The sequence below is a fragment of the Cannabis sativa genome, chromosome 8, assembly GCF_029168945.1.
Source record: "Cannabis sativa cultivar Pink pepper isolate KNU-18-1 chromosome 8, ASM2916894v1, whole genome shotgun sequence".
NCBI classification, from domain to species: Eukaryota; Viridiplantae; Streptophyta; class Magnoliopsida; order Rosales; family Cannabaceae; genus Cannabis; species Cannabis sativa.
Window position 1 is genome coordinate 16,584,420 of NC_083608.1, and position 72,089 is coordinate 16,656,508.

A 72,089-nucleotide genomic window follows, 5' to 3' on the forward strand; every position below is an offset into this window, starting at 1 on the left:
ATTATATCTCAATGATATTTTTTACACTTAGCAATTAATATTTTTTAAAAATTATTATATTAATAAAAATACTAAGCAGTACTGGTACCTTAATATTTAGTTAAATTAATAGCGATAATAACATATTAAAAAAAATACTAACTTAATACCTTTTTTTTAATAAACTAACTTAATACTTAATTAAACTAATAGCAATAATACTACATTAAAAAAAAAAAAATATTAAGCTTACCCTTTAGAATTTCTCAATAATGCCTATTATTTTTCCTTCATTTGAGGTTGTTACATAATTACATTGCCGGCTCTCTTTCTTTCTTTCTACATTCCAATCTCCATTGAGTAGTTTTATTTTAGGTGACAATTTCTTTATTCTATAATAATTGTTTTTCATTTACTCTCCCTCACGTTATTCTATACTTTATTCTCTTTAAAATACATCCAAAAATCTAAGAAGTATATTTATATTTGAATTTAATTAATTTTTCCTTATTGTACTATTTGTTGTACTTCAAATAATTGTTAACATATCATCACATCACATCAACCGTCCACCAAACATAATTAAACTACACACACACAATCTAAATGGCAATTTAGCTATTTATGTTATTTAGGTGAGTTGCTTATTCATATATACATTACTCTATACCTTAATTCGATTTATTAAGTTTGAGACTAGATATGCACCTTTACATGACGTGTTGGATTTTTAAGATTATTTATGGGAGATCCACTTTATTATCTAATCTCACTTTAACACTAATGATAAATATTGGACAAACTATATATGTTCAAATCATGTGAATTTATTAATATCACATTCATTTATTTGATATATTGTAAGAGTATAATTTCATTTATTTGATATATTGTAAGAGTATAATTTCATTTTTCTGTTTTATGAGTACAAGGCCAAAATAATTCATATCAAAACTTAATTATGAATTTAAGCACATATAAAAAAGAATACTTAAAAGACTCAGTATCATATTCATACAAGACGTTTTATCTTTGTCATTCGGTTAAAGAATGAACTATCTTAGATTAAAGAGGATTTTGTGTTCCCCGTCATTATATTCTTGAATGGTTTTAATTTTTAATTGCTTCGTCAAAAAAAAAAAAACATTACTATTGGCCTATTAGGTACTTTAATGGTAAACAATTTATTATATTATTTATTAAAGAGTATCTACTTATTTAATATCTTGTATTTTATCTAAATATAAATTTGATACTCTAGCCTTGGTTAATATATTAAAATTTTTATCAATACGGTTAAATTATCTTTAATTTTATAAATTTTAAAATTTAATTTAATTATTTAAACTGAAAAATTATTTAGTTAACTAAATAATTAAATTAATTATTTTATTTAGTTAAGTTAATAAAATAGTAATAATTAAATTTAATTTTAAAGTAGGAAATATATATAATTTCAAAATATAAAATACTAAATAAATATTATTAAAAATAATGCCAAACATATTTTTTTTGATATGATACTAAATGAGTGTGTTGCTAATTCCCTTTATTAAATTAAAATGTACAACCGATATTAATGTAGTCATAAACATTTTTGTCTAATTTAGATTTAAGACATTATATTTAATGTGTTTTTTTTTTTTTTTTTTTTTTTGGTTTGATAACTTATATTTAATGTGTTGAGTCAGCAGGATGGCTCTAAAGTGTTTACATATGAGGCTTTTTTGTCTACTTGTCATTATTGAGGATATTTTAGAGAGTTAATTTTGTTTGGAAAATGGGTATAGCTCATTGTTTGTTTGTTTGTTTTATTTAAAATGAACTTAATATAAGAGCATGGGCGGAGCACTATGTGTTTCATCTAAAATAACAATTTATATAAAAAAGATAAATGCAATTTTTTAAATTTTCTCTACTAATTAATTATATCTTTGTTTTCAAATATTTAAAAAAAAATAAAATAAAATAAATATACAAATAATTCTATTTATGTTATGTTGTAGTAATTTGTTTTTTTTTTATATATATATATAAAATAATAAATTTATTTTGAAATTTGAACAATAATTATTATTACATCCCTCTCAATCTCATCTAATATTATTTTTTTCATTTCAACAATACAATATATGATAGTACATGTAGTGTTTGTTTTTTAGAGCTAACAAATCACGCTTTGCAATTTGTTAGTGATATTAATTAATGTTTTAAAAGTTATTATATTAAATTATATAAGACTCAATAGTTAATTATACAAATAGTGTTATGACACCTTAGAATGTGCTAAGTACTACTGTTGTCTTTTAGCATATCTGTGAGCATTGCTATTAGAGTGTCTAAGCACCATTAAATCTGTAACTTTATTTTAGTTTTGTTCGTTTAGCCGTGTGTAAAGTAATTTATTATATTAATCAGGACATATAAAGAACTTATTAAGAATTATTTTTAGAACCCATGCTTCCCCATACCCAAACTCGAACTTAGACCCGAACCCAGACCCCAACCTGGGCTTGGACCTAAACCCCGGACCAGGACTCGAACCTGGACCCCAGACCCTGACTCGAACCCCGGACCCTGGACCTGGACCCCAGACCATGGACCTTGGACCCCAACTCGGATCCCGGACTAAGACCCAAACCCCAAACAACGGACATGAACCTAGTCTTGAACCCCGAACCTCGGATCCTGACCCTGACCCCAAACCCAGCACAGGACCTCAGACTTAACCCCAGGTCCGGGCCCAGGTCCAGGTCTAGGTCCGGGTTAGGGTCTGGGTCTAGGGTCCGAGTTGGGGTTTGGGTTCGGGATTTGGGTCAGGGTAAGGGTCCAAGGATCGGGTCCGGGTTTGAGTCGGGGTCGGGGTCGGGGTCGGGGTTCGGGTCCGGATATGTGAGTAAAAATATTAAATATAATATGTTAGACAATTTTTTTTTTTTTAAAAAAATAGATACAATATTTTGATATTTTCTGTTTTTTAATTTTAAAGAAACAGTTTTTAAAATTATTTACCAAACAATCCATATTAATTTTTAAAAACTGAAAATAATTTTTAAATTATAAAACCAAACAACATCTATATCTGTTTCTTTGAAGTGATTGGATTCTTAAAAATTGAATTAAAGAAATTAAGCATTATTAATGGTTTGAGTGGTTGGTGTTATTTTTATTAGCTATAATCCTATTTTGGTGGTTGGTATTTGATTCAATCAGAAAATGATTCCATAGGAGTTTAAGTGTTTAATATACACAAATATTTATAGTTAGTGGGGTGCCATCATTCTTGATAAATATTCAAAATTAATTAAATGTTTACTATTATAATGATCATTCATCCTTACCATTTTCAATCCTTTTTAATAACTGGCTTATTTCTAATATATCTATCTTATAACTGGGTGATAAGCCTTTTTCAAAAATAATAATAAGCCTCATTAAAAAAAATATATATATATTATTAGGCAGTAAATGTGGAGGATGATCAAAACCTTGGTCATTGTTTTGTAGTTAGTCCAATTCGACATTATTTATTCTAATATTAAGATAAGAATTAATACACATTGGGAAATGATTGGTTTGAAATTAGTACACTTCATCATTTTCAAAACTTCAAAGTGTGGGAAAGAAACCTCATAAAATAACTAGTAGCAATAAAAATAAAAATATGATTTTAAATTTTAAGCTAACAATAAACATAATGAAATTTGAGTATTCAAATATTATTTATAAATATTCTTCAACTCCAATTTCAAGATTATTTATTTATTTTTTCCTCGTGAAAATTGAAAAACAAATTCAATTTTTTAAGACTTAAACATGCTACAGTAAAACTTTTTATAACTTTGTAAAATTAGCCATGATAATTGTAGACTCAAATACTTAATTGAGAAACTACTTAAGATTAGTTTAAGCGGTCATAAGAGAGAGTGCGTGTGTATTTGAGGTTCTGAATTCGAGTCCCAAATTATACATAGTTATAATATGTAAACATTTAAATGAAATATCACTACTAGTGTAATTTAATATCGAGCATCACTTATTTTATTTTAATAAAAATTATAAAAAATTACTAACTAATTATAAGACGCTACTTTATAATAATATTAGGCACGTTAATATCTTATAACAATATTATACTTACTTCCATGAATAATAATACAATTAGTGCCGCTCTAAGCATTTCTCTTATTTTATTCATTATAAAATCAAGTAAAACAAAGTCAAAGGATGACCATTGTTGAGACATTCTCCCCACTCAAACATTCCAAATTTAAACCCTTCTCCACTCTGTTTTCTCATTAATCCAAAAAACTCATGAAAGAACAACTTTCTCCTTAGACCTTTCTATCTCTCCATTTCAAAAAACATCTATATGAAAGTATAGAAAGAAAGAAAGAATAATGTTGGGGAAGAAGATAGTGAGTTTCAAAAAACTAGCAAAGAAAGTGAAAATCATGGGGAGAGGAGGTGGTGAGAAAGAGGGGTCGTCATCATCATCATCATCATCATCATCACCATTTTCATTATCATCAGAGTATCATGAGAGTTTGCTTAGAGAATTTGAAGAAGAAGAAGAAGAAGATGAAATCCCAACTGGGTTTTTGGCTGTTTATGTTGGAGAAGAGAGGCAAAGGTTTGTGGTTCCCACAACCTTTCTATCTCACCCTCTCTTCAAGATGCTGTTAGAGAAGGCCTATGAGGAGTTTGGTTTTCAGCAAAGGAATGGGCTTGTTGTTCCTTGCAGTGTCTCTTCTTTTCGAGATGTTGTTAATGCTGTCCAATGTAGTAATGGTATGTTTGATTTTGGCAAACTTGTTGAGGAGCTTCTTTAATTAGTATTGTATGGATTAATTTCTCTTATGTTTAAATGGGATTGTGTGTATATAGGATAGAGCCTTTATGAGTGTCTTTTTCCTTTTTTCCTCAACGACATGTATAGAGAAATGTACTAAGCGTGATCAATTTCGATGTTATTCCAACTTGGAGAACAATTTAGTTGATTTGGTCTCTTGGCACAAAAAAAACTTATGAGTTCTTATGTTAGGAGCAATAGGTAATAGGGGAAGTAGATTGTGATCTGTCTAACTTCTTTGTATAATACAAGTTCGGCTTCTTTTAGATGAAATTGATATTGAAGTGATAGAAGTTCAAATGTCTCTAAAAACTACTCCATTGAAGCAATCTATTTTGTTGCTTGTTTGACCTCACCAATAATATTTGTTGATTAATTAAATTATGTAACTTTGTCTAATATAGGCAAGCAAAAAAGTCCACATAAGCTTTGATTCTATTTCCACATAAAGAGCATCTTTTATAAGTACCAAAAGTATATTATCACAATTTATTTTTGAATAATTAACAATTGTACCTTTAAAACTTTTTACACTATTAGGTTGTGGACTTTAAAATATACGTCTTCTTAATAATATTCATTAAAATGTAACTTTAATATTAATTTAGTCCTTCCATCATACTATATTCAATTATTTGTAAAATGAGTGATATAAAGGGTAGTAGTTGACAAATAAATATAAATTATATAATTTTTACTATTTTCACATCAATGAATGTTAGAATATAAGATTTTTTCTTTTTTATAAGAATTAATATTTTTATTTTTAGTTTTTTAGCTATTATGGTATAAAATGTGAAAAGTAAATAATTTGTATCTATATATCAATTATCATCTATTGTGTCACTCATTTCACAAAAAAAAAAAAAAAAAATCAATAGAATGTGATGGAATGTTAATGTAAAAGTTGTATAACTTAAGAGACACAACTTAAAAGTGTAAAAAATTCAGGGAACAAAAATACTAATTATTCTTTATTTTTTATTTTCTCTTTCATTCTAAGATTTAATAATTTTCTACAAAACATACTCCAATAGTGGGCAACTCTAAAATTTGTCAAAGGTGCACATTTTTTTTTTCGAGCTTATGAGAAGAAAGAAAGAAAGAATGAAGAACAGAGAACCAGAGCAAGAATTTGTTATTTCTGTTATGATTAAATGTTTACAAATGAGAAAATGAGCTTATACAGCTCTGTTCATACAAAGTAAATCAGTTGGAGAATTAACCAACTATTAACAGAATGATTAGCTACATAATCAAGATTAACAACCCAATAACTAATCCTAACTAACTTAGTCCACGTGTTCTAAAAGCCCCCCTCAAGATGGAGTGTAGATGTTGATCAAACCCATCTTGGAGACAATGTTCTTGTGATGAGTTAGGAGAAGAGCTTTGGTGAAGATGTCGGCTAGGTTGTTTTGGGAAGAGACATGTAGTAGCTTGACGGAACCTTGTTGAACTTTCTCTCGAATGAAATGACAATCAATTTCCACGTGCTTTGTGCGTTCATGATAAACCGGGTTTTCACTAATGTGAATCGCTGCAGTATTGTCACAATATAGCAACGCAGGGTTTGAATGAGATATGCCAAAGTCTTGTAGGAGGGTAATTACCCAAGTGAGTTCGGAGGTAGCATTAGCCATAGCTCGATATTCTGCTTCAGCAGAGGATAGAGAAACCGTTTGTTGTTTCTTTGATTTCCAGGACACAAGAGAGCTACCTAGGAAGAGGTAGTAGCCAGATATTGAGCGTCGTGTGTCTTGGCAGGAGCCCCAATCAGAATCCGAGAAAAAGGAAAGTTGAACATTAGATGCAAACAAGCTGGTCGCGGCATGAGCTGATATGGTGGGGGTTGTATTGGAGGCAAAGAATAAGCCTTGTCCCGGGGTTGTCTTTAAGTATTGTAGGATGCGGTGTGCAGCATGAAGATGAGGAACCCAAGGAGAAGTCAAAAATTGGCTCAAATGGTTGACTGCATATGAGATGTCGGGTCTTGTTATAGTTAAGTATATTAGTTTGCCAATGAGGCTTCTAAAAATAGTGGAATCAGGTAGGAGATTCCCTTTGTCATTACTTAACTTTAGGTTTGTTTCCATAGGTGTGGAGACCGGTTTGGCTCCTATGTAACCTGTGTCCTTGAGTAATTGAATTGTAAATGGTCTTTGAGAGATAGAAATGCCTTGTTTTGTTCTACCAACTTCAAGGCCAAGGAAAAATCGAATGGTGTCAAGGTCCTTGAGTTTGAATTTGTCATGAAGGTATGTCTTGAAGTGAGAGATAGAAAAGTCATTATTGCTGGCAACAATAATGTCATCCACATATATGAGGATGGCTAGAAAAAAGGTTTTGGTTCTCTTTATGAATAGAGAATTGTCAGATAGTGATTGGTGAAAACCATCTGAAATGAGAGTGTGGCTAAGTTTACTAAACCATTGCCTGGATGCTTGTTTGAGGCCATAAATGCTTTTGTTTAGTTTGCACACAGTGTTCGGAGGTGCTTTGTAACCAGGAGGAATTTTCATGTAGACTTCTTCATGAAGATCGCCATGGAGAAAAGCATTGTTAATGTCCAATTGGTGGACATTCCAATTGTACATTGCAGAAAGAGCTAAGAAGATCTTTAGGGTATTGAATTTTGCCACAGGGGCATAGGTTTCAGAATAGTCAATGCCATGTCTTTGAGTGTAGCCTTTGGCTACTAGACGGGCTTTAAACCGTTCAACAGCTCCACTTTCATTGTATTTTACTTTGTAAACCCATTTGCATCCAATGGCTTTATGGCCAGGTGGTAACTTGGTGACAATCCAAGTGTTATTTTTTTCGAGAGCATCAGTTTCTTTATCCATGGCAAGAAGCCAATGTCAAAACTGGGAGGCTTCGGCATAGCTTTGTGGTTCGACTTCAGAATAGGCTGCAAGTACAGCTGCTCTGAATTGAGGATGCAATTTAAGGTAAGAGAGAAAGGGTTTAATGGGATGATTAGTAGAAGAAGCATGACAGACATAATCTGTGAGATGTTTTGGTTGTGTAATGGTTCTACCAGCCCTTGTAGATGTTATAGAAGGGTCAGGAACATGAGGTATGGGGGCTGGTTTAGATACTGCTGTAATAAAATCAGTGATGCCCAATGTAGGGACTGTATTAGAAGCACCTGGTGTGGGAATTTGTGTGCCAGCAGGGTTGGAAACTAGGGTCTGTTGGGAATTTTTATCTGGTGTGTGAATACCAGGTGTGGTTGCTGATTTGGGGCCAGAACTGTATGAAGTTGCTGGTGTGGGAGCTGCTGGTATAAGAGCAGTATTTTGTGAATCAGCAGGGTGATGTGAAGGAGTATTGCTCCTGGAACTTGCAGTGTCGTGTGCACCAGAAATTGGTGCAAATGGGCAACCAGAGACCTTGTAGTTATGGTTCACAGTCTGGTGAACGCTTGTTTGTTGCACAAGTTTTGTAGTGGGAAGCACTACATCAGGAAATAATGTGTTGATCTCAGAAGAGGATGTTTGGGAAAACAATGGAAATATTGTTTCATAGAAGACTACATCCCGAGAAGTATAAATTTGTTTTGTTTCAATATCAAGAAGTAGGTATGCTTTCATGCCTTGGGGATAGCCAATGAAAACCGAAGCTCTACTTCTTGGTGTAAATTTGTGTCTTTTTGAGTTGAGAGTGGAGCCATAGGCAAGAGACCCAAAACTTCTTAAATGATCATATTTAGGATTAGTGCCATGGAGCATTTGAAAAGAAGTCATACCTTTGAACAATTTAGAAGGAGTTCTATTTATCAGGTAAGTGGCCGTTTGAACTAGGTATGGCCAATAAACTAATGGTAAGTTTGATTGGAAACCTAGAGCACGAGCAACATTGAGAATGTGTTGGTGTTTCCTTTCAACAACGGAATTTTGTTGAGGCCGTTCCACACACGAATGGTAATGAATTATTCCCTTAGATGCAAAGAAAGAATGTAAATTGAATTCTTTTGCATTATCAGAACGGATGGCCTTAATATTTGTTGAATATTGAGTGCAAACCATGTGGAAAAAATTTGGAATCACATTTTGGACATCCGATTTATTCTTTAGTAAATAAGTCCAAGTAAATCGAGATTTGTCATCCACTATAGTAAGGAAGTATTTATATCCTTCTATGCTAGTGATGTGAAATGGACCCCAAATATCCATATGAATCAAATCAAATATTCTTTTGGAAAAATTATGATTTGAAATGAAGGGTAAATGTTTTTGTTTAGCCAAATGACAAATATGGCAATATGAAGAAGAACTCTTATGTGAAATCTTGTTTTTTTTTTTTTTATTGAAGAAATTTGAAATACACATTGAAGGATGTCCAAGGCGATTGTGCCATTGGTTTACACTTGTTTTATTGGAAAAAAAAAAGAGGAAATAGTGGCAGCTGCAGTAGGGAGTTGGACTTGTTGAAGCAAGTACAAATTTCCATGTTTTTCAAATGTCCCAATCACCACATTCCGAGAAGGATCCTGAATTAAACAAGAATCATCATGAAACCAAATAGAATTAGGTGTTTCGGCCATATATGCATTTGAAATTTGGTAAGTAGAGTACTTTATGGAAAGTAATGTGGGAGTTGATATGGACAGTTCCAATATTTCTAACAGTAACTTGTTGTCCATTGAGTAGCAGCACATTCTTAGGGAATGGGATAGGTGTGAATATAGAAAAACATGCAATATTAGAACACATGTGGTGTGTAGCACCACTATGAATTATCCAAGGTATATGATTAGAATTAGAAATTTTACCTGCAAGATTGGATGCTGCAGCAGGCAGGGTATTGAGATCAGCATTGGTATGATTGTTTAGTTGTTGACTGAGGAGGAAAATTAATTGCTGACATTGAGAAGTGAGATCAGCAGTGGTAGATGGTCCTTCTAACTCAGATTTGGGGTTGCTGGAAGAGGTATTGTTTGCCTTAGCTTTGCCCTTTTCTTGTTTCTTTTTATCTCCATAACCGGGGTGGAAAATCGTGGAGAAAGTAGCACTTATCGTTTAAGTGTCCAGGTTTGCCACAATTCGAACATGATGGCCTTGGTTTCTTGGCTCTTGATGGGTTCGAAGGACCAGCAGCAGCCGCAAGGGGGATTTGTTCAGTTGAGCCAAGAGATCTTTGGCGTTCTTCTTGAATTATCATAGCAAAAACGCGGGAAAGGTTAGGGATGGGTTCAATGAGCAGAATTTGTGCTCGAACCGAGGCAAAAGACTCGTTCAGACCAGTCAAGAACTGGAGAACTTGATTCTGGTTGTAACAGTCTAAAAAGACTTTCATTGCACCACAGGTGCAAGTGGTAATTGGCTGGAACTCTTTGAGTTCATCCCATAGGGATTTCAGCTTAGTAAAATAAGCAGAAACGGAGTTGTCACCCTGTTGAAGTCGGGTGATTTGGTTCTGCAATTGGAAAATTCGAGGGCCATTGCCTTCATTGAAACGCTCAGCAAGATCGTTCCACATTTCAGTAGCTAAATCAAAGTACATAATACTTTGTGCAATCTCAGACGAAACAGAGTTAATCAACCAAGACATCACCATATTGTTACACCTTAACCAAGAGTTGAGATAGATATTACCGGGTTCTGGGCGAGGAAGAAATCCATTGATGAATGCGATCTTGTACTTGGCAGTGAGCGCCATGGTGATTCCTCGTTTCCAGGGTTGGTAATTGGTGCCGTTGAGGACAGTGGAGACAAGAACCAAGTTGGGATGATCACCGGTGCTGAGGTAAAAAGGACTGGAGTGATCATCAGCAACCGATCGAGAAGTAGGGGCTTGATTGGTGTTGTCGTCAACAATGGTGGATCGAGCTTGGGGAAACGGATCTGTGGGCTGAGATGGAACCCTAATTTGTGGATTTCGAATGGGATTTGCTGAGGGATCTGGAGCTGGTACAGAGTCGGAGATGACCTCTGCAGCTTGGTTGTCGATCGACGATGGAGGAGCGCCATCCTGGGATCGGGTTGAAGGTTTGGCCATGGAAGCGTGGGGCAGTATGCCGTCTGATACCATATGAGAAGAAAGAAAGAAAGAATGAAGAACAGAGAACCAGAGCAAGGATTTGTTATTTCTGTTCTGATTAAATGTTTACAAATGAGAAAATGAGCTTATATAGCTCTGTTCATACAAAGTAATTCACTTGGAGAATTAACCAACTATTAACAGAATGATTAGCTACATAATCAAGATTAACAACCCAATAACTAATCCTAACTAACTTAGTCCACGTGTTCTAAAAGAGCTCTAATGGACAACCCCCATTGGAGATAGTCTAAGGTCCTCCGCAGGACTGGCCCTAGGCATAGGCGAGCTAGGCCCGCGCCTAGGGCCCACTCATTTTAGGGGCCCAAATAAAAAAATTACCTTTTAAAAATGGGATTATTTCACAAAAACATAAAACAAGAAAAAAATTACAAAAATACGGTTTCACGGAATTTTAAACATTTTTAGGATTTTTTTTTATTTATAGAAAATACGGTTTTTTTTATGTTGTAATCTTGTTAATTTTTTGTTGATTTTTTGTTATCTGTATGTTATTTTTTGTTGTTATTTTGATGTTACTTTTATGTAGTTTTCTTGTTGACTTTATGTTGTTTTCGTGTTATTTTTTGGAAAACCGTAAAAATGTAAAAAAATATTCTTTGAACGTAAAAATATAAATATTTTACAAAAAATGGTGCCTTATGTAATTATTCCTTTAAAAAATATACATATTTTTTTTAATAATTTTTAAAAATACTATTTATCTTTATAGTAAAGATCCAAAAAAATTTTTTTTTTGCCTATGATCTATTTCAACTCAGGGCCAGCCCTGGTCCTCCGTATAGATATAATGCAAGCAACTCTTGGGTAATACCCCATTAATAAAATAAAAAAATTCTTGAAGATGTTTTAAGGGTTTGGGTAGATAAGAATGTAAATGTTAGTGCATGTTTGACATCATAACTAAAAAACTGTTTTTTGTTTTTAAAAACAGAAAACTGTTTTTTAAAAACAATTTGGCTTGTTTGGCATTGTTCTTTGAAAACAGTTTTCAGAAAATAAAGTTACAAAAAACAAGAATTTTGAAAACAACAAAATGTTGTTTTCTGTTTTAAAAGCCTATTCACTTTTGGTCAATATTGTTTTTAAAAAACACTAACCAAACATGACTTGTTTTTTAAAACTTCAAAAACTATTTTTTGTTCTCATTTCTAAAAATAATTTTTTGAAAACAAAAAACAGAAAACAATACCAAGCATGTTTGGTATTGTTTTCTGTTTTTTGTTTTCAAAAAATAACAAAAAATTTATTTTTAGAAATGAGAACAAAAAATAGTTTTTGAAATTTTTAAAAACAAGTCATGTTTGGTTAGTGTTTTTTAAAAACAATATTGACCAAAAGTGAATTGGTTTTTAAAACAGAAAACAACATTTTGTTGTTTTCAAAATTCTTATTTTTTGTAACTTTGTTTTCTGAAAACTGTTTTCAAAGAACAAGGCCAAACAAGCCAAATTGTTTTCAAAAAACAATTTTCTGTTTTTAAAAACAAAAAACAGTTTTTTAGTTATGATGCCAAACATGCACTAAGTCTTTCTCATGTTTAACTTAGCTGCTTCGTCCATAGGCACAGGGTTAAACCACTAGCTACCTTAGTAGAATAGTGACAAGAGTGTCTATTTGTTTCCTGAAAATTGCTAAAGAAATTGAATACATTTACAATTTCAATATGACACAAATAATTTATCTTAATTTGTGAAGATATTAATTTATAGCCATTAAAGGGGCAGCGTGCACAAATGAATTCACTTTTGCTTGTACAACTTTCTAGCTTAAAACTACAACAAATTTACAATAAATTCCAGTGTTTCCAAAAGCACTTAACTGATATCCAACTTCTCTATTATTTCAAAATGCATCTGCAGATCAGGCCGCCGATCAGCCAAGTAAAATCTCTCACACACCTGTAATTTTCCTCCACTCCTTTGAGTTACAGACTTAAGCAAATGAAACAATTTTTCTTTCTCGTTGCGAATCCATGATCTATTGGTGTCACACCACTGCCTCGGAGTTCCATGAAGCACAAACCGTAGTCCTTTATCCCCTTCTGCTTGTTCAAGGTGTTCAGAGATTTTCTCAACCAGGTGACTGTCAGTAATGTATGCACCGACGGAATTAAGTCCAACATCCACATAATGTATCTCAGCAATGCTGTCCAAGAAGTCTTCTTTCGAACAGGGTATAATTTGTTGAAGTTCATCTTCAGTTTGTGTACTATCTTGCATTGATCTAGACTTTGCCAAGCCAAGCTCAGCAACTAGCTGATTAACTACAGTTCCACCTTTGCTGAATCCAAATACGAGTGTTTTGGGGCGATAAAATTGCAACCCTGAAATGCTGGCTAAGCTTGGAATATTTTGTTTATGTGTTGCAGCACTCTGCACCAGCCATTTATTTCAGGTTCAATCAAATAACAGGTTTTTAAAGACCAAAATATCTCATCATTGTTTTTCACAAAGAACCTCCTTTAATCGATTAACACATACAGAGAGTTACTCAGATAAAAGAAAAAAGTTTGATGAATCACATGAATGAATATCAATTAAGTACACTCACCTCTCGAAGACAATTTGATAAGAGTGATACGGTCGACCAACTAGCAGGAAACCCAGTTGGGTCATATGATTTTGGTTCTCCCCATTGATTCACAGACGGTATAAAGTCCTTATATACAGCAAAAGGCCCATTAAACAATGAAGCCTCAATAACCCAAGCATTGACAGAACCACCAATTTTTGAGACCATAATATCAGCAATGTTTTGTAAATTAGATAACCTCTCAATCAATGGATTCCCAGTCCCCATAACTCGATCTCCAGTGAAAAAGATAGCATTTATAGACGGCACCTGCCCATCAAATTTACAACAAAAAACAAGAACTCAGTTCTTTAAGTGACTAAACACTAAAAACCATATGAAGATTATTGTTAAAACTCATTTGCATAGAACAATAAGAAAAGAAACAAAAAAAAAAGGTCCTGAATTGAACAAAAGAACTTACAGTTAGGGAATTTGAAGATAGTGAAAGGCAGAGAGATGCAGCAACCTGGTAAAAATCTCTACTGTCAGCGTGTAATGGGACTCTCAACAGCCCTCTCCATCGCTCCATAACTCGATCAAAAAGCAACGAAAAAAAAGCTGCGCTTTGAATTGAGCTCTGTAAATTACTCTACAGTTTCTATTCTAAACCATAGAAATGACCTGTTATATACTGAAACATCAAAAAGCTGAGGGCTTTATACAGGAGACTTTTAACAAACAGTTCTCGTGCAACACAAACACCTTGAAAGTAGATGAACATTAGGAAATTATAGCGAACAAAATAATCGTTCTTAGCTAACATGCACCACTATAAGCCATGGCAAAGTATTATCCAGAGAAATACAACTGTTTCCCAGTTTACGTTACCTACAGATAGATACATATAGTCATACCAAAAAACATGCTGATTTTCTAATTGGATGGTGAAAGCAACCATGACTACCAAACTCAGAAGAGAATGCACAGAGATAGAAATTAAAGCTGCAGATTCTTAATATAGCTTCATTTCAATTCAAACCCAGTAATTAAAGATTTCAAGTAAAAAAAAATAAAATGTTCCACAAAACACAGTAGCCAAAGGGAGTAGCAGCAAAACCCTAGAAAATGATATTGCATTGCAAAGTATTTAATACAAAAATTTATATACGCACCTTGGTTGATGCGATGGAGAGAAGATTGAGTTCAAAATTTTGGGTTCGATTTTCCTAATTAAATCGTTTGTGGAGATCGTTCCACATATCATAACCATATTATTACAGGTAATCCAAAAATTGAGAGGATATCATATAACAAAAATGGTCACTACATTAAGAGGATTTTATATTTTTATTTTTTACCTTTCTTTATTTTTATTTGTAGCTGAAATTGAAATCAAGTTTGACAACACATGATTATTACAGCATTTTAAACCAACATTATTTGGTTTAGAAATGATCCAAATAGTTTTTTACTTTTTACCCCAAACAAGTCAAACACAATATCATCATCAATTAACTTCCATTACTTTCAACATCTTCGACACTAACACAACCAGCAACAAGAATGCTCTTCATACGATCAACCAAATCCTGTATTTGTTCCCTCGAATGCAAGGGCGACGGATAAACCATAACACAATCCAAACTCCCCCCACGTATGGTGTGAAAAACCGCAATCGAGGGACCAACTCCATGAGCCGAAGCACATCCCATGTAGTCCACCAAGCCAAGCTCTTGTTGCAATTCAGCAGTTTGATCGACAATTGAATCCTCAAAAACCGACATGAAAGCCGTCCTCATGGAAGACGAAGGAGTCAAACTCGGGTTTTCAATGGCCTTGCACATGAGGAAGTTCAAGTCAGACATGTCTGTGAAATGCTTGTTTGATTTCTTGGCATTGGCATTGGACGTGTAGCTTCTTTTTGCCAACTCCCATAGTGTGTCTCTTCCGGTTATGTTATGAGTGTTAAGAATGGCAGAGTGATAAAACCCTGCATTGCACATACAAATACAATCAAGTTTTTATTTTTCACAATTATTTATATATAAAAGATTAAAATAAAATTTGGGTAGATGTTGTTTTACCAAGATGGTTGTTTGAAAGAGGTGGTTCGAGAATTGAACGACAATCGGTGAGAATTACGACAGCATATTTTTCTTTATTGTCTTCAGGAAGATTTTTAGATGAATGTGCAGCTAACAGTCCAGCGGCTGACAAAGCCGCCCACAGTTTTATTCCCCTTGCCTCGCAACCCTGTAAGGGAATAACATTTCAAGGTTAAACCCCAAACAATATTACTATTCTCTAGCATTAACTTATTCTAAACACCTTCTTAGTTATTTTTTTTAATTGATATCCAAACCCTTTAAAAATGACTTTTCATTAAAAAAAAAGGAAAGAAACAATCTTTACAGAATAGGTACCCGAATCGGTACCTCAACAGAAAAAATAAGCTACAATTTTTAATTTTTATTTATCTTGTGTTCTAGCCTTAAGCAAAACAATAAAGCCAAAACATAATAATGAACAAACTCAAAAAAGAATGCAATAAAATGATTGTCAAAAAAGAAAGAATGGGGAATTTGAGCTTTGATATTAGATGCTAGTGCACAACATCACTATTCTATTCACTAACGTCGTTATGAAATTATTAATAATTTTTTATAATAATTATTAAAGTAATATGACTTTTTTTTGTAATGGAAATTAATGACTTAATTAATATCAGAATTTTCTTTTTTGAGATAGTACGACAAAACGTTGTGTCAAATGACTGAATTGGACAATTCTTGTACGACGATAACATGAGACCCACTTTACGGAAATTTTTCTTTTTTTAAACAGTCACGTGACAGATTTCTGTGCAACGGAAATTATACAAAACACGCAAAATAATAGCTGTGACTGTGAACTCCCATTAGTTTATTTCGAAAGGAAAAAGTCATTATTTATTTATTTTCTAAATATGAGAAATTACCATCTGAATCTGTACTTACAAAAACACGTCAAACACGATAATATGATTTGAAATTAGCATAAGAATTAACGGGTTTAAATTTATCTTATATCAGCTAAGTTTGTGTTTGAATTGACTTTCTCAATCCTTTTACTAACTGAATTATATAAGTTATTATATTAAATTGAGACCATCTACACTCGTAAATTACTTGGGTTGGGATTTCATTTTTTTACAGAATTATTAAACTGATCGTGCTCGAGTCCGCGAACAACAAATCTAATACATATTTTTTAAAAGAAAAATAATTATTTGTTTTCTTAAATTAATTACAAAAATTATTATCAAACAAAATGAACTAAGAAAATATATTTAAGTTAATTTTTTTTTTCTTTTTGAACTCAAAGTCAAACTTAAGAACTTTAACGAATTGAGGTAATAGTTACTTACAGCGAGTAAATTCTGGGTGTGAAGCGGGTTCATCTGAAGCCTCACCACCCGAGATTGTCTCGACGAATTTGGGTCTACAAACTCCAAATTTGACAACCTGAACGAGTTCAACGAGTACCCAACCATGTCTACTCCCCGAACCCAAAATGGCTTATTACCTTTCCCCTTTGGTATAATCTCCTCAATTCCCAAACTAACCTCCCCATTTCCCTCAAATTCCCTTTCTCCGCCACTCATTTTCCTCAGCAAACCCCTCAGCAGCGCCGCCGCGGCCGCTCGATCGCACACCGACGTGTGAAGCCTCAACACCACACACCATTGGGCCTCGCTCAGAGAATACAAGCTGGCGAAGAACACGTCAGCATCGACGTCGGGATCGAGCCAGCTGTTGCGGTTGAGCTCGTGCTCGAGAATGAGTTGAAAAGGTGTGACGGCGTCGTTTTGTGCGTCCTTTTGGAGGTCTTGGAGAATCTGAGCCGTTGATTGAAGATCAAAGGGTTCGATTTGGAGATGTGGGTCGGGGTGTTTTAAGTAAGAGAAGGATTTGGTTATGGGATTGAAGTGGATGTAGGAGTTGAGAATGGGGTGAGAAGTTTGGAAATGGTGGAGGGTATTTTGGAGATTTGTGATATCAGGTGGGTTTGAAAGAGAGAGGGCTAGAACAGTAATTCCAGTGCCGAGGGGTACGGCCTTGCACCAGCTGTACTCGGTTCCGCCGACGGGGCGTAAGAGGTTGGTGACGTCGGACATGGCGGAGAGACCCAAATGTGGCGAGTGAGAAAGAATGGTAATGAAATTGAAATATGAGATGAGAGTGAGAGTGTCACTCTCTCTTTCTCTCCTTAGCCAGATTCAGACTCAGAGATTAGATAGTAGTTGATCCATGGCCCACTTTGTTAGAGATTTTATTGTGTTGTCTTTCTCATTAATAATGGACACATTTTTGTTTTGTTTTGTTTTTTTTTTTTTGAATGAGGATACATTTTTGTTGTTTTTATTGATTTATGAAGTCTTTTTAACGATCATCTTGTAAAACGTTTTATTTTTAAGGGAAAATTATATATTTGTGAAGAGGAATGCTATATATATATATATATACAAGAATTTTTTTAAAAAAATAACATAAAAAATTTATAATTAGGCTAATTTTAAATTTTTTCCTCCGAACTTTGACATATACTAAATCATGTCCGAGTTTTTTTTTGCCGTTAAAAATTCCCATGAAATATTAAAATTGTTAGATTTAAGGACTTTTATTTAAATTTTAGTAAAAAATTCTAACATGAATGAAAATTCAGGGAACATGATTTAGTACATATCAAATTTGAGGGACATGATAACAATCACTAAAACAGTAATATTGTTTGAAATTAGACAAAAGTCCTTAAATCTAACAATCTCAATAGTTCAGAAGGAATTTATAACGGCCAAAAAAATTCAAAAGGCATAATTTAATATATGTCAAAGTTCGGATGAAAAATTGCTAATTAACCTTATAATTAATAGCAAAATAACAGATATCAACTACAAGAGTAAATCAATTGGTAATGTAATGGACTGTACATTAAATTAACAACTCAATAGTTGATATAAAAAATGTATTAGCAACATAATTACAGTTGAGATATTATATGGGTAAATACTAAGTTATTAATTGGATTATTTGTTTTGTTAAATGAGAAAATAAACTCTATATTTTTTAAAATGCTAAAAATAAGATCATGAATTCAATTTTTATCAATTTTATTTTTTTAATATAATTAATTTTAAAACAATTTCTAGTACGAAGAGATAAAAAAAATATAACCAATATTTGTTGTAGACTAATAAAGGCATAAAAAAATACTTTATTTAGAATCCACTCCTCTATTTTTAAGTCCCCAAATAAATTTAATCCATTCCCAAGAGAAAGTGACAATATTGTGTAAAGGAATAAGCCTCCAAGAGAAAGATCTCCAAAAATAAAAAGCAAGGCTACAATACGATGTTACATAGATTTTTCACCCGCACCACACACCTCTAAGTGCAGTCTAGTAGTGATAATGGCACGGATGGGCACGGGTAGCACTTCAATACACCACCACATATATCTTTATATATTAAAAGTGCCTATTTAACGGAAATTTTTGGTTTAACGGAATCATTTTATTTTATTCTGTTAGTTTTAACGGAGAGTTAACATCCGTTAATTAATTTTATAATCATAAATACACACTATTCATCTTCCTCTCGAATTTCTCTCTCAAACCCAAACCTATATTCTGCGATTGGCCTTATTAAAATTCTACAAAGACAATTGCTTCCAATTGTCGTCATTCTTCAACCTCAAATCCAAACCCATATTGCTATCGACATGTATTTGCGCCTCACCTATTTTCTTTGATCTTCTCGTTGTTTCACAACATTTACGCTGTGAATCGTCACCTCTTCTCCGCGATTACAAACTTTTCTTCGATTTAGGTATATGTGATTCTGACATTATATATTTTGTTGTTTCGGTATGGCTCTTTTTTTCATTTTGAATATTGAGTTGAGATGAAACAGCCTACTATGGGATTAAATTCTCAATTTGTTGTCTTCAAGGTTTGGGTTCTGTCATATTCGTATTTATTTTTTGTTGCTTTCTTTAATCAGATGGTGATGGCCACATTACTGGCAATGATGCTTTGAAGTTCTTTGCTTTGTCAAATTTGTCTCGGCAAGATCTCAAGCAGGTTTTTATTTTCTTTTTCGTATTTTTTTTTGGGGTTGTTCATGTTCTAAGGTTGTGACATTTAATATGAATTTAGTTATTCTTAGTTATTATTTTTTTTGAAAAGGTTATCATTTTTATTGTTCAGTTAAGCCTTTTAGCCGAATTAATATAATAAATTAAATAATGATTACAGTGCTTTCGAAATGGTTGTTTCTTTTTATTTAAACTTACAATAGAATGAATGTTGATACCATGGTGTTATTAATTGAAAAATAGCAAATTTCATATTCTATTGTTATTTGTACTATTGGGTTGAGATAATTCTTTCTACTCAATAATGGAAAAATAGCTTGATTTGTTAATGTAGTCTCTATTGGGTGTTTTACAATTATGTGGTTACATTATTGTTTTATTTTGTGTTTGTGGAGTATTTTCTTTCAAAAAATGAATTCATGAATGTATTTCCTTGAAATGACATCCCTGATTATTTATAGCTGGTTTCTTTGGTGCAAACTGGACTTGAAATAACACATAATTTATTGAATAGCAACGGTAAGTTTTTCTAAAGGTGGTTTGTTGTCACTGTGTTTGTTGCTCCCTCTTCTGATTAAAGTTGAGGATACTTGCTGGCAAAATTGAACCAATAATTACAATTGCCACCACTGAGTAAATCTGTCAAACCATTTGATTTACTTTTAATTTTGTTTTGGATTAATTATCTTTAAGATAGTTAAGAGATTGGAGTGATGATTCCATAATATTCAAGCTCAACAGACCGGAATGCAGGCTCCTCTTACTGGTTTATATTAGAGACAAATGACACATAGTTTTGAAATTATCTTGAATGTATTCTGTTTTTTAAGTTTTAATTATTGTTTTATTTTTCTTAAATATTTTCATTTTAATTTTGTCTTGCAAGCACGGTCTAAGCTTCGGCATAACAGTGCTGCAGTGCAAGTGCCTATTAGATTGGTAGAAGATTTCAAGGGCCTTATAGACCTTGTGCAGTTAAAAACTTACTACTTTCATGGTACTAACGGGTATGTTTTTGGAAGTTGATAACTTGCAGAGCTATTTCTTAATAAGGAGCCTATATCTTCTACTGATCTTGAGGTAAAAAAAATTATTAAATAACAAAACAAAAATGTTGTCAGATATTTGTATCACATGGTTGTAATAAATTTTCTTAGAAATATTTATTTTGGCTTTCTTTTCTTTTTCTCTTCTAGGAAGCAATTCGCATGGCAACCATAACATAGAAATCCTTACCAATATTTATGGGAAGTGCATCCAAAACCAAGGTACTTCCATATTTGCAGTATCAATCCTTCACAAACTTAGTTATTATTAATAATTAAAACCATTAACAACTACATCTAATAATTATTAATTAATTAAAATTAGAATTAGATCAAGATTAATAAATCAAATCTTCATGATCATCAGAAGAAGAATCAGTTTGTACATAAATGGTTTAAACTTTGACTTAAACTAGGCAATCTCCACGAGGAGTAGGAGTACTAATTATCTTCATCGCTTAAAGTAGTAGCGATCATTGACTCATTTAAAGTTTAACAAACTTATATTCAATTGAATTTTCAGGTTGTGTTGATTAATTGCGGCCTTTCATCCTTATGGGTTTGAAATATAATCATCTTCCCTGCTTTGATCTCTCCTTTTGTTCGCCAGTTGAATTTCTTTCTGTCTCCATTATTTTACGTGATTGAGAAAATGTGTCATGTCTTTTCTGTGTAAAATGATTATTTCAATTCTTATTTAATCATCCTTCTTTCTTTTAGGCATTCTCTATTATGTTGTCCATCATAGCATATGCATTTGTTCACTAATTTCAGGTTCCCCATACTTTTATAGTCTTTTTAAATGTGAATTTATCATTGGAAGGGAGTTGTATTGGACTCGCATTTTCTTTTAACTTTAGCTTTGGTTATAGTGAGATTTTTGGTTCATGTCTTTTATTTTGGACTCTTCTTTCACCCAAGAGTATTTTAAAGCAACTAAGGCTTCAATTTTTATATGGATTCTATTTAAACATGAATCTAGCCTTGTGGCCGAGCATTGGTGTGAAAAGAGAGTATACACCAAAAGAGAAGGAAGCTTAGGCTGCTGCTATTGGTTACAAGGTGGTTGGACCGGTGGAGAGGTCCGATCGAGTTTTCAAGCCTTACGAACCTATTTTTGCCATTGTTAGGTTCAATCTGGTCTCTCTTAGTTAATATTTTGTAATAAAGTTTGTGGTTGGGAGCTGTTAAATTGGGTTTAGTGATTGAATGTGGTTTATGTAGATTGGTTCGCACCAGTTCAAAGTCAGCAATGGAGACTGCATTTTTACTGAAAGATTGAAATTTTGTGACATTAACTAGAAGGTAATTATATATTTTTTTTTATTCTATGCTTAAATCGTATTTGTAAATGTGATGATTGTTTGGAATGAAATTGTTTAAGTTACTATTTCAATGTCAAATTGTCAATGGGTAGAGTGTTCTACTTTGTTGCTATCATTTCCCTTTCAAAGGTTTAAGTTTTCAATTTTGCAAAGGTGAGAGGAAGAAATGTTTATATATTTGGATTGTATTTAGGATTGTGTATGGCATTTTGGGAAGAGTGTAATACAGTTTGATTTTGTGAAATTGGTTTAACTAGCAGATGATGTTTCTTGTAACACCCTAACTACCTTAGGCGTATTACGTGATTTTTAAACGTACTGTGCAGCTCGTTGCTAATCAACGAGGTTTATGGAAAAACGTGATTAATTAAAATTTTGCTTTTTGATTAAACTTGTAAAACATATTATAAAAGACTCGGGATCCCGATTATAAAAATCGTTACAAAAAGTTTCACTGTTTAACTATTACATCAAAATAAAAGTCGTCTAACGACAGTTACAAAAAATCTCAGCCTTGCTGTCCCGAGGATCGTACGCTCCAGGCCTAACCGCCCCGACATGTACAATCTCATAAGCTCGCTCACGGTCCATCAGCTACAGCCTTGCCTTTACCTACACATGAACATAAACTGTGAGTCGACAGACTCAATAAGAAAAGCATAATAATATCATACATAACTAACTGCCATGTCCAACACGATACTGAGTCCCGCTACTGCCATGTCCAACATGGTGCGAGCCCTTCTTGCCATGTCCAACATGGTGCGGAGTTTTGAACGTTCGGGGGACGGTACTATTGACAAGTATCCTCTGATCGGTCGAGCCGGTCATACTCCGACCTTGGTCATACTCCGGCTGTACCGACGGGATAGGTCAATAGCACCGAACCACCAACCAAGTGTCGGCTGATCGGTCGAGCCGGTCATACTCCATTCTTGGTCATACTCCGGCTGTCACCGACGTGACGGGGTTGGATGGTTCGAAGCCTAAATACATAACTAATGTAATCTAACGGGCTTCCTACATGCACGCTAAACATGTAATCTACATATGCATCTTTGTTATACTAATCTTACGGATTAGATTTCAGTGTCTTGGTCAACATGGGAGCGAAGCTGAGCGGCGGATTACTGGCTCCTAAACCATAAAAATCACAACGCTATAAGTGACACGCTAAATCACTTCCCGGGGACTAAAACTTGAAACTAAAAGTTTCCCTATCGATAAAAAGCATGGCAATACCCCTAAAAACATAAAAACGAGGAAAACTAGGCTACTGAAAAATCCCCCAATAGGTAGGCAGGTTGCCCAACCGAATTCGGTTACGGGAAATTCGGGACCCCCATCCGAATTCGGATGCACAACCGGAATTCCGGTTCCTCGCAGGCAGCAACTTCAAAAATTCATAACTGGACCAATTCAACCCCAATTGGTACCAAACTTTCCAGACCTGTTCTAAACACCCTAAAGAACAAATCTAAGGCCTCAAAACCACCCAGAAAACACAGAGGCAAAATTCACCATTAGAGACCAAGCTTTGAGTTCCAAAACTCAAACTTGGTTAAATCCACCTAAACATGCATTCCACTAGCTTAATTCTACTTAAACTAGCATATAATCATCTCTGAAAACAAACAGAAACTACAGCAATTACACAGAAATAGATTCACAATATTTTCCTCCAAAAACCACATTTTTGCATATAAAACTCAAACTTTAAACAATCAATCCAACATGCTTTCTTCATCACATAAACAACCCTAATCTAACATGCTTAAACTCAAAACAACAACCAGATTTCAGCAGCAACAACAACAACTATTCAAGCATGCATTTCATCCATTTTCATAAAAATGTCAAGAAAACTAATTAGAAAAAGCAAGACAAGAATTACCTTGAATAGAGACACACAACAAGCTGAAATTTACTTGAATTTGAAGAGAAAAAATCACCCTAGAAGCTGCCTCAAATGGCCGAAAAGAGAGAGAGAGAGTTGAGAGAGTTTTCTTTGAGAAAATGCAATTTTTCTAAGTTTGGGAAAAATGAATTAAAAGCTATAAAATCTCTTTTTATTCAGCCAACAATTAAACACTTAAACATTTAAATTTTCAAATAAAAACTCACATAAGACAAAACACTAATGGGGCAAAAAGACCATTTTGCCCCTCCACCATAAAACCACATAAATCATACTAAAGGGGTATTTTTGGGACATTCTAAATTCCCGGCCATTCCCGACATTCCCAATGTCTAAAACCCGTCCCCAAATTACTAACATACTAAGTTGTGATTTCTACTGAGCCAAACGCCGAGTTCCAAAATACCGGACACCGGAAATGCAAAATATGCAAGCTACTGAATAACATAAATAACAGTATCATAAATTATTTAAATAGTTATAAATAATTTCATAATTAATCATAAACAACTGCTAATTTCCAAATTAACTAAGCGGGCTTTACAACTATTCCCCCCTTAAAAGGATTTCGTCCCCGAAATCTAACCTGAATAACTCTGGATATTGAGCTCTCATATCTGACTCTAGCTCCCAGGTGGCTTCTTCCACCTTCTTGTTTCTCCGAGAGAACCTTGACCAATGCTATGGTCTTATTCGAAGGACTTTATCCTTTCTATCCGGGATGCACTTGTTGTTCCTCATATGACATGTACGGTGAATGAAGGCTCTCATAACCGAGTATATGAGAGGGGTACGAAACGTATTTTCTCGGCATTGAGACATGAAATACGTTGTCTGCTTCTTGATAAAATTTGGAGGCAATGCTAACCGATATGCCACTTGACCTATCTTCTCGAGAATCTCGAAAGGTCCTGTAAATCTAGGGCATAACTTGCCTCTTTTCCCGAAACGTTTAATCCCCTTCATCGGAGATACTCGCAAAAACACATGGTCCCCTATTCGGAACTCAACATCTCTACGTTTCGGATCTGCGTAACTCTTCTGTCTGCTCTGTGAGGCAAGTATTCTAGCTTTTATCTTTTCAATTGCCTCATTGGTCCGCTGAACTGACTCTGGACCTAGGTATTTCCTCTCCCCTGTCTCATCCGAGTGGATAGGGGATCTACATTTCCTACCGTACAACAGTTCATAGGGTGCCATCCCTATCGTACTCTGATAACTGTTGTTGTACGAAAATTCTATCAACGGTAGATATTTACTCCATGAACCCTCAAAGTCCATAACACAGGCTCTCAACATATCCTCCAATATCTGAATTGTTCTTTCGGATGACCATGCAATACGAGGATGGAATGCTTTCTTGAATTTTAGCTTCGTACCCATTGCCGTTGCAAACTTTGCCAAAATTTGGAGGTGAATTTCGGATCCTGTCCAGAAACTATAGACTTCGGTACCCCGTGAAGTCTCACTATCTCCACGACATATAACTGCCACTTGGCGATCCCTTTGTAAATGTTGTTCTAACCGTGAGAAAATGAGCGGATTTCGTAAATCGGTCCACCACTACCCGAGATGGAATCATACATACCGTGGTCCTAGGTAACCCGAGCCACAAAATCCATCGTAATATCCTCCCATTTCCATTACGGTAGGGTTAGAGGCTGCAACAACCTGTTGGTCTACGATGTTCGGCCTTGATCTGGCGACAAGTGAGGCATCTCGATACGAATTCTACCAAATTATTCTTCATACCGTTCCACCGAAGTACGGTTTCAAATCTTGGTACATCTTGGTGGTGCGGGATGCGAGAGAATACGGGGTAGAATGAGCCTCATCAAAGATCTCGTTTCTAAGCTCGCCTTTGCTCGGGACACAAACCACGGCTTTATACAAAAGCATCCTTTGTCGACACTAAAAAGTCTTTGGCTTGACCGGCCAATACCTCATCTCGGATCTTCTTTAACTCGGATCTATCATACGAGCGACTTTTATTCTTTCTAATAGATCGGATTGCGGCGTCAAGTTGTGAAGCCGACCTACCACAAACTCAATCTTGGATCTAACCATATCCTCGGCTAGGTTGGGTGAGATACGAACCATGCTAGCTACTTGCCGGGACCACTTTCTACTCGGGGCATCGGCCACTACATTGGCTTTTCGGGATGGTAGAGGATCTCGCAATCGTAGTCCTTCACTAATTCCAACCAACGCCTTTGTCTCATGTTCAAATCTTTCTGAGTAAAGAAATACTTGAGACTCTTATGGTCGGTATAGATCTCGCACTTCTCCCATAAAGGTAATGCGCCAAATCTTCGGTGCAAAAACCACCGCGGCCAATTCTAAATCATGAGTCGGGTATCGTTGTTCATAATCCTTTAGCGACGGGAGGCATAAGCGATAACCGTCGGCTTGCATCAATACGCACCCCAAACCCTGTTTGGATGCGTCACTGATGAACTACGAACTTCTCCTTGTCCAGAAGGCAAAGCTAGTACGGAGCGGTAATCAACCTCTGTTTCGGCTTCGAAAACTAGCTTCGCATTTATCGACCGGATAAATCGGCGATTCTTCTTTGTAAGCTCGGTTAGGGGCATTGAAATTTTGGAGAACCCCTCCAAGAACCTACGGTAGTACCCGGCTAATCCCAAGAAGCTTCGATCTACGTCCTTGTCTTCGGTCTCGGCCAATCACGACGGATTCAATCTTCCCGGGATCCACCTTGATCCCATCTTTACTCACAATGTGCTCTAGGAAGGACACTGAGACAACGGAACTCACATTTCTTGAACTTGGCGTAGAGTTTATGTTCTCGAAGTCGTTGCAGTACCATCTGAAGATGTAACTCATGCTCATCTTCTGACTGAGAGTACACGAGGATGTCGTCGATAAACACAATCACACAGATATCGAGGAAATCCTTGAATACTCTATTCATCAGGTCCATGAATGCTTTGCGGGAGCATTGGTTAGTCCGAATGACATAACCGAAACTCGTAGTGTCCATACCTAGTGCGGAAAGCGCGTCTTTGGAATGTCCTCCTCTCGGATTCTCAGCGATGATAACCCGAACGGAGGTCAATCTTAGAAAAGACCGTCTTCCCCGAAGGCGATCGAACAAGTCATCGATCCTAGGTAATGGATATTTATTCTTCACCGTCAACTTGTTCAACTCTCGTAGTCGATGCACATCCTCATAGATCCATCCTTCTTCTTGACGAACGAACCGGGCTCCCCGGGGTGACACACCGGGCCGAATGAACCCTATGTCAAGCAACCCTTGGAGCTGAATCTTTAGTTCCTTAAGTTCGAGTGGAGCCATCCTATACGGGGCTTTGGAAACCGGATCCACCCACGGTGCCAAGTCAATCACGAAATCGATCTCCCGCCGAGGTGGTAACCACGGAAGTTCTTCGGGAAAAACGTCCAAAAATTCCCGAACCACTACGATGTCCTACGGCGAACGGTGTACGGCCGAGTGGTGTCCACCACCACGGCCGAAACCCTAAGCACCCACCGTGCAATAATTCTCTCAGGCCCGACATAGCGAGATCACCGGGATCCGAGATCCCTGAACCGAACCCACAAATACAAATGGTTCTTCACTTTCCAGTTGGAAGACCACCATCTTCCTCTTACAGTCAATGCTCGCCGAATATTTAGATAGGAAATCCATTCCTAAAATAATATAAAATTCGACTAAGCTCATCTCTATCAGATCAGCGCTTAACTCTCTACCATCTATCCTGATCGGCATCGACCTAATCCACCTATTGGAGATAACCAATTCTCCGCCGGAGTAACGGGGTTCCAAACCACGATTCATATCTATCAAAGGGTCTACCCAACTTACTAAAGACTGCGGCCGCCACATAAGAATGTGTAGCCCCGAATCAAACGACGGAATAAAGCGAGTTGTTAATAAAAAGGCGACTGTAACAAGCGGTGGGCCGGCATCCGCATCGGCTGCGTGATAGCGAACACCACGGGCCGGAGTGGGTATCGCCGGAGCTCTCGGTGCCTGCGGCGGAGCCGGGGACATTCCCTCTTGAAGTGTCCGGGCATGCCACAATGAAAGCATCCTGCCCCTTGCACTCACCCCGATGATGCCTCTTGCGGCTAGGGCACTCGGGATAGGAGAATCGGGTCTCGGTACCACCGGGACGACTCCTCCGATGCGGTTCCCCCGAACCTCTTGTTCGACTCGAGCCGCGGAAGCAGTGGGTGCCCTCTTCCTCTGATCAATGGCCGAACCACTACTCCCCCTGCTATAGCCTGATGCAGGAGGGGTAGGAGCTCCGCCACTAACCGGAGTACTCGCTGATTCTGACATGCACCCCACTGCGCCCTCAGCTCGCAGTGCCTTCTCCACCATCTGAGCATAGGTGGTGCTGTCGTCGGTGGTGATCATCGGGTCATGCACGATCTTGGGATTCAACCCGTCCGGATACTTCTCCTTCTTACCGAAGTCGGTCGGCACAATTCCCGAGGCTAACCTCGCCAGCCCACAAACCGAGTAGTATACTCGGTGACGCTCATGTTCTCCCGCCGGGGTCGGGTGAACGAACTGCTTTCCTCTTGGCGCTTCGACCGCCTCATTGTAATACTTTGCGTTGAAGAGTTCTTGGAACCTCTCCCAAGTCATGGTGGTGACGTCATGGATGCGAGACACCATGTCCCACCATACCGGGCGTCCTCACAGGCCGAAACGTGGCGCACACCACTGCAGTCGTTACGGTGACACCCATGAAATTCGGGATTACGGTAATCACCGTCGGCCCATCGCTCGACTTTCATTACATCCAGGACCTCCCGGGGAATACGGAGGTGCACGCTTACAGGAACCGCTCATACAAAGGTTCCAATCTATGGGCCGCCACCACTATCTCGGCACAGGCGGCGGGCGGGTGCCACCGGAACTATAGGCACCGGAGGCTGCGGGAGCACCTGGCTGTCTCAACCTACGGATCTCGAGGTCTTGTTCTTCGATCCGGGCTTGCATCTCCGCAAACCGTAACTCCCGATTCGGGGCTCCCCGATCGGCCGGGGGAGCTGGGCGGCTGTGGCGGGTTCTCATCACCCGGCCACGAGCCCCGCCTCGGGGACCTCTACCTCGGCCCACGGCGGGTGGGGGAAACCGAGCTCCCCGTCCCCGGTTCGACCTGCGGAGTTGCCCCGACTCTGGTAGTCCGCCCGACGTCCATCTAGTTAGAACCGCACTGCGAAACCAAGAGTTGGCATATCGGGTCGTATTCAAGGCGAGCTTACTAATGCGCTTAATTTGGAAATTAGAAATGAAACATGCGCCTATTCTACTATCGGGCTACTAACATGCTTCCTAACGGACTTTTCTTTTTTCATAACCGAATAAAATAAACTACTAAAGCAATAAAGGCTTGCCGAACCGTGAACCGAGCTAGCTGGCGATGATGATTGTACATGTCGTGACGATCTTCGGAAGACAACACAGCGGCTACGATACCAAATTGTAACACCCTAACTACCTTAGGCGTATTACGTGATTTTTAAACGTCTTGTGCGGCTCGTTGCTAATCAACGAGGTTTATGGAAAAACGTGATTAATTAAAATTTTGCTTTTTGATTAAACTTGTAAAACATATTATAAAAGACTCGGGATCCCGATTATAATAATAGTTACAAAAAGTTTCACTGTTTAACTATTACATCAAAATAAAAGTCGTCTAACGACAGTTACAAAAAATCTCGGCCTTCTTGTCCCGAGGATCGTACGCTCCAGTGCCTAACCGCCCCGACATGTACAATCTCATAAGCTCGCTCACGGTCCATCGGCTACGGCCTTGCCTTTACCTACACATGAACATAAGCCGTGAGTCGACGGACTCGGTAAGAAAAGCATAATAATATCATACATAACTAGCCGTGTCCAACACGATGCGAGTCCCGCTTCGCCATGTCCAACATGGTGCGAGCCCTTCTTGCCATGTCCAACATGGTGCCGAGTTTTGAACGTTCAGGGGACGGTACTATTGACAAGTATCCTCACGATCGGTCGAGCCGGTCATACTCCGCTTGGTCATCCTCCGGCTGTCACCGACGGGATAGGTCAATAACGCGAACCACCAACCAAGTGTCGGCTGATCGGTCGAGCCGGTCATACTCATTCGCTTGGTCATACTCCGGCTGTCTGCAGACGTGACGGGGTTGGATGGTTCGAAGCCTAAATACATAACTAATGTAATCTAACAGGCTTCCTACATGCACGCTAAACATGTAATCTACATATGCATACTGTTATACTAATCTTACCTGGATTCCGATTTCAGGTGTGCCGGTCAACCTGACTGGAACTGAAGCTGAGCGGCGGATTACTGGCTCCTAAACTATAAAAATTACAACGCTATAAGTGACACGCTAAATCACTTCCCGGGGACTAAAACTTGAAACTAAAAGTTTCCCTATCGATTAAAAGCATGGCAATACCCCTAAAAACATAAAAACGAGGAAAACTAGGGTTCTGAAAAATCCCCCAACCGGTAGACCGGTTGCCCAACCGGAATTCCGGTTACGGGAAATCGGGACCCCATCCGTCGGATGCACAACCGAAATTTCGGTTCCTCGCAGGCAGCAACTTCAAAAATTCATAACTCGACCAATTCAACCCCAATTGGTACCAAACTTTCCAGACCTGTTCTAAACACCCTAAAGAACAAATCTAAGGCCTCAAAACCACCCAGAAAACACAGAGGCAAAATTCACCATTAGAGACCAAGCTTTAAGTTCCAAAACTCAAACTTGGTTAAATCCACCTAAACATGCATTCCACTAGCTTAATTCTACTTAAACTAGCATATAATCATCTCTGAAAACAAACAGAAACTACAGCAATTACACAGAAATAGATTCACAATATTTTCCTCCAAAAACCACATTTTTGCATATAAAACTCAAACTTTAAACAATCAATCCAACATGCTTTCTTCATCACATAAACAACCCTAATCTAACATGCTTAAACTCAAAACAACAACCAGATTTCAGCAGCAACAACAACAACTATTCAAGCATGCATTTCATCCATTTTCATAAAAATGTCAAGAAAACTAATTAGAAAAAGCAAGACAAGAATTACCTTGAATAGAGACACACAACAAGCTGAAATTTACTTGAATTTGAAGAGGAAAAATCACCCTAGAAGCTGCCTCAAATGGCCGAAAAGAGAGAGAGAGAGTTGAGAGAGTTTTCTTTGAGAAAATGCAATTTTTCTAAGTTTGGGAAAAATGAATTAAAAGCTATAAAATCTCATTTTATTCAGCCAACAATTAAACACTTAAACATTTAAATTTTCAAATAAAAACTCACATAAGACAAAACACTAATGGGGCAAAAAGACCATTTTGTCCCTCCACCATAAAACCACATAAATCATACTAAAGGGGTATTTTTGGGACATTCTAAATTCCCGGCCATTCCCGACATTCCCAATGTCTAAAACCCGTCCCCAAATTACTAACATACTAAGTTGTGATTTCTACTGAGCCAAACGCCGAGTTCCAAAATACCGGACACCGGAAATGCAAAATATGCAAGCTACTGAATAACATAAATAACAGTATCATAAATTATTTAAATAGCTATAAATAATTTCATAATTAATCATAAACAACTGCTAATTTCCAAATTAACTAAGCGGGCTTTACATTTCTCTTGTTAATCACTTTGTCTAGACACTTACACAATTACTCTTTGTTATTTTTATCATCTAGAGATAGATAATGGTTCTTTTTTTTGGTTTTTAAATTTTTCTTCATATAATGAGGAGTACAAAACTTATAATCATTGTCATTTTTAGGATGCCTAAATGATACGCTAGCATGGACGACAGCGGAGAAAATAGTGGACAGCGAGATTTTTTTGTTAATTAGTTATATTTATTTAAAGTAGAGGTTATATAGGAGCATTTTAGAAGATTTGGTTATTCAATAACCACTTGAAAGGTATGGCTCATATGTAATTATTAATTAACACTAAAAGTAGTACTTTTAAATATTGATGACCCTATTTATTTTGTTTATTAACCTGATTTGTAAATTATATCTATTTCCTTTTTTTTTTTTAATATTCATTAATTTTTTAGAACACTGTAGAGTATTCTGTTTCAGTTTGATATTTCGTTTTAGTTTAGATTGTTCGTTTTTAAGCAGATTGTTAGATTTATGTTACAATAATATTTTTAATGTTCCTATATTTTGATTAAAAAAATATAAAAAGTTTTCAAATTGAATACGTTATTTTGCTTTCAATATCACCACTTCATTATTATTGCTTGCAATATGTTTTACTAACATTAGTCATTTAACTAATAGTTCAAGATACTTAACACAACAATTTAATTATTTATTGATCATAACAATTTACGAAAAAAAAACATCATTTATCTTTAATTTATTATTACTTTTAAAACTAATAATAAATCACCTAATATAAAAATTAACATACGTGCATCGCACGTAACAATATGCTAGTATATATATATATATCTATTCTATATAAAGTGTGCCTATATAACTGAATTCTTGGTTTATGAGAAATTCATGGGTGTGACTTTTTATTTATATTTAATAAAATAATAAAATATTATTTATATATAATAAAATAATAAAATAAAAATAAAACAAATCCCATTTAAACTGATATTTGATGTTTGAACTGATATTATTTATATATATATACAATATTATATATTGTTCTCATGTGATATTATTTAAACCATAAATTTACTATCCTATTTTGAATTTAATTAAAACCAACAAAATATACATACCTAATCTTGTACGTATATCTCTCATTTTTTCTAATTTTTTTTTATTAAAGTTAATTATTTTAAATAAATAAAAATTCATAATAAAAATTTAATTTCTAAATTTTCTCTATACTATTTTGAATTTAAATAACACCAATAAAATATATGTACTTATATTTTTCATTTTTTAATATAAATTTTCTATATACATATATATTTATACAAAAAAAATAGAGATAAAAAATAGTAGTGAAGAGATCCAAAAAATTTCACATAAGCTTCAAACACACTCTAAAAAAAGTATCATTTATAATTCTATGTGTAACTAATTTATTTGTTTATTTGGATGATTTTAGTCTATATATCTCAAATTACACTTTTTAATTTTTATAATTCGGTTATAGCAAGTAAGAATATTTGGATTGATGTAATCATAACAGTATATATATATAGCTTTAGTTGAGCATGGATTGTCCATTTGATTTTGTTTTAAGTTTAGATTTTACAATTGTATTTGAATACTTAGCTATATATATATGTGGATCTTGAGTTTATCGGGTTAATTTGTTGAAAATATATGTTTACTGATTTGCTCAAAACAAATATACATAAACACATATATTTTGTTGAATCCAAATATACATAAACACATATATTTTGTTGAATCTATCATGAAGTACTATGAGATTGATGAGAGGCTTCAAGAGAAGAATGATATTAAGATAAATTTGGAGAGCATTGCTTTGTTATAATATTATTTGGAAGCTATCATATTTCTTGTTTTTTTATATTCTTTCTTTCATATGTCCAGTTATATGCCTGCTACCCCTATTCTTTATAATTTTATTATTACCGGCTCGAGTTAAGTGTCCGTAGTAAATGTGTAGCATTATTATTTTTTAAATATATTTCAAGCTAATCTCCATTCTCCTCTTCTCTTTCTACAAATTTTAAATTTGACTTTTCACTATTGATTTTCAAATAACACCACACACTAATTAAAATTAGTTTTTAAACCATTTTAAATTATATGATTATTTATTGAATCTTTCTCAATTAAATTATAGAGCACCTGACATAAAACTAAGTATACGTGTCTTGCACGTAACTTTCTTCTAGTATATACATATACAAGGGAAGATAGATAAATAAGCATATTCTTACCAATGCAAATATGTGTGTTAACCTTTTTCGAAAATCCAATTCACTCTGTTACACACCATAGAAAATGAATATGTGAATTATTGAATACTAGAAAACTAAGTCGCGGTGTTATCCAACTTTTCTAATATTTTATTTATATATTTTTTATATTTATTAAGTGATATACTTTTAAATATAACATTTTGATGTATGTGTTACAAACAAAGTAATAGTATTGAAATTCGACACATAATTTTCTATTTTTATGATATATATATAGATAAAGAAAGATGATAATTTGGTGGCAAATATTAAAAATTGTGGAACTAAAAAAGAAATTACATGTGTTTTTTTAATAAAATAAATGAAAAAAAGAATAATATTTCTAAATTAATAAAATGGGCTTGTGATTGATGATGTAGTTATTTTTAAGAGACTATTTTTAGACTCTTTTTTTCTTTATTGGAAAGAAACAATTTAACTAATATTATGAGAATTTTACATTTTATTTTGTGGTATCGGTGGAATGTCATCTCCCCAATATTATTTGTTTTTGAAACAGAAAAAAGAGAGATTTATATAAAAATGTTAGTGATATAATATTTCTAAGTCGCGCTTCGCGCGGTGTTATCCAACTTTTCTAATCTTTTATTTATATATTTTTTTATATTTATTAAGTGATATAATCTAAAATATAACATTTTGATGTATGTATTACAAACAAAGTAATAGTATTGAAATTAGACACATAATTTTCTATTTTTATGATATATATATAGAAAGATGGTAATTTTGTGACAAATATAAAAAACTGTAGAACTAAAAAAGAAATTACATTTATTTTTTAATAAAATAAATGAAAAAAAGAATAACATTTCTATATTGATATATGAAGCTTAACATATGAAGCTGTTCATTACTTAACAATCGAGGATATCTTTACTCCCAGTACATGCAATTCACTGCCCAAGAAAACATACAATTTGACTTTAAGAACAAAATAAACATCCCAAACCAAACATATATCAATATAGATGATATATGGATACTAAAACCAACCTTCCAAGATTAACAGCAAAAGCAATCAACATGAACATGAAATGTGCTAGAGCCTAATCAGGATTGAAGGTGGAAATCAAGGGCGTACCAATTACAGACACATACAGGGCGATTCTTTCATGAAAAATAGGGTTGTAGCGTTCCAAATGTGCATAGTAGTCAGCCTGACATACAATAATATACAATAGCTTTGAGGCTAGTGAATGTTGAGTTATTAGACTGTTTCAACTTGCAATGCTTACATATTCAAATCATTTCAAAGTGTGCAATAGATAGAATATATGTAGAATTTGTCTTTATCTTAATACTTTTAAGTTTCCATTTGGAAACAGAGAAAATGTACTAACACAATATTTCTCAAGTAAATTAATGCACTACATATTTATACTGTCAACATGAGGATAGCCCAGAAACAAGATTCGATAATGTAGAATGTACTTTATCAAATGACTTTGTTGAATCCTTGTTTTGAACCATGTCTTGGCAAGTGACAACACATCTATAAACTTGAAACACCCTATTTGATGCCCTTGCTGGTTGAGATACATCCTTACCCCTTACCAAAAGAAACATACATAAATTGCAAACTAAGAAAACTTAATTTCTGACTTTGTTTTATAGATAGGCAATGTTGGACCATATGTAACCTGAAATTAACCATTTTAAATAGCTCTGGAAGCTTGTTCGGATCCACAAAACTGTGAGGAAGAAGTTTAAATATCTCTCGTGCTCCAAGAGAAACTACATAGCACAAAATTTATTTAAAATTTGCATTATCACAATAGTATAGAATAGATTTCCTCGATTGTTAAGTAATAAAGTTACGTACAATGTACGTATATATCTAGTTATACACTTAGTTTTTCTTCTAGGTTGAGTTTAGAATTTTGAATATTAGAATAAAATTGTAAATTTCGAAAAACTTATTAATTTTAAAGACTTTAAGCAAAATTTTTTAAAATAAACAGAATTGAAGTTGATATGGTCCAACTTAAGAATCAGACTCACTCCAAATGGCTCGAAATGGTGGAATTGCCTCAGTTTACAGGTGAACGGTTGGGAGGTCTTGAAGACAATCTCAATATGGAGGGGAATATACCTTCGGATGCTGCTGTGTTGCTGATGACAGATGCCTCTTGGCAAAGTGAAGTAGCAGGTCTTGCTGCAGTTATGGTAGACTTGAGGAGTGGCCATTGGTCATACATGCTGCAACAATCACCTGCAACCTCCCCCTTAGAAGCTGAAGTTAAAGCAATTCAAATGGCTCTATCTTGGGCCGTAGATAGAAGTTGGTCGCAGATTTGTGTGGTGTCGGATTCGGCTGTTGCAGTCCATGCTTTCCAACAGAGAAGAAAAATCTATAACTGGAAGCTTTTAAGTATTTCTTTAAGTATTTTAGATTCAATTAAGACTTTTAATGTTTGCAATTTTATTTATACTAATAGGTGTAACTTAACTTTTGTGGATGGTTTGGCAAGAAAAGCTAGAGTTTCTAGTGAAATTGCTAAAGTTTTTCAAGGGGAGGGAACTCCTCCTGTGATTCCCACTTTTGCTTTTGCTTAATAGAACGTTTGTTCCTTCAGAAAAAAAAAAAAACAGAATTGAAGTATTGAGTCTTGTCATATATCCAATTAATATTCCAAAATGAAGTAAAAGATTATTTATAAAATAAAATAAATACCATTAAATAATGTTAAAATTGAAATCATGAAATACTTTATGATAATTTGATTCACAAATTCATTATTACATAATATATATACAGTTTTAATAATATATATTTTTTTGCAAATCTTTAATTAAAATCATTCAGCGTATTAGTTTGAATAATTTAGTTTCTTTACTCATTAGTTTTACCTTTTGTGTAATTCTTAATAATATTTAAGTGCTATGCAACAATATAAAAGATATATACTAATACTTTAATTAACAATCAAAGCCAAATGCAAATTTAACTTATGTGGTCCTTTTGACTTTGAAGTCTCTGTTTTACGAAAGAATAGAACTGTACAAGATAACATAATGCAGAGTCCATTTTGATTAAAATTAATAATGTAGTGCAAGTAATGAAAGTTTTATATCAGAACAATGACTAATACAAAACTTATCAGGTAATTTATCTCGTTACACGTATACACCTTTAATATCTGTAAGCTTATTAGCACCATCCTCACCAGTTGGTAGGCCAAGAATAGTATCGTGATCTATATCAACATCCATATCTATTTTAATGCTGAAAATTAGAAAATATGCAGGAAATTAGAATATACAATGTTCAATCAAAACATAAACAAAAAAATTAAGACAAAATGGTGCTTATTATTATCATATTAGGGTTACTTGGTAAATTGCAAAAGAATAAATGAAAGGGAAAAACAAAATTCTAGGAAATATAAATATATATATATAATAATTTGAGGTTTATAATTATGATCTTAAATTAGTAAGAACAACAGATAATAAAGTTATCAAATCAACAATACAAATTGGAAGAAGCATCAGTTTTATTTGATCATTTCAGCCCTCTACAGTCCTCTAATAATTTATTATAAGAATAATAAGATGAAGATGAATGAAGTGATGATTTTTCTTAGTGCTTAGAGATAGGGGGAAATAAGCTTTTGGACAAAGGTGTAATACCTTGTTCAAGTCATGGTGATCCCCACTAATCTACACTCAAGGTTGTGAGTGAGTGTTTATATATATATATATTATTCTCTTGTTATATATATACATATATTATATTACATGTGTTGTAATCTTCTCTTCTACCTTTCATATATATATAATATATAGTGTATATATATGTATTGTAACATATATTTAATAAATCTCTTATTTTAGTCCTTGTATTATTTTACAATAGAGTTGTAATAAATCTTGATTTTCTTCCATTGTAATAATATCTCTAACAATCAAAAGCTTATCCCTTTTCAATGGAAGAGGTGATAAATCAAGATTGTGAGAATACAAGGATAAGAGATTTTATGTGAAAGTCATTCATGGGTGAGCATGATGGTGAATATTATGTGATTTACTATTTTATATGATAGTATTATATAATATATATATGTGACATATATGTGATTATGTGTTTGTATCATATTAATATATATAGTAGTATATAATATGATATTTAAATTTTATATCATGCTATTATATGTATATATGTGAGATATATAATATATAATATGTATGTATGAGTAATATATATTATGTATATGTAGAGCATGTGATATAATATATATTAGTGAGATTAAATATGTAGAAATAATTACTTCTATGTATTTATGTGAGACATGCATATATAATATATGTTATATATGTGTATATAATATATATTATGTATATTAATGTGTATATATATGTTATATATGTGTGAGGTATGTAACATATATAGTTGTCTAATAAATATATATATTATGTGTATATGATATGTATATTATAGTATATATGTTATATATATGAGATATGTAACATATATATTTGTGAATTTAATATTGACATTATGTGTATGTTACATATAAGATGTTGATTAGTAACATACATATTATATTAATGTATGAGTTATATAGTATGATAATAATGTTGATAGTAATATAATAGTGTTTATTACTATTGATGTGAAAATTATTATCATCTATTTTGTGAATAAATAATAGATTTGAATTCTTATTCAATTTGGTGGTGAACATCTCACTTTATGAGATAATAAAAGATGGATTTTGAGAAGTTACATCTTTTATTGGATTATAAGAGATAATCATCTCATATTATGAGATAAGGAAAAGTGGACTATGAGAGTTACACTTTTATTGGACTTGCATTGTGATCATAAGCAAGAACAATTAAGATCATAGTGGATCCAAACTTGTGAAATGAGTCATAAATTGAAAGAGCAATTTTAGACTCAAAGTAAATGAATCATTGTGGATTCAAAAATAGTGAAAAGATAACAAAATTGGAGAAGCAATTTTGAATCTTAAATGATCAAAGTTGTGAACAAAATTGTTGAGAATTTTGTTAACTTTTGTATAATTTTGGGCTAATTTCAATAAGGAGATAACCATAAATTATGAGTAAAATAATCACATTATTTTATGAGTAGTAATGTGAGTTTGACATTTTAGATTTATTGAGAAAACTAAAAATGTCAAATGATATTTTTTAAGGTGACCTTAAAAAGTCATTTCAAGAGGAAATACACAAAAGTGATATTTTATATACACTATGCTAGAAATGTGGGGGTGAGCCACAATGTGTTGAGACATTGTTGATTAATTTATTTGATTTTGAATTCAAATTCTAAATCAAGTTTGGCTATGTGCATAAGTGAAAATATTGACATATTTGGTGTCAAATTTTTGATAAAAATAATTTCAAGAAGGAAATTAAATTTAAGAAAAATTATAGAGACAAAGTGGTCTTTTATATTTTAAAATCAAGATATTATCTTGATAGTGAAATGTGAAAGTGTGGGGGTGATACTCCAATATGAAAAGTTTAAGACATGTTTGGTGTCTTAAAATAAAGTATAATTTAGACATGTTTGGTGTCTAAATTAGTGTTTAATTTTGATATGCATGGTATCAAAATTATTGAGAATTTGAGTTGTGTGAAAATTAATCTTTTATGATTAAATTTTCAAAGCTTAAGTACTTAAGGAGAAAAGTGGTCACAAAGTGAACACTATATTTTTGGCATGCATAATTCACATGGAATCAATAGTGAGAGGTTATAACAAATCGCTTAATCTCCGTACAAGATTAAAGCATGAATTTTCGAGGGATGGGACCTGAACTCCCTTAGCGTTTTGCTCATTGATGGTAACCTATCTTAACACTAGTAAAAATCTAGTCTTAAGTTCAATAGGTAATAACAAGTCAATAGAGTGAATGTGGTACTCAATTGTCCCATCTATGGATGAGTACATGTTGTAAAATTGAGGGTTAAAACCAAAAGGTTTTTTAATGGAGCTTAAGCTTAAGAAAACTCACTTAAGCTTAAGAAGTGTCTAACGAGTGGTGAGACACTAAAACTCCACCTATATGGACTAGAGGTGGTGCCGCCTCTTATGAGAATTGGGAGTATTCTCTAGAGAGTCTATGAATTGGAATTTTGCACATGGCCATTAACGGTGCAAGAGCGAGACAAGCGGTCTCAAGTGAGCATTAGCGAGGGTGTGTGTGTTATCACCGGTTTGTACTAAAGAAATAGTGGTTCAATGCTACGGCAACCAAAATTTCATCAAACTTTGTGGTAACTACACTAAGGTAAAATTCAAGTCGAAAGACATTTTACCTAATGCACCTAAGCAAGACTTCTTTGAAAGTGTGTATTTATTCAATCAAAGTGGGGGAATGTTATATTTTGATATAATATTTTGATTGATTAAATAAATGTTACAAGTGTGTTACACATTTTAATCTAGTGGGGGATTGTTATATTATTTTATAATATAATAAGTGTAGATTAAAATGTAGTAATATATATTATTATGTGAATAATATGTATTAGGTGTTTGGTAAATAAATTGTGTAACATATAATTTATTTAACCTAAAATTGTAACCTACACTTTATAACATGGAGAAGAGTTACAAAGTTAATTGCTTTTGTAACTTCTTTTGGTTGATCATAATATTGTGTAATAAAAGAGATGTTACACAATTTGATGATAGGATTCAAATGGTTTGAAATATAGTTGTTACAAACTATATTAATGCTCATTATATGAGAGAAATGAGATGGTGAGTTTGAATTCTAAGTGTGATCACCTAAACACTATATAAAGGAGTCTAATGTGCTCATTTGAGAGAGATGAAGTTTTCTATCAAAAAAGCACATTGCTAGAAAACCCTAAGGCTTGATAATTCCTAAAGCTATTTCCTAGAGAGTTCCCTTAGTGCTTAGAGATAGGGGGAAATAAGCTTTTGGACAAAGGTGTAATACCTTGTTCAAGTCATGGTGATCCCCACTAATCTACACTCAAGGTTGTGAGTGAGTGTTTATATATATATATATTATTCTCTTGTTATATATATACATATATTATATTACATGTGTTGTAATCTTCTCTTCTACCTTTCATATATATATAATATATAGTGTATATATATGTATTGTAACATATATTTAATAAATCTCTTATTTTAGTCCTTGTATTATTTTACAATAGAGTTGTAATAAATCTTGATTTTCTTCCATTGTAATAATATCTCTAACAATATATATATAGAAAGATGGTAATTTTGTGACAAATATTAAAAACTGTAGAACTAAAAAAGAAATTACATTTATTTTTTAATAAAATAAATGAAAAAAAGAATAACATTTTTAAATTTAATAAAATGGGCTTGTGATTGATGATGTAGTTATTTTTAAGAGACTATTTAGACTCTTTTTTTCTTTATTTATTAGATAGAAACAATTTAACAAATATTATAAAAAAATTTACATTTTATTTTGTGGTATCGATGGAATGTCATTTTCCCAAAAGTGAATTTCGCATGACAACTATAAAATAGGGCATCACAATATTATTTGTTTTTGAAGCAGAAAAATGAGAGATTTATATAAAAATGTTAGTGATATAATATTTCTATATTCAAATAAGAAAGCCTCACCAATGAGTAAAAATAGAATAACAATCATATAAAATGCCACATTTCCTATATAGATTATTTTTGAGAAATTTGCGGCAAAAGTCCCTAAAATGTTCACTTTGTTACAGATTAGTCCTCAAGCTCGAGAAATAGCGGCAATAGCCCCTAAGGTCGCTATTTTCGTAAGTCCGTTGGTACTCAATTTAACAGACCTGTTAAATGCTGACAAAAATACCACGTGTTTAAATATTATTGGGCCAACTTTTTATTTCAATTAAAAAATAATTTAAAATGATTTAAATAATAAATAAATTATTAAATAAATAAATAAATAAATAACTTTAATATTTTTTTTATTTCCTTTTTCTTTTTCATTTATTTCTTTTGACTCAATCTTCTTCATCATCTTCAACAAGCACGCACAGATCTATTTTTTCCACTCCAATATTTTTTTTGCAAGCTCTATTTCATATCTTCTTTCTTTCTTTCTTGCCTTCCACCACCATTGATTTAAACTCCATACTGGAGGTTGGCTTGTCGGACGTTAAAAATACTCAGGTCGAAGCCATGGCGGGTGATGCTTCGACAATGGGTCGAAGCCATGAAGTGTTAGATATGTTCAGATCTCTCGCTCGCCCAAGCCTTTACGACTGCGTCTCCACTACTGGACTCATCTCCGGCAAGAAAAAATCCATAGTAAATCATCCTTGCTTGTCTTTGTCTTCGTCTCTCTCTCTCTCTCTCTCTCTCTCTCTCTCTCTCTCTCTCTCTCTCTCTCTCTCTCTCTCTCTCTCTCTCTCGACTCCACCTCCGTTTATCACTCTTTTGTATTTTTATTTTAATATTTTTACAGATCTGGTTTGTGGTGAAATAAAAATGTGGGTTTAATTGATTTTTTCTTAACTTCGTGGTGAACGACGAAGGGAGCTTCAAGAACTGCAGGGCTTGGGCTTTGAAGCCCGATGAAGGCCACGGTAGCCTTGACTCCAGAGAAAGACGAGGAGGTCCGTGGTGCCGATGGCCTCTATTTTTGACGGTGATGTTTCTTCGACTGTGGAAGAATTGCCCGAGAAATAGATTTGGGGCTTAGAGATTTAATTTCTTTCTACACTTTTCTTCCAAGTTCCATAGGAGGATTGAATTTGAAAAGAGAGAGAGAGAGAGAGAGAGAGAGAGAGAGAGAGAGAGAGAGAGAGAGAGAGAGAGAGAGAGAGAGAGAGAGAGAGAGAGAGAGAGAGAGAGAGTTGGGATCGAGTGTTGCTGGAAGAAGGAGAAGAAAAGAAATAATAATAATAATAATAATTTTTATGATTTTTTTTTTGAAAAAGAAATTTTTATGATTTTAAAATATATTTTTTATTTTTATTTTTTTTAATTTTAATTATTTTTGATTAAAATTATTATTTGGACCAATAAAGCTTCAACACGTGGCACTTTTAAATAAATTAACGGATGAGTTAAATTTAAGACTAACGGACTTACAAAGAGTGCGACCTTGAGGACTATTGCCGCTATTTCTCGAGCTTGAGGACTAATCTGTAACAAAGTGAACATTTTGAGGACTTTTGCCGCAAATTTCTCATTATTTTTTTTTATATTTATTAAGTGATATAATCTAAAATATAACATTTTGATGTACGTATTACAAACAAAGTAATAGTATTGAAATTAGACACATAATTTTCTATTTTTATGATATATATATATATATAGAAAGATGGTAATTTTGTGACAAATATTAAAAACTGTAGAACTAAAAAAGAAATTACATGTATTTTTTAATAAAATAAATGAAAAAGAGAATAACATTGGGCTTGTGATTGATGATGTAGTTATTTTTAAGAGACTATTTAGACTCTTTTTTTCTTTATTTATTAGAAAGAAACAATTTAACAAATATTATGAAAAAATTTACATTTTATTTTGTGGTATCATGGAATGTCATTTGCCCAAAAGTGAATTTGGCATGACAACTATAAAATAGGGCATCACAATATTATTTGTTTTTGAAGCAGAAAAATAAGAGATTTATATAAAAATGTTAGTGATATAATATTTCTATATTCAAATAAGAAAGCCTCACAAATGAGTAAAAATAGAATAACAATCATATAAAATGCCACATTTCCTATATAGATTATTTTTTTTTTTTTGATCAAGAAGAAGAAAACTTCATTAATCTACTAAACAAATACAAGCAAATTCACTTCTACAAGAGAAGCAACCACCTCCACTTCACCTAATTACAAATCAATCTATGAATCAAGTCCTTCTCCTTCCTAGAGCATTTTCTATCTTTAATCAATAAGAGTCTATACTTCACTTCACTTTTAATTTTATTTACAATGCAATTTACATAATTATAAAAAGAAGAGACTAAACAAGTGTTTCGATTCCACCAAAGATGGTAGATCACAGCCGCAATCATGAGGACCAAAATCCTGTCCACCACAGTCAGCTTAGGGCAGCCCAACCAAACTCTCCAACTATCATAGTCCTCAGACCAACCAACCATGCCCAGCCATTGAAAAATCCTGTACAAAACCAGGAAAGAAAGTCTGCACTTGAAAAACAAGTGGCTATGACTCTCAAGATCAATATCACAAACCACCAATTCAGATTAGACATAGGAATGTTCAGCTTGCTAAGATGATCCCTTGTTAACAACTTGTCTTGGGTTGCTTGCCAAAGTTGGAAGGTGTGTTTAGGCATGCTCAAACCATGCCAAATAGCCCCCGCTGCAGGAAATAACGTTTGTTTCAGCAAGCTGCAATAAACTCTGCTGGTTTTGAACTTTTCTCCACCCGCTGCCACAACATCATCTTTGTTGAAGGTTGTTCGTAACCTGCAGAGTTTTCTCCAATACCAACTAGTATCCATGCTCATTCTATAGGACCAGAAATCACTCCCCTTAAGATAAATTAAGTTAATCCACTTAACCCACAATAAATCTTTTTTGTTCATCAAATCCCAAATGAATCTAGCTAAGGAAGCTTTATTCCATTTAGAACCATCCTTGAACCCAAGACCACCATAAGCTTTAGGGAGGCACACCTTTTCCCAACTTATCAAGTGAACTCTAGGGCGATTGTCTTTTAAACCCCAAAGGAAACCGCGGCAAAGTTTCTCAATCTCCTTAATCACACTTTGAGGTAACATGAAAACTCTCATCCAATAGTTTCTTAATCCTATGAAAGTAGAATGGATTAATTGAACACGGCCAGCATAGGAAAGATGTTTGTTGGCCCACGAATGAAGCTTATTTTTCATCTTTTTCAAGATCGGCCCACAATCCTCAAGTCTCCATTTGGTAGGTCTAAGAGGGATTCCAAGATACTTGAGAGGGAACTCTCCTATAGAAAGATTTATTTTCTGAGCAAGAGGAATTGGATGATCAACTCCACCAAAATAAACCTGGGATTTAGCAAAATTTATAGAAAGTCCCGAAGTCTTGCTAAAATCATCAAGCAGAGCTTGAATGACATTGAGAGAACCCTCATTGCCTTTACAAAAAATTACTAAATCATCCGCAAATCAAAGATTAGTAAGTTTCAGTTTTTTGCATAAGGGATTATACCTGAACTCCTTATCTCTGGCCGCTTTTTGGATACTTCGAGACAAATATTCCATGACTAGGACAAAAAGGAGGGGGGAAATTGGGTCTCCTTGCCTTAGCCCTTGTTCGCCTTTGAAAGATCCCTGAATTCTTCCATTCAAGAGTAACGAATACGACGTATTTCTCACACTGTTCATTATCCACTTAACAAACTTTTCAGGAAAGCAATAGGCCAGCAAAAGTTTCTCAAGAAAATCCCAATTGACCGTGTCATAAGCTTTACTTATGTCAATTTTTATAGTGCATCTTGGGGAGCAATTCTTCCTTCTATAATTCTTCAAGATGTCTTGGAGAATAAGGATATTGTACGCAATGGAGCGACCTTTAACAAACGCTCCCTGATTCTGACTCACTAAAGTAGGCAGAACATTGGCAAGTCGAGTACAAATCAGTTTAGAAACACATTTGTACAATGTTGTGCAACAAGCTATAGGCCGGTAGTCAATTGCTTTAGAAGGGCTCTCAGTCTTAGGAATAAGAGAGAGAGTTGTGCTATGAAGCTCAGCCGGGAACTGGTTGGTTTCAAAGAAATGAGCAATATCAGCATGTATATCTTTCCCCATCTCAGGCCAAACCGACCAAAAAAACCCTGAACCATAACCATCAGGCCAGGAGACTTAGTGATAGGAATGCTAAACATTGCAGCTCTGACTTCTTTGAGAGAAAAAGGCTTTAGAAGATGAACCTGTTGGTCAAGGTTAAGTTTAGGCCCCATCGCAATGCAATCAGGTTGGATCTCCATACTGGTAGGCTTGGCTTTCCCCATAATGCTTTGGAAGTGACTAAGAAAGTGATGAACAACATCAGGGAAATGATCGTTAAAGACCCCTTGCTCAGTCACAAACGAGACAATCCTGCTTTCTTCCTTCCTTTTTTTCAAGAAAGCATGAAAATAAGCAGTATTGCTATCCCCTTTCTGAACCCAATTGACTTTGCTTCTTTGGTACAAGAAGCTTTGATACATTTTTTCCTGTGTGTGAAACTGCTTACCCGCCTCAATCTCCAAACTAAGAAGATTATTGTCATTAGGACTAGCTTGGCATTGATATTGAGCCTCAATGTAAGAATCTTTGGCCTTCTCATACGCCTCATCAATGTTCCCTATTGCATTCCTGTTGAAGGCCTTCAGTTTGTGCTTAAGGCGCATCGTTCTGAGATAAATCCCCTTCAAACCACTACATCTCAAAGGCTTCCCCCAACTATCCATAACTGTCTTTTTATAATCCGGGTGATCGGTCCAGAAATTAAAAAACCGAAATGGCTTACTACCAATAAGCTCGGTGGCATTAGAATGAATCACACAAAGGCAATGATCTGAGCAAGTTTCCCAAGAGAAGTGAGCTAATGTGTTCGGGAAATCATCAACCCAATCCTCATTATGGAAAACATGATCTATTCGGGAGAAGATCCTACTATTCTGTTTATCAGTCCAAGTGAAATTCGATCCAGTCTGTTTCATCGGCCCTACAGAAGAGTTAACCACCTAATCATTAGAATCCTCAAGCTCTGAAGCACTGACCGCATTCCCCCCTTGTCTATCATCATGGTTGAACACCGCATTGAAATCTCCAAGAATAATCCAAGCTTTAGTTACATTGATCTTTGAAAGAGCAGACCAAAGATCTTTCCTTCCTTCTACAGTATTAGCTCCATATACAAAGGAAGCAAAAAAATCCTTTTTCTGTCCTATCATTTTGATTAGACAATGAACATGTTGCTTAGAGTTTTCTATAACTTCTACATTCACAAACTTCTTTCTCCAAAGCAAAAGGATCCTTCCTTCCATTTTATTACTAGAATAAAAATCCCAATGAGAAAAGCAATTCACCATCATTGCTTGAAGCCTCTCCCCTTTAACCTTAGTTTCAACCAAAGCCCCAACTCCTATTTTATTTCTTCTCAACACTTCCGCAACTTTCTCTTGTTTCTCTTTTTTATTCATACCCCTAACATTCCAACTACTTATATTACAAAAATCCATCAAACACTAACTGTCAAGACTTACTCCCCCTATTTCTTCAATTTGTTCCCCCGTTAGAATCGCAAAAGAATTCCTAAGAACCTTCTCGTTAGAGTCCAAGACTTTTCTTGTTGAGCCCGAGCCCTTGGTATTTCTGCTTTTGGTAGCTTTCCAACCCCCAACAATTTCCTTCTCTGTAAAGTCTGCCGCCCCTTTAAGATGTCCTTCAGATAAACCTTTGTTGCTTTGATCTTCATTACAAACTTCCTGAACAATGGCTGCTGCCAAATTTTCTTCAGCAGCAGGTTTAACTACTGTTAAAGCTTCAGTTGTCGCACCTTCTGCTTTTTGCTGAGAAACATTCTCTTTGACAGCTTCTTTTGGCTTTTCTACCTTCTTACATTCAGCCATAATGTGCCCGAAACCACCACAATGTTTGCACTTCACCGACAACCATTCATACTCTATTTCCTGCTCAACCAATTGCCCATATTCATTAACAAACCAGAAAGTTCGATTAGGATTATCAGTAATTTCCATTTCCACAAGGACTCGAGCGAATTGAACTCGGGTTCGATCCTTAGTATGCTTATCAATCATTATCGGATTCCCCACAGTACTTACAAGAGCACTCAATGTTTTCTTTCCCCAATATTGGAGCCCAAGATTAGGCAGCCTAATCCAAAGTGGAACCGATTTCACCATCCTAACCATATTCAAATCCGCCGACCACGGTCGAACAATGACCGGTTTCCTATCAATTTGAATCATTCCATTCTCAAGAACCTCATCTCGTGTTGCTTCATCATTAAATTTCACCATTGTAAGCCCCTTTGTCATTCTAGCAACCTGGACTATGCCTAAATGCCCCCATATTCTTCGAATAAACCCCTCAAATACCATAACTGGAACATTAGCACCTAGCACCATACATATAACAGAAGATTTCCAACTTTCCTCTTCCAATTTCACCTCCTCCAAGTATATGTGAGCTATTTTTCTACCTTCCCTAATCACTGGTTCAGTATATGAGAGTTTAGCATCAGAGAACAAGGCCTTACCTCCGGTGAACTGCTGCCAGTGGTGTTGCGAGGCTGACTGCAAGTTTTCGACCTCCTCTGCCCAGCTTCTCCTTGCAGACTTAAGAGATTCGAGTTCTTCCCTATTGTTAAGATCTGGAACCAGTTGAACCTCGAACTGCTGCTTCTGCTCTGCGAACAAACCAGCATCGCTCCCCCTCTCCTGGTCGACACACTGTTCCGAGCCTGCTGCTTCAGTCGGCGCCTTCAATCCCGGCCTTCGACCTAGTTTTTTCCGTTTCGCCATGGAACGAGAGAAAACCGTGGTCAGGAGGCGTTCTTATATAGATTATTTGTTTTCTTAGTGTTTAAGACATTTTTCTTAATACTAAGATTTTGACAAAATAATAAATAAATTTTTTTAACTAATTAAGCAAGATTAGATTAAATAATAAAAATATTTTATCCAACCACCACATAAAGTTAAAAAAAACTCATTTTATTACAAATCAAAGTAAAGACTAATAGACATTATTTATACTATATAGTATAACACCCAACATGATTCCTAAACAATGTGGGACTATTTTGAAAACACGTATCATCAAACTTTCTTCACAAAATGAGAAAATCTCACAAATGAGTAAAAATAGAATGAAAATCATATAAAATGCCACATAATCTTTTTTGTGCTTTCCTTTATATAGATATATAGATGCTATAAAAATTTCTAAAAAAAAAAGAATATCCTATAAATTATAAAAGGAAAAAAAAATCAATCTGTTCATAAATTTCTGTTGTTCATCATAACATTGATAATTGTGATTTTCTTAAAAGCAGTGATATTCTTTCCAGTGTAGTTGTGGTTTGTATTTCTGCTCAATCATACGATGTGATTTAAAAGTTTGAATTAATAATTGCGACTCAAACTATACCATTAATTTTATAAAATATACTTAAAACTAGTTGTGGTTTGCCATGCATTCTTAATAATTTTTTTTTTTGAAAAAAAAAATATTTTAAAAAATTATTGAGGAAACTATCAGCATTGTTTACATTTCAAGTTAAATACTATAAAGTCAAAATTTTAAATTTAAAATAATTTAACTAATAAACGTAATTTATGTAGTACATTATATATAATTTTTTTTTCTTCAAAAAATATATAAATTGGTTTATTCAGGTTAATTGGATGATTTAGACTATTTTTTAATCCACCAAATATATTCATGAGGCTATTTGGAGTTATATTAAGTTATTTTGGATTACATTTTTTGTCAGCTTATTCGATTTAGTTGATGGTTAGTAAATATTTTTGAACACTCCTTGGCACCATGAAGCTAGACATGAGTAAAGCCTTTGACAGAGTGGAGTGACATTTTCTTCGCAGCATGATGATTGCCTTAGGATTTGCTCCTTCGGTTGTTGAGCTTATACAGCGATGCTTGAACAGTGTCACGTTTTCTTTTCTGATAAATGGTTCAATTCAAGGTCAGGTTGTTCCAAGTCGTTGTATTCGTCAAGGAGATCCACTCTCGCCTTACCTTTTCATCATTTGTGCAGAGGGTCTTTCTAGACTTTTTCAATATGAGGAGAATCGTGGTCATCTTAAAGGTTTGAGAGTTGCACGGGGTGCGCCATCAGTCTCACATTTATTCTTTGTCGATGATAGCCTGGTTTTGAGTCGTGCTAATAAAAGATCCATTGATACAATTAAAAGATCTTTTGATTTCTATTGTCGTGCTTCGGGTCAAAGATTAAATGCTGAAAAATCAGTTCTTTCTTTCTCTCCCAACACATCTGTTACAATACAACACAACATTCAACAAACTTTACAAATGCCAATCAAGCCTTGCCATGAACGCTATCTAGAACTTCCTTCATACTCTGGGAGGGACAAAAAAGTTCTTTTTGGGGAGATTAAGGAAAAACTATGGAACCAATTTTCTGCCTGGCAGGAACAATTATTTGTTGGAATTTATTTTACCAGGATCTTAGATCTACTCACAAGTATGTTGATTAACACCCTAAATATGAACTTTCTAAAACGATGAAATAAACACATATAAAGTTTAGGAAACCTTACATTGGGTGCAGCGAAATATAATGACTCCTTCCGTTCAGATATCTAGCCCTTGATTCCTTTCTGTAGTAGAGCACTATCAATATCTGAACCTGGATCTTTTTCTCTGAATCTTTGATGCTGAAACCTCCTTCTTGCTGAAAGTCTTTCTTCACGATCTTCCTCACTATGATTGAGGTATCACTTGCTGTGTGTGGGCACTATTCTCACACTAAGAATTTCGAAATATTGAAGAAGAAAAGAAGAGGGAAGTGGCGGCTAAAGATAGGGAGAGAGAAGGCTCAGTTTTTTCTGAATCAAAAGAAGTAGAAATTTTAAGTGTTATTTTTTCTGAAGCCTTCACTATCTATTTATAGCATTCCACTAGGGTTAGGTTTGAATTATTTGGCATTAAAATAATGAAAATATCAGTTTAAAAATTTAAACCAAGTGGTCGGCCATGTACAGTAATGGGCCTTACTTGGATTTTGCAGTTTTATCTTTTCTGCATCTGATTTTCTCAAAAACGCCAATTTTCAAATTTAAATGCCAATTCTAACTATTTAATAACTATAAATAATTATTAAATAATATTGTCATTTATCATATTTATTAATTGAACCATACAAAGTATCATAATTAACAAATATGCCCCTAATAACTCTTTCTTTACAATTTCGCCCTTACTTAGTGAAAATTTCACAAATAGACATAGTCTAAATTGAGAATTATAATTGATTAATCAAAACCAATTATACGAGTCTTACAAGCAATATTATCTCAACTAGTGCGGGGACCATGGGTCTATATAACCGAGCTTCCAATAAGTAGATCAAGAATTTATTACTAAAATTCACTAACTTATTAATTCTTCGTTGAATCCACGCATAGAACTTAGAATTGCACTCTCAGTATATAGAATGCTCTATATGTTCCACCATATAGATGCATCATTAGTTATCCATTGTTATAATCCTAATTTGATCAATGATCCTCTATATGAATGATCTACATTGTAAAGGGATTAGATTACCGTTACACCCTACAATGTATTTTATCCTTAAAACACTTGACCTCGTATAAATGATATTTCAACTTATGTGAAATGAGTACTCTACCATTTATGTTCGTTTGGTCAAGCTCGAAGGAGATCATCCTTTGCTTACTATTCGCCAGATAGAAGCTATAGATTCCATGTTTATGATAGCGCTCCCACTCAATTGCACTACCGTGTTCCCAAAATGTACGTATCACCCTGACCTAAAAGTAGGCTTAACTAACAAATTAAAGAACACGAATAGCATTTAAAGATTGAGCCTAATCATAACAGGATTAAGATCATTTGATCTAGGATCAACTAGGCGATATTGACTTGAATAGATATTACGGTAAGTTTAATAAATCTAAGTCAAAGTTCAATATCGGTCCCTTCCGAGGCATACTCCATGCATCCAACCTGAGCTTTACTTTAACCAATGCTCTGAAAAGAACATAGCAATTCTCCAAATGCAAGTAAACTCTGTTGTAGATTATCATATCAGTAAAACCCTATGTCTGATAAATCTAGGAAACTTTAATCACATAGTCATGTTTACTTTCCAATGTGTTGACGACACAATAAACAGGATCAAGTATGTGAAAAGGGTTTCAGATGAATTTATACATTATGTACATATAATCATGAAATAAATCATGTGAACCATGCAACATTAAATGTTATTTCTGATCTATATTAATAAGTAAATCTGATTATATTGAAATGAGTTTTATTTAGGGCATAAAACCCAACAAACTCCCACTTGCACTAATATAAAACAAAATGTGCATTTCAAATAATCATTAACACCTTGATATATAAATCAAGTGTAGTAGTAGTAAACTCCTCGTAATAGGATCTGAAAGGTTGAATTAACCACTACCTTCCCTCCACTATTACTCTTCCTTTAATCACAAAATCATTGATAATGTGAAATTCCTCTCTATATGTCTACTCTTCTTGGGATACTTGATTCTATACCTTTGGCAACTACTTTTGGTTAATCAGGAAATTAACACTAGTAGTTTAAGGCAATTTGGAATGATGCCAAAAATGTATAGAACTTTCCTTAGACTGAATAAGTACCTTTCCTGCAACCTTAACATTCAGTCCCTCTCTGGTAGACCTAGAGACTTCAGATAGGTTTTTACACTTCTCCAAAATCACTATTCCACCCCCAGAGTAATCACCATCTTATCAGAAAGATTTACTAGCACAAAGGCAAATTTCGAAATCTGATATGGTGTAGTCTAAGAGTTTTAAACACACCCTTATAGACTAACATATAGTTCCTCTTCTTTATCTTAAGATTTACTTGATTGTCTTCCAATGTTCTTCTCCTGGATTAATCTGATACCTACTCATTACTCCCACTCAACAGCAGGTGTCTGGTCTAAGGCATGCAAAAGCATATCTAAGACCTCTCACTGTTGGTATAAGAAATTCTTTCATGGCTTTATCATTTCTGGAATAGTTGAGACTTTTCCTTAGATAAATAAAATCTATGTCTAAGAAGTTGTGAAGCTTCTATAGATTGCCATTAGAAAAAAGATGCTTCAGCATCTTACTAAAGTAAGTTGCTTGCATTAGAGTAAGTAATTACTAGGTATACCACAAGCCATAGGTTTTGATAAACTCAAACCTATAATACTAGGAACATGAAGTTTGTTAAGTCCATAGAATAGACTTATTAACAAAAATTTCCTTTTTATGTCCTTGTAATATAAAACTTTAGGTTATTCCATGTGAATGGATCAAACTATAGTTCTATTGGCTTTCTTCTTAGTTTCTTATCTTGACAATCCATTACTTGTTTAAACTCACAATGAATTTTATCACTAGTGTCTCCCAAGTCATAAGAAGGTGAGTTCCTAGAAACTCTCCCACTACGACAAGGTACCGTGAAATATGTCTAAGAAAACTAAATGGTATTAACCTCTTGGGTTGTGACAAGACAACAGAGGCAGTGGGATCATCATATGTCAAATAAGATGATAGAACACTTATGGAATCAAGAAAAATATCTCCTTTATTTACAACTTTATTTTCAGACTTAGTCATTATCTTAGAAAAGTAGTATTTGTTTGAACAAACACTTTCTTATCTATTGACTATGGGATGGTCCACCCCTAATCACTTAGAATAGCTAACAAACCATGGTTAACAGTTCTAGCTTTTCTTAAGATTTTGATTAGGTCATCCATGAATCTAGTAATGATTTACATTAAGTATATAACCATTACATCATTCTGAAATTGTATTACCATAGAAGGAATTAGGCAACGACTAGTAACTAATCATCAATATGCAAATCAAAATTTCTGGGGAGGTAAGTTTGGATATAATTCAAAAATCAAATTAATGATCTTTGAACTGCATATCTACTAACTATTTATCCACCCCTATCAGTTCGCAAGATCTTTAACCACTTACCTTAATAGTTTTAACCATTGCTAGAAATTAATGAATTTTTTAAACATTTCAAATTTCTTTGCATAAGGTATAATCTAGAGTTATCGTTTTAAGAATACAACGAAAAACTCATATCCACCCCTGAATGTACATCCATCTGCGAATGAGATGAACTACTTTCAGTGGATATAGGCATATTAACTCTTTGCAGAGATTGATCTTGTCTAATCCACTATGAACAAGATACAAATGCGATAGATTAATAAAAATGTGGTAGTGTCTTTTGATGACTTAGGTTTATAAAAGAATTCTTAGAATAGTGCAAGTGGATCCTGGTCACAGAATACCTAACTCATATTCCATACAGTTTGAATCCATTAATAAAAGATGGATATTAAACACTTGAGAAAGTGTAACTGTATTGTATCTGGAATTAGAAATATAAGAAAATTTCTATTTGGAATCTAAAATTAAAGTCAAAGACTTAAAATTTATACCAAATATAATGAGTAATTCTATCTTGGACCACCACTACTAATTTAATTCTAAGTCTGATTTGCCCATACAAGTAGGAGATTTCTAAGATTGAGGATTTATATCAATTGGGAATAGAATTTCGGGATTATAATCATATGCGTCATTTAATTTCTTAAGAGAAAATATAGAATGACATGAAATGATTTATAGACCATTCATCCAATGATATGTTTTGAAGCTAATTCGAAATGAATAAGCTAAGAGGAATTAGGATAATTTCGTTTATAAATAAGAATTCAACGATGCTTCGATTAGCGAATGTCAAAGTGTTATAGGCATAAATCTACCCTCCCCGCGAGAAAGACTTGTCTATAGAGAACTCCCTGCATTGAAGGTGGCTCGCAATATTATAGTACTCGCAGTACCGAAAGAAAGGATCTCGCAATATTAACTTAAAGAGACCTCGCTATAGTAAGAAAGGCACACCTCGCATATTTGGTGAACTCGCAGTACTAATAGGAAAAGGCGCAAATATATACACCAATCAACGGAAGTCAACAGTCAAGCATTCAAGGAGCATTCATGACAAACGTTACACATATTTTATAACCGTTGTAATTAATTTGATTAATAAGCCTATTATTATTATTATTATTATTTTGTAACGGTCTCATTATGGCCATTATTTGTAACTGATGCCTACTACCTATAAGTAGGGGCTTCCCCCTCCATTCAAAGGGGGTTGATCTGAATAAAAGAAAGAGAGCTAGAGTACTCTTTTCAACAGTGGATTAGGCAGGCCAAGCCCGAAGCTCCTGCCGAACCACTATATTTTTCTGTGTCTATTTTATACTATTCACAATACTCGCGTATATTATACACTATATTCTTTGAGTACTCGCCATTCTAAGTGAGTACTCGCATATCTATTTTTTGGTATCCAAGCAACCCTTGGATACTCGCACAAAACTGGTGTTGTCAAAATTTGCTCGACAACAATTGGCGCCGTCTGTGGGAAACGTATTTTATAATATTTTTATGATTTTGGAGGAGAATCATGACGTGACAAGCCGAGTATACCAAGAAATCAACTCCTGCGTACTCAAAAGATAGCCAAAATCAGCCCAAATCTCTGAGATTATCAACAACCTTGCCCAGAAGTACAGAGTTTTTTCTCAACCCCAACTTGAGATAAATCAGACAAAAGAAGTTATCGAAACTCCAAACAAGTGATTACATATTGCTTTGAGTTGCATAAGATGATCACGTTGAAGAAGAACACTGAGGTTGGAGCGCACGAACTCAGAATATGACAGCAACCGATAAAGGAAAGACCAATCTCCATAGAGCCATAGAGAAGAAAACCCAATAAATTGTTACAAAGGTTCCAACAATCTCAAAACCAATTCCATACTTCACATTCCAGAGCTCAATCACAAATTTGGCCATTGAAAGAGACCACGAAGCTCTAAATAAATGGATTGCAGATCCAGCCACACGAATACAGAAATGCTAATAAGAGGAAAACGAATAATCTGGTACCACTATATATGATAAGTGAGGAGTAAAAAGGAAAAGGAACACAAACCGTTGCTACCCATTTGGCTTTCGCACTCATCACTGGAGGAGAAGACGATCAGAGAATCCATAACGGGCCACCTCTATCTTTTGAATCGAAAAGGCAGCAATGGGGTGCCAACCGTAGAAACAAATTACTCTCGCACTAAAGGAGAACCCAAAAGGTATCCGCTATTCCCGTCATTTAAGGAAAACGCTTATAACAATCTATTGAATAGCTCATCTCATGATTCTTGTCGGTGCTTGTAAATCCGGAGCACACAATTAAAAAGCCTAAGGCCCTACAGGAGAGAATTAAGTTGGGCCCATTATACTAAATAGTTAGAGAAAAAGACAAATCTTATACATCATATATAAAATTTCCTCTATATTATCAAGCGATCTCCAGAGAAAATACGTAGGCCCAAAAACTTGTGCTCAAGAGAAGACCATACAATTAGATATCTTCTCTAGAGTGCGCCAGGTACAAATTTTCTTACATATATATTTGATATATTTTCAATTTATAGTTTATTAAAGTGAATAATTTATGTGGGCATGCAATTAACGCTACCACATATCAAAGTTAAGTTCCATTATAATTGCGAAACTGGCGAGCCCGATCTGTGCTCATTCTCGCATAATTGCTCAACAAAATTATTATTGCGCTTATACATAATTGCAAATAGGCGAGCCTAATATAGTGCTCATTTTTGCGTTATTTAGCAAATTCACTATTATATTTTTATTTGCAAATTGGCGAGCCTTACATGTGCTCATTTTTTGCAAAATTATTTAACAAGTTGACAATTATGCTCATGTACTCTCAAAGAGACAAGTTAAAACACTCATTTTTGTATACTAAAATACCAATTACATGGCAAACTCGCGATAGTGCTTAATTATTTTTACCCATTAGCACATCGCAGATATGTCCAATGCCTCGCTTAGGCACCACTCTGATTCAATCGGACAGCACAAACCCAAAAGGTTTGCTGGCTAGCGTCTCAGAAAAATAAAAGAATCGAACCCTACTGAAAAGGTTCGGACGATGAATTAATTACCAAAGGCAAAAGACTTTTTTGTCTCATTTTAGGGCCCGATGGCCCACTTGGTAAATACCACACTCTTATATATCGAATATATAAAAGTGAAGAGGTACGATACATTAGAGGAACGAGAAGGAATTAATCAACGCCTGGACGCTATATGTGCGGATAGCCCAAACGCCTACAGATTACCAGGTGCACTTTTTCCTTTATTTTAATCAAGTCCAATACTTTGGTCAAATAATCATTTTATATTTGATAAATTATTATCCATTAACTTCTAAGGAGAATAGAAATTCATCTGAATGGATGATAAAGCTATATTTTTACATGTGCTCATTTTATTTGCAAAGTAGAGTGAAAAAATGACACTTATTTCTTGCATAATTATTTATGAGCGTATTGCAATAGCCATTTTTTCATACTCGCAAATTGGCGAGCCCAACGTGTGCTCATTTTTGCATGATACTTAGAGCCAACTATAATGCTCATTTTTGCATACGCTCACAAATAACTGGCAAGTCGAAAATAGTGTTCATTTTTGCCCACGATTATGCTTATCTAATCGCAAATTGGCGAGCACTGTCTGTGCTCATTTTTGCATAATTATTTGGGCCAACTATGCTCATTCTTAAGTAATCGCAAATTGGCAAGCTATGTGCGCTCATTTTTGCTTAATTATTTAGTGAGTCTATTGCAATAATTATTTTAATAATCATAAATAGGCGAGTCCAAAGACTCATTTTTGCATGATAAAATAACAAGTTTATTGCAAACCCCTGATGGTGCTCGGTACTTTTAATACTAGCACATCGTATATATGGCCAAATCTATGCCTTATTTGGACGATTCATGAAAAAATTGCCTCTCCGTCCTAACGGACAGTACAAACTCCAAAGAGTTCTGCTAACAGGGCATCTTGAAAATATAAATGATGATCGATAGTCATTATGAAAACCTCGATAAGGTAAAACTAAAGAACACCTGCAAAGTGACAGATCAAATGTCCCTCAAGAAAAGTTCAACGATTAGACAGCAACATGTCATTGCAAGAACTAGGGGCATGATAAGGGAGCAATTCCCACAGTATTTCCTTGCATGATCAAAACTTGCGAGAAGGTGCGACCGAGATATGGTCTAGTCGCACACTATGCATCGCATAGTAAAAATAATAAAAGCGGGATGTAGAGAGAAGTTAGCACAGTCGCGACATATATCGAGTATATGCGATGACCCGGTGTTTCTCCCTCAAGCTTATGTAAAGACTGCATCTTTACCAGCATTTGGTCTGGATGACCAATGTGCACGACAACTTGATCGGAACCCGCGAGTTCTATGTTGTCAGTACACGAATGCCCGATATGCGACCCGTTTAGTCGCATGCATTCCATGAATTAAGAACCCTAGAGGTTCATACATGAATGCCCGATACGCGACGCGTTTAGTCGCAGGCATTCCATGAATTAAGAACCCCGACAGGTTCATACATGAATGCTCGATACGCGACGCGTTTAGTCGCAGGCATTCCGTGACTTAAGAACCCCGAGAGGTTCATACATGAATGCCCGATACGCGACCCGTTTAGTCGCAGGCATTCCATGAGTTAAGAACCCCGAGAGGTTCCTACACAAATGCTTGATACGCGACCCGTTTAGTCGCAGGCATTCCATGAGTTAAGAACCCCGAGAGGTTCCTACACGAATGCTTGATATGCGACCCATTTAGTCGCAGGCATTCCATGTAATAAGAACCCCGAGAGGTTCGTACACAAATGCTTGATATGCGACCCATTTAGTCACAGGCATTCCATGAAATAAGAACCCCGAGAGGTTCATACACGAATGCCTGATACGCAACCTGTTTAGTCGTAAGCATTCCATGAGTTAAGAACCCTGAGAGGTTCGCACAACAAAACAAACCTCGAGAGGTTTGTGCATTTATTTGAACCCCGTAAGGTTCATACATCAGTGCAAACTCCGAGAAGTTCATGCATCAATTAGAACCTCACAAGGTTCATAAAAACCCCGATAGGTTCATACACCGATGAAAACCCTGCGAGGTCCATGCATCAATATGAACCACGAGCGGTTCACACATCCAAAAGAATCCCGCGAGATTCACATTTTTATTGTGCGATGGTCTTATAAGAAACCTGCGAGTTTAGATAACCAATCAAAAATGTGACGCACAACATGAATAAGGCATCATGATCTCCGACAAACGCGGGCTTGGACTATTTTTAGTTCTCCAGCACAGAGCAAGCTATACTGAAGAACTAGGGGCATGTGTTATAGGCATAAATCTACCCTCCCCGCGAGAAAGACTTGTCTATAGAGAACTCGCTGTATTGAAGGTGGCTCGCAATATTATAGTACTCGCAGTACCGAAAGAAAGGATCTCACAATATTAACTTAAAGAGACCTCGCTATAGTAAGAAAGGCACACCTCGCATATTTGGGGAACTCGCAGTACTAATAGGAAAAGGCGCAAATATATACACCAATCAACGGAAGTCAACAGTCAAGCATTCAAGGAGCATTCATGACAAACGTTACACATATTTTATAACCGTTGTAATTAATTTGATTAATAAGCCTGTTATTATTATTATTATTATCATTTTGTAACGGTCTCATTATGGCCATTATTTGTAACTGATGCCTACTACCTATAAGTAGGGGCTTCCCCCTCCATTCAAAGGGGGCTGATCTGAATAAAAGAAAGAGAGCTAGAGTACTCTTTTCAACAGTGGATTAGGCAGGCCAAGCCCGAAGCTCCTGCTGAACCACTATATTTTTCTGTGTCTATTTTATACTATTCACAATACTCGCGTATATTATACACTATATTCTTTGAGTACTCGCCATTCTAAGTGAGTACTCGCATATCTATTTTTTGGTATCCAAGCAACCCTTGGATACTCGCACAAAACTGGTGTTGTCGAAATTTGCTCGACAACACAAAGTAATCTTATTTATACAATCTTCTTGTTTCATATCGTAAAAATACTAGTCTAAGGTGTCATCAATTGATGAACAGCTAGATGTCGCATATACAATATTTATCTTTCGAGATCTTACACTATTATGTATGTCTAATGGTGAAAATCCATTATGGATTTATCTCATTAGAAAAACAAACATGTTAGACCAACAATGAAGATTCGAAATTAAACTACAATTTAATAACAGAAAATAACATGGTTCAATATAAATTCATACACAATTTAGAAATTATTAAACATATAGCAAGTAGGAATGACAAGTGAAAATACTAAAACATACAATCCTAAATAATTTCCAAGGTTTTCAACAAACTGATACAGTGTCCCGGTAGGCGAGAGTCAAAGTATCATTCATTAAATAGAGTTGTCAGCTCATCTAAAATAGAAACCATTCTAGCAACCTTTTATTCGATCAAAATAAGAATCCAACGTTGTCCCGGTAGGCGAGAGTCAAGGTTATTCTCATTTTATGAGCTTCCACCATTGTTTCATGTTTTATAAGTTTATCTCTAAGTAGTCACCGTAGGGGAGAGTCTAATAGAGACGAAAACTTACAAAACACTTATCAAATGAGATCTTACGGTGTTAAATGCGTTCAACGAATAACCATCCATAGGGGGACGAAGTCTAGCGTCTCAAGGTTATATTGAAAACATTTAACTATTGTAAGACCAACAATGGAGATCGAATATCTTAATAATAATAAAGCTCATTATTTAAAGAGAGTTGTATTTTCATTTATACTTATTTTAATCTATTTATTTTAAATATATATTTATTTAATTAAAATTTCTAATTTAGAATGAAAAATTCTAAATATTAATTTTAATTTAATATTTATAAATTTTACTTAGATGGATATGAAAATAACATGAATTTCTTCCATCTTAGTAATAATTTCCAATAAATATTTAGAAAAATATTCAATTTAAGTTGTTACAAAATTAATTGAAATTAATTTACAACTCAAATTTAATTTTCTATAAATATATATTGCATTTCGAAAAATTAAAGTATTTACAATTTTCGAAAATGCATGTTAAAATAAAAATAAATCCTGGAAAAATTATTCTAATTTAATGTTGGCCCAAAATTAATTAATAAAATTAATTTACAACAAAAAATATAATTTTCCTATTTAATTAAATATATAAGAAAAATTTCAAATATTTAACTATGATGATGAAAATCAACTTAAATATTAATTTTCTATTTAATTAGATACACTAGAAAAATACATCAAGCAAAAAATATCACCTATCTAGATTTTTCTTTTGACTAATTAATTCAATTTCTAATAATATACTTTAATTCATTTATTTTAAATTAATCAATAAATGAAAAAATCATTGATTTAAGTTGGTCCAAAAATTAATTAAAATAAATAATTAATTTACAACTTAATCTATTTTTCAAGATAAAATTCGAAATTCCAGCATTTAAGAAATGCAATTTCAAAATTTGATTAATAAAATAAAAAATATATATTTTGAAAAATTATTTAAATTTAGTTGAAAAAATAAATTTCAACTAAAAATAATTTTTCTATTTAATTAAGTGTCATGAAAAAGAAATATTTAAGTATGATAATGAAAATCAACTTAGATATTTAATTTTCAAATTAATTAAATGTATTAAATTCAAGAAATAAATAATTAATTGTAGAGAAGGCTTAATTATTAATCTCTAGTTTAATACTAGGAAAAAATATACTTAAAATAAATTGTACCAAAATTAATTATTTAAATAATTAATTTCACAATTTATAATATTTTCCTATTTAATATTAGAAATAATAAGTAGTCTAGAAATAACTATCTAGAAAATATCTTATTTGACTAAGTATCTTTTCCACAAAATTTGAAAAAAAAAAAAAAAATCTAATTTAAGTTGTATTAGAAAAAATCTAAAACTTAAATATTTTCAAATTTAAATTTAATTAAATATCAAAAATTAAGTTGTAATCACTTAATTTGAAAAAATATTCTATTTTAAATTAATATTCGAAAAGATATTAACTTAAAAAATATCTAAAATATTCCATTTTAAGTTAATATTCGAAAAGATATTAACTTAAAAAAAATATCTAAAGAATCTTAATAACCAATGCCTAAAATTCCTCAACTTAATTTTGAAATTTTAAATCCAAAAGATATTTAGATTTAAGCTGGTTAGTTATAGATAACTAAATGTCAACTTAAATAAAAATATTTAATGAAAAATTTAAATTAAGCTTCAGAAAGAATCTAGATGGTTATAATTCTATATTTAATTAAATACAAGAAAATACATATAGTTTAGCTTAGAATAAAATTCTTTAAACTATGATTTTCTTAAATTAATTTCAAAATAAATGAAATTAATTATGTTGCTAATCAATTTTATTAGGTTAAACTAGTTTAATTAACCTAGTACAGTTATTCAAATCAAGCAAATGGGCCTTCACAATTGGGGTAGTTCATGTGAGGGGGTGCTGGGTTCAGTATGTCGTACCCACTACTATGGCTCCCAACTCTCACACAAGGCCCAAAAGAGAGGAATTTAACCTTAAAATGAACAACTGTTATTAATTGAATAGGCCCAAAACTAAATGGGCCTAAATAAAATCTATCAATGACTATGACATTTTATTTAGCTACAACAACCTATATGCATCTATAATGAAATTAAACACATAGGCTCACACATGCACACTTTGGATGGGTCCTATCATGTTGCTAGGTCATACACAGATGAAAGAAGATTGTAAATATACCTGTTACAAATTATTTACTTGACTAAGGGAGCCATGAGTTAAAATCAGATCATTGGATCTGTCAACAAGTTAACCATGGCTATTTGCAATCAAGCAATAATAGGTTTTAAAAACTTACACACAAGCTAAAACACATACTCCTGCAACAAGGTTAGGTGAATAGTTGGATGTAGGATTTATTTAATTTTAAATAAATAATTTCGAAAAATTAAATAATTAAAAAAAAGTCGAAAATTTTAAAAAAAAAATTCAAAAATTCGAAATTTCAAAAAAAAAAATTAAATTTAAAATTAAACCTACAATTTTAAAAAAAATAGGTTTCAAACAACCTAAATATCATTTCAAAATTTGCTAACTACTTTTAAAAATTTAAATGTTATTTTATAAATAAAAATTAAATAAAAAATTAAAAAAGATAAATAAATATCTTTTTCAGATTTTAAATGTAATTTAAATAAATAAAATAACAAAATTTAAAAGTTAACAAAATATCTTACACCTTTTTAAAATTACATGATTATAGTTATCTTATTTTAAATTTAAATAATATCACATTATTTAAAACAAATTTAATTTAAAATATTTAAAATCTGACCTTAAATTTAAAAATAAGATAAGATATAATCAAATTTAAAAATAAGATAGATTATTAAGCAAATAAGATAGATACTAACTATTTTTAAATTCAAATTACACTAACATCTTGAATTAAATTTAAAAAATATTAAATTAATTCATAATGATAATTAGAATTGAATTAGGAATAGTAATAGTATAAATACAGAACTACACAAAAAATCGGAAGTTAATTCCATGAAAAAGCATGAAAAATCGAAGAAAAACGAAAAAATTGCGAGCTGTACGGACAGTTTTCGCGCGCGCATGAGAATTTCAGCACAACTCCGTTTTTTTCGATTCTTCAAAAAATCATAACTAATTCAAATTAAATCGAAATTGAGTTCTGTAAAAAAGTAACTTGCTTAATTTTTTCCATACTATCCAATAAAAATAATTCCAGAAACATATATTCAATGATTTTTAACAAAAATTCACAAACACCAATCAATCATCAAATAACACTCAATACAACATGATACCATCCAAAAACAAACAAACAATCGTTTTAAAGTCCAAATTTCTTGCAAGTAAATCAATTACCATGGCTCTGAGGCTATTTGTTAGAATTTATTTTACCAGGATCTTAGATCTACTCACAAGTATGTTGATTAACACCCTAAATATGAACTTTCTAAAACGATGAAATAAACACATATAAAGTTTAGGAAACCTTACATTGGGTGCAGCGGAATATAATGACTCCTTCCGTTCAGATATCTAGCCCTTGATTCCTTTACGTAGCGAGCATTATCAATATCTGAACCTGGATCTTTTTCTCTGAATCTTTGATGCTGAAACCTCCTTCTTGCTGAAAGTCTTTCTTCACGATTTTCCTCACTATGATTGAGGTATCACTTGCTGTGTGTGGGCACTATTCTCACACTAAGAATTTCGAAATATTGAAGAAGAAAAGAAGAGGGAAGTGGCGGCTAAAGATAGGGAGAGAGAAGGCTCAGTTTTTTCTGAATCAGAAGAAGTAGAAATTTTAAGTGTTATTTTTTCTGAAGCCTTCACTATCTATTTATAGCATTCCACTAGGGTTAGGTTTGAATTATTTGGCATTAAATAATGAAAATATCAGTTTAAAAATTTAAACCAAGTGGCCGGCCATGTACAGTAATGGGCCTTACTTGGATTTTGCAGTTTTATCTTTTCTGCATCTGATTTTCTCAAAAACGCCAATTTTCAAATTCAACCATTTAAATGCCAATTCTAACTATTTAATAACTATAAATAATTATTAAATAATATTGTCATTTATCATATTTATTAATTGAACCATACAAAGTATCATAATTAACAAATATGCCCCTAATAACTCTTTCTTTACAATTTCGCCCTTACTTAGTGAAAATTTCACAAATAGACATAGTCTAAATTGAGAATTATAATTGATTAATCAAAACCAATTATACGAGTCTTACAAGCAATATTATCTCAACTAGTGCGGGGACCATGGGTCTATATAACCGAGCTTCCATTAAGTAGATCAAGAATTTATTACTAAAATTCACTAACTTATTAATTCTTCGTTGAATCCACGCATAGAACTTAGAATTGCACTCTCAGTATATATAATGCTCTATATGTTCCACCATATAGATGCATCATTATGTACATATAATCATGAAATAAATCATGTGAACTATGCAACATTAAATGTTATTTCTGATCTATATTAATAAGTAAATCTGATTATATTGAAATGAGTTTTATTTAGGGCATAAAACCCAACATTATTCTCAGTTGGAGGAAAAGAAGTTCTACTCAAAGCTGTAGCTCAAGCTATACCAACATATGGGATGAGTTGTTTTTGCCTTTCCAAGTCTTTAATTCATAAAATGGAAGTTATGATGAATAAATTTTGGTGGGGATCCAACTCCTCATCATTTCAGATTAGCTGGAAAACTTGGAACGCGCTTTGTCATTCGAAAGTGGAAGATGGCATGGGATTTAAAAGTTTTGTTCATTTTAACCAAGCTTTATTAGCCAAACAATCATGGTTAATTTTTTCCAATCCCTCATCGCTCTTACACCGAATTCTGGAAGCTTGATATTTTAAGTATAACTCCTTTCTAGAGGCTGACTTAGGCAACTACCCATCCCTCCCTTGGAGAAGTGTTGTTTGGGGAAAAAAATTGCTTCTTAAAGGATTGCGTTGGAAAGTGGGTACTGGTGATCAGATTTTTTGTGCCTCAGATCCATGGCTTCCTGGTTTCACTTCGTTTCGGCTTTTGATTTTTAAAGATTCAGATACAACAATGAAGGTTTTTGATTTGATTACTGGGAATAGACAATGGAATCACTCTTTGCTTCAGCAATTGTTTTTGGACTCTCATGTTGAAAAAAATCAGAGCATACCCCTTACTCTTTGTGATCAAAATGATCAACTTATGTGGCACCATGAAGCTAATGGTATGTACTCTGTCAAATCTGGTTATGCCCTTGCTACCAGAATGGAAGAACAGCAGGCCACAACAAGTTCTAACCTTTCGCTTCAATAGTGGAAAAAGTTCTGGTCCTTATCCTTACCGTCCAAAATTCGAATCTTCTTATGGTGTGCTACACATGAATGTCTCCCAGTGGCTGGAATCCTTCACAAAAGACATATAAGCGACTCGGCTATATGCACTTTATGTAACAGATCCAACGAGACAATCATACACGCTCTATTCATTTGCAAACGACCAAGAAAAATGCGGCAGCTATCCTCTTTCTCCATCAATGATCTCTTGTCAAATAATATCTCTAATGGACTTCTTACAGCAGGTTTCCTCAATTTGGTCCACTAAACAAATAGAGCAATTTGCTACTATCCTATGGAGCATTTGGAACGAGAGAAACAAAGAGAGACATGGATCTAAACCAAAACCGCCGGAGATCGCCTTATTTTTTGCAGTCGATTACATGGAGGAATATCATGCTGCAAGAGCTAAACCAGTTGCTGCGGCTGTCTCTACTGGTTCATCCTTCAGACCCCTACAGCATGATCCTCCTTGGATGAATCCACCTTCAGGTCAACTGAAGCTAAACACCGATGCGACATGTAACACAATGAATAAAAAAATTGGTTTTGGAGCAGTCCTTCGTAATAGCATAGGAGACATAATAGCTGCAATGGCTATGCCTTTACAAGGATGCTTTTGACCAGAAGTTATGGAAGCTATGGCTTTGATTTATAGCTTGCAATGGCTCAAAAATCTTCAATTACCAGTTCACTACATAGAGACTGATTCTCTATTAGTGGTTAAAGGATTGCAAGCTTCCCAAAGACATGTTTCTGATTTCCATTGTCTGTTAAATAATATTTCCCTATTAGTATCCAATTTCCCTGGGGCACAGATCTCTCACATTTATAGATCTGTTAATAATGCGGCTCACTTGTTAGCCAAATTTGCTCTTTCGGTGGATTCTAATTGTTTATGGTGAGAGGAATTACCTTCTCCAATTATGTCTCTTGTATTCTAATTTTGTTATCAATATATTGGCATTTTATCTTAAAATAAAAGTTACGATAATGATTATTACTCTACGCAAAATAGCCCTCCTATGAATTTTACCTATTCTCTTTTTAACTCAAAACCTAATCTTCTCTCTCTCTCTCTCTCTCTCTCTCTCTCTCTCTCTCTCTCTCTCTCTCTCTCTCTCTCTCTCTCTCTCTCTCTCTCTCTCTCTCTCTCTCTCTCTCTCTCTCTCTCTCTCTCTCTCTCTCTCTCTCTCTCTCTCTCTCTCTCTCTCTCTCTCTCTCTCTCTCTCTCTCTCTCTCTCTCTCTCTCTCTCAGACTAAACCAAACGATAGAGCATCCTCCACCACCACTTATGTCCGTTCTTTATTTCTTTTTCTCTTTTCCTACAACCTAAACCTACGATGATACCCAACCTAGAATCATGGTTTATTAACGATTTGGATTTTTTTTAGCTTGAAAAGGCTTGATAGGGCATCGAGCTCATCCCAAAATAGACATTTTTAAATACTATATTGAGTAAGGGTGTTTATCGAACCACCTGCACCATACTACACCACATCACATAAAAATACAGTTTGAAATTCTTTGCAGTGTAGTTGTCGTTTGCATCTTTGCTAAACCACGCGGTGCGATTTAAAAGTTTGAATTTAATAATTGTGACTCAAAATACACTATGAATAAGTCACATATTTATATAGTAAATTTTATTTTAAGTTTCAAAGCATATTCATCTCATTCTTGTCCTTTATAAGTGACTACCACTAAGTTTTTATGTCTAACAACTTTTAGCTATAGTCTTCCAAACATGTCTTTAAAGAGCCATAACCTCTAATTTCTCATCCAATTTTTACATTTCTTATGTATCCCTGAAATATAAATTATATTCTATACTAAAGAGAAAGAGAAATATAAATTATTGGAAAATTTTACTATACACCCCCTTAAAATAGATGTATCAATGTACTTTTGTCTATTTCGGTTTATTTAAAATACTTAGTCTAATTTTTTTATAGTCGTATACATTATAGTTATTTAAGACATCTGTTAAAATTTTAAGAAATTCAGAAAAATTTAACACGTCAACAATAGTGTTCAAAGAGTCAGTTACATGCTTGATTTTTTTTATTTTATACGGGTGTAAAATAGACGGTTTAAATATTGATTACTATATTGTAAAATATTCTGAATTTTTCAAAATTTTGCAGGATGTCTTAAATAACTATAACATACACGATTATGAAAAAATTTAAACTAATATTTTTTTATAAATACTGAAATAGTTAGGAGTTGTATCACTACATGTATTTTAATGGAGTGTAAGCTAGGGGTGAGCAAAAAATCCAAGAAACCGACCAAACCGACCGTCTGAACACCGAAAAAACTGACACCGAAAAAACCGAAAACTGAAAAAACCGCCTTCGGTTAAAACCGCCTTAACATGGTCGGTTTTAGTTTCAATCGCAAACCGACCGAACATATATATTATATGTAATATATATTACTTTTGTACATATTTAATATACAATTTTATTAATCTAAGTTTACTTATATCTTTTTTATTTAAAGTCTCAATTATTCATTATTTTATTTTATTATAATTTGATGCATTTACGTATTATATACACACATTCATAAAATAATACTAGTTTTTTAATATAACTCATTACCATATTAGTAGCACAAATAATTTGAAAAAATTTAAAAAAGTTTATTTTACATTATTTATTTAACTAAGAAAGTTTTATTTTTAAATTATATGATATTTAATACAATACTTTAATTTTTTAGTTTTCAAATAATTATAAAAAATTTAAAAACTTATTTTTTAAAAAAAACAAAAAAGTTCGGTTTGGTCGGTTAAACCGTGGATTAAAACGGTCGATTTTTTTATATTTTTATAATGGTCGGTCGGTTTTCGGATTAGAACCATAAAAACTGAAAACCGAATTTTGGATTTTTTTTGTATAAAAAACCGACCAAACCGACCGTTGCTCACCCCTAGTGTAAGCACCCTATATTATATTACTATAAAGTTTTAAAATTGACTTATACAAAAGTAGGCTAATATTTGAAGAAATTACACTCTATACTATTTTTATATTGTCATCTTTTATTTTTATCCTCTTTTTTAAGTCTATCATTTTTACCTCTTTTTTAAAAATTGTACCAATTTTACTCCTGTCACTTCTAGATACTCTCCATGTGACTCTCTTAAGTCAGGGTATTTTGGGTACAATACATATAAAAGAGGTATGTTTCAATTAAATATAAAATTAAAGGTAAATTTGATTAATTGATTAATAAAAGTGGTATTTTTCAACTTACCCCCTAATATTGGGAAATTATAATAAATGGCCCCAAATCATAGGAGTATGTTAGTTTATGTCCTCATTTTAAAAAAATATAGCAAATGGCCCTAAATCATAAGACTATGTTAGTAAATGTCCTCATTTCAATTTTTTTTTTTTTTTAGAATTAGAAGCAAATTATTTAAACATTATGGTATATCTATATTAGTTTTGTTAAAATCTTTTTTATTTTAAAGTTATGGCAATTTTTTTTTAATTTTTTATGAGTTGCTTTGGGTTGTTGGTATATAGATTTTGTTGTACGGTATATTTCTATTTTGTTGTATGGTATATTATTATTCTTAGATGATATTTATTTTTTATTATGATATGTATAATAGTGGTATATAATTTTACTAGCATAATAAAAATATTTTAATGTATGTATATAATTTTTATTGTCATGCTACATATATTTAATTATTATTTTTATATTTTTTGATTGTATGATTATTTATTTTAAATAATATTTAATTAGTTTTTATTTTATTATATACAATGGTCATGGTATATATATTTTAATTGTGGTATATAATTTAGTTAGTATAGTATACATATATATGTGTATTCGTAATCTATATTTTTATTATTATTATTATTTGTATATATATTTTGGTGTATGGTATATGTATTTTTTGTTATACGGTATATAATTTTTTTTTAAATAATATTTAAGTTTTATTTTCTCTTGTACTTTTGTTGACATGATATATAATTTTATTAGCATCCTATATATTTTTATTTTTATTTGTTGTTATTATTATATATATTTTTATTGTAAGGTATATATTTTATGTTATATGGTATATAAGTTTTATTGTATAGTATATCATTTTATTTTAGATAATGCATGTTTAGTTTTTATTTTACTATACATAAAGGTGATATATAATTTTGTTAATATGATATATATACATAAAGGTTTGAGAGTTGCTCGGGGTGAGCCATCAGTCTCACATTTAATCTTCGCCGATGATAGCCTGGTTCTGAGTCGTGCTAATAAAAGATCCATTGATGCAATTAAAAGATCTTTAGATTTTTATTGTTGTGCTTCAGGTCAAAGATTAAATGCTGAAAAATCAATCCTTTCTTTCTCTCCCAACACATCTGTTACAATACAACACAACATTCAACAAACTTTACAAATGCCAATCAAGCCTTGCCATGAACGCTATCTAGGTCTTCCTTCATACTCTGGGAGGGACAAAAAAGTTCTTTTTGGGGAGATTAAGGAAAAGCTATGGAGCCAACTTTCTGCCTGGCAGGAACATTATTCTCAGTTGGAGGAAAAGAAGTTCTACTCAAAGCTGTAGCTCAATCTATATCAACATATGCGATGCGTTGTTTTCGCCTTTCCAAGTCTCTAATTCACCAAATGGAAGTTATGATGAATAAATTTTGGTGGGGATCCAACTCCTCATCATCTTGGATTAACTGGAAAACTTGGAACGCGCTTTGTCATTCGAAAGTGGAAGGTGGCATGGGATTCTAAAGTTTTGTTCATTTTAACCAAGCTTTATTAGCCAAACAAGCATGGTTAATTTTTTCCAATCCCTCATCGCTCTTACACCGAATTCTGGAAGCCTTATATTTTAAGTATAACTCCTTTCTAGAGGCTAACTTAGGCAACTACCCATATCTCACTTGGAGAAGTATTGTTTGGGGAAAAGAATTGCTTCTTAAAGGATTGCGTTGGAAAGTGGGTACTGGTGATCAGATTTTTTGTGCCTCAGATCCATGGCTTCCTTGTTTCACTTCGTTTCAGCCTTGTCTTTTTAAAGATTCAGATACAACAATGAAGGTTTCTGATTTGATTACTAGGAATAGACAATGGAATCACTCTTTGCTTCGGCAATTGTTTTTGGACTTTGATGTTGAAAAAATTCAGAGCATACCCCTTACTCTTTGTGATCAAAATGATCAACTTATATGGCACCATCAAGCTAATGGTATGTACTCTGTCAAATCTGGTTATGCCCTTGCTACCAAAATGGAAGAACAGCAGGCCACAACAAGTTCTTGTTGGGTTTTGTGCCCTAAATAAAACTCATTTCATATAATCAGATTTACTTATTAATAAAGATCAGAAATAACATTTTATGTTGCATGGTTCACATGATTTATTTCATGATTATATATATATAATGTATGAATTCTATTTAAGTCCAGGACATATGAATTTGTTAAAGATTATAGTGTTGTCAGCACAGTGGAATATAATCTTAATTATATGTTCGAAGTTTATTCCCTGATTTGTCAGAACACTGGATTTAGACTGACATGGTATAATCAGCGATAGGTATTCTTACACCTTGGAAAAGTGTTATGTCCTTTCCAGGACATTGACAAAGTTTACCAGTATCGGATGTATGGAGTATACATCGGAAGGGACCGATAATGAACTTTGATTAGATATATTAGAACTTACCGTAATATCTATTCAATTCAATATCACATGTTGATCCTAGATCAAATGATCTTAATCCTGTTATGATTAGGTTCAATCTCAATAGTGTTATTCGTGTTCTTTGATTTGTTAGTTAAGCCTACTTTTGGGTTAGGGTGATATGTACATTTTGGGAACACGGTAGTGCAATTGAGTGGGAGCGCTAACATAAATATGGAATCTATAGCTTCTATCTGACTAATAGAAAGTAAAGGATGATTTCCTTCGAGCTTAACCAAACGAAAATAAATGGTGGAGTACTCATTTCACTTAGCTGAAATATCATTTATACAGGGTTAAGTGTTTTAAGGATAAAATACATTGTAGGGTATTACGGTAATTTAATCCTTTTACAGTGTAGATCATCTATATAAAAAATAATTGATCACATTAGGATTATAACAATAGATAACTAATGACGTGTCTATTTCGTGGAACATATAGAGCGTTCTATATGACAGAGAGTGCAATTCCAAGTTCTAAGAGTGGATTCAATAAGGAATTAATAAGTTAGGGAATTTACTTGGTAAATTCGGTTCAACTTATTGGAAGCTCGGTTATATAGACCCATGGTCCCCATACTAGTTGAGACCATACTGCTTGTAAGACTCAGTTAATTGATTTTAATTAATCAATTATAATTCTAAAAGTTAGTTTATGTCTACTTTATGAATTTTCACTAAGCAAGGGTAAAACAGTAAATAGAGAGTTTAAAGGGTATATTTATTAATTGGGAAACTTTGATTAGTTTTTATTAATAAATAAAATAAATGACAATATATTATTTAATAATTAATTATAGTTATTAAATAATTAGATTTGACATTTATGTGGTTGAATG

The 72,089-nt window shown here is 33.5% G+C and overlaps 6 protein-coding genes, 1 long non-coding RNA gene and 1 other non-coding gene across 15 annotated transcripts; 3 read left to right on the forward strand and 5 right to left on the reverse strand.

Moving 5' to 3' along the window:
- Positions 1-4,156: 4,156 nt before the first annotated feature.
- On the forward strand, positions 4,157-4,885 carry LOC115698991 (protein SMALL AUXIN UP-REGULATED RNA 12). The gene has a single exon (XM_030626202.2). The coding sequence runs from the start codon at positions 4,380-4,382 to the stop codon at positions 4,809-4,811; it is 432 nt and encodes a 143-aa protein (XP_030482062.2). The 5' UTR covers positions 4,157-4,379; the 3' UTR covers positions 4,812-4,885.
- Positions 4,886-9,805: 4,920 nt separating this feature from the next.
- Positions 9,806-10,834, reverse strand: LOC133030435 (uncharacterized). Its single transcript, XM_061103174.1, has one exon. The coding sequence runs from the start codon at positions 10,832-10,834 to the stop codon at positions 9,806-9,808; it is 1,029 nt and encodes a 342-aa protein (XP_060959157.1).
- A 1,742-nt stretch (positions 10,835-12,576) lies between these two features.
- LOC115699422 (uncharacterized) lies at positions 12,577-14,721 on the reverse strand. Of its 4 annotated transcripts, none has more exons than XM_061102480.1 (4): positions 14,587-14,721; positions 13,896-14,095; positions 13,451-13,741; positions 12,577-13,272 (listed from the first exon to the last, which is right to left on the reverse strand). In XM_061102480.1, the coding sequence occupies exons 2-4, from the start codon at positions 14,001-14,003 to the stop codon at positions 12,715-12,717; spliced, it is 957 nt and encodes a 318-aa protein (XP_060958463.1). In that variant the 5' UTR covers positions 14,004-14,095; positions 14,587-14,721; the 3' UTR covers positions 12,577-12,714. The 4 variants fall into 4 exon arrangements, with proteins under 4 accessions (XP_060958463.1, XP_030482677.2, XP_060958465.1 ...); XM_030626817.2 differs by having other exon boundaries at positions 13,896-14,105; XM_061102482.1 differs by having other exon boundaries at positions 13,896-14,032; positions 14,587-14,716.
- A 30-nt stretch (positions 14,722-14,751) lies between these two features.
- On the reverse strand, positions 14,752-17,784 carry LOC115699421 (uncharacterized). Its single transcript, XM_030626816.2, has 3 exons — positions 16,821-17,784; positions 15,499-15,667; positions 14,752-15,404 (listed from the first exon to the last, which is right to left on the reverse strand). The coding sequence occupies exons 1-3, from the start codon at positions 17,568-17,570 to the stop codon at positions 14,926-14,928; spliced, it is 1,398 nt and encodes a 465-aa protein (XP_030482676.2). The 5' UTR covers positions 17,571-17,784; the 3' UTR covers positions 14,752-14,925.
- Positions 17,785-18,947: 1,163 nt separating this feature from the next.
- Positions 18,948-31,904, forward strand: LOC133030180 (uncharacterized). 5 transcript variants are annotated; one of them, XR_009684036.1, is made up of 6 exons: positions 18,949-19,280; positions 19,455-20,628; positions 20,745-20,816; positions 21,118-21,724; positions 21,819-21,899; positions 31,666-31,904. It is a non-coding gene; the product is annotated as an uncharacterized LOC133030180 (long non-coding RNA). The 5 variants fall into 5 exon arrangements; XR_009684037.1 differs by having other exon boundaries at positions 21,118-21,719; XR_009684038.1 differs by having other exon boundaries at positions 21,118-21,234; positions 21,577-21,899.
- Positions 20,087-20,185, forward strand: LOC133030696 (small nucleolar RNA R30/Z108). The gene has a single exon (XR_009684245.1). It is a non-coding gene; the product is annotated as a small nucleolar RNA R30/Z108 (small nucleolar RNA).
- A 2,766-nt stretch (positions 31,905-34,670) lies between the features above and the next one.
- Positions 34,671-35,608, reverse strand: LOC133030035 (alpha-aminoadipic semialdehyde synthase-like). The gene is made up of 3 exons (XM_061102266.1): positions 35,466-35,608; positions 35,257-35,374; positions 34,671-34,982 (listed from the first exon to the last, which is right to left on the reverse strand). The coding sequence occupies exons 1-3, from the start codon at positions 35,477-35,479 to the stop codon at positions 34,872-34,874; spliced, it is 243 nt and encodes an 80-aa protein (XP_060958249.1). The 5' UTR covers positions 35,480-35,608; the 3' UTR covers positions 34,671-34,871.
- An 8,268-nt stretch (positions 35,609-43,876) lies between these two features.
- LOC133030436 (uncharacterized) lies at positions 43,877-46,497 on the reverse strand. Its single transcript, XM_061103175.1, has 3 exons — positions 45,640-46,497; positions 45,000-45,550; positions 43,877-44,876 (listed from the first exon to the last, which is right to left on the reverse strand). The coding sequence occupies exons 1-3, from the start codon at positions 46,495-46,497 to the stop codon at positions 43,877-43,879; spliced, it is 2,409 nt and encodes an 802-aa protein (XP_060959158.1).
- Between the last annotated feature and the right edge of the window lie 25,592 nt (positions 46,498-72,089).

Bases quoted from the DNA above. Each gene is read 5' to 3' on its own strand.
- LOC115698991 (XM_030626202.2), top strand. From the start codon at position 4,380: ATGTTGGGGAAGAAGATAGTGAGTTTCAAAAAACTAGCAAAGAAAGTG.
- LOC133030435 (XM_061103174.1), bottom strand. From the start codon at position 10,834: ATGGCCAAACCTTCAACCCGATCCCAGGATGGCGCTCCTCCATCGTCG.
- LOC115699422 (XM_061102480.1), bottom strand. From the start codon at position 14,003: ATGGAGCGATGGAGAGGGCTGTTGAGAGTCCCATTACACGCTGACAGT. The intron at 13,742-13,895 runs GTAAGTTCTTTT...TTTGATGGGCAG, and splicing joins TATCTTCAAATTCCCTAACT to GTGCCGTCTATAAATGCTAT. The intron at 13,273-13,450 runs GTGAGTGTACTT...TGGCTGGTGCAG, and splicing joins TATCAAATTGTCTTCGAGAG to AGTGCTGCAACACATAAACA.
- LOC115699421 (XM_030626816.2), bottom strand. From the start codon at position 17,570: ATGTCCGACGTCACCAACCTCTTACGCCCCGTCGGCGGAACCGAGTAC. The intron at 15,668-16,820 runs GTAAGTAACTAT...ATTCCCTTACAG, and splicing joins ACACCCAGAATTTACTCGCT to GGTTGCGAGGCAAGGGGAAT. The intron at 15,405-15,498 runs GTAAAACAACAT...TGTGCAATGCAG, and splicing joins TCTTTCAAACAACCATCTTG to GGTTTTATCACTCTGCCATT.
- LOC133030035 (XM_061102266.1), bottom strand. The intron at 34,983-35,256 runs GTACATTCTACA...ATTGTATGTCAG, and splicing joins CAACAAAGTCATTTGATAAA to GCTGACTACTATGCACATTT.
- LOC133030436 (XM_061103175.1), bottom strand. From the start codon at position 46,497: ATGAAACAGACTGGATCGAATTTCACTTGGACTGATAAACAGAATAGT. The intron at 45,551-45,639 runs GTTATGGTTCAG...GAAACCAACCAG, and splicing joins CTAAGTCTCCTGGCCTGATG to TTCCCGGCTGAGCTTCATAG. The intron at 44,877-44,999 runs GTATAATCCCTT...TGATGATTTTAG, and splicing joins GCCAGAGATAAGGAGTTCAG to CAAGACTTCGGGACTTTCTA.